Here is a 72,089-nt window from a genome sequence, read left to right on the forward strand (position 1 = left end):
AAAAAGTTTCTTTGAAATCCCCTGCCAAATTTTCTTTCCAATCCGTGTTATTCCTCCTTGAACCCGTGTTACCGCCTCCTTGAACCCGTGTTGCCGCCTCCTTCAACCGTGTTTACGCTTCATCTTCTTCCTTCACTTTCGCCTCCGTATTTTTGCCTTTTTTCAACCGTGTATTATGTTCGATTAAGGCCTCTGTGTTTATGCCTCCGTCATTGCGGCTCCGTCGGTGAAATTTTTTTCTTCTTTGCGGCTTCGTTCACTTTGGCCTTCCATTATTGTCTGTATTACGTTCTTGAAAGTGTATTTTTTGTTCTTTTAGCCCAAAAATCCGCTTATCCCCCTTATTTTCGAAAAGCGGTTTCATACATGGAATGGAAGTTGCCGATCTTGATCTCTCTCATTCGTCTCTCTCACTTTCGAAAATGGATTAGGGTTTGTTGAAGGTGACCCTCCACTGACGCTGCCTCCAAACCGAAACCGTTTTCGAATTTCTTTGCGTTTTCTGTGTGAACACGCATGTGCGTGTTACCCTTGAAGCAACCCTTCCTTGCCGCTCGGTGATCAATTTGCCGTTCGGCCTTGCCATGGACTGATGTAGAACATATTCGATGCTTTGTCTTCGCCGGTAATTGGTTCTACCCGAGCATGGTAGGGAGGTATTGCTCAATTTTATTACTCTTTTTAAAACACTGCCGATGATGAGTAGTATGATAGATTTCTGAATTTTTTTTTTTTTTTTTTTGCTCAATTTCATTCATTGATTTGGTTTATATGAAATCTGGTTTATGCAATTTTTTTAAAATTTTCACATATATCTATTATCTATTTTTGTCTCAATTGTATTCAATATAGCAGCCTCCAAATTGTCATGAATATCCTCTTTGGGAAAATGTATGTTTGTGCACTGTTGGGCGACCTATGTTTATGCCTTGTTTCTTCCTTTTCATACTTCATCGATTAGGCACTCTTTTGTATGTACTTATATGCTATGTTTACCTTATAAGCTTCTAGGTGTTTCTGCCTTTTCATACTTCCTCAATTAAGCACTCTTTTGTATGTACTTATATGCTATGTTTACCTTATACGCTTCTTTATGTTTATGCCTTTTCATACTTCCTCAATTAGGCACTCTTTTGTATGTACTTATATGCTATGTTTACCTTATACGCTTCTTTGTGTTTCTGCCTTTTCATACTTCCTCAATTAGGCACTCTTTTGTATGTACTTATATGCTATGTTTACCTTATACGCTTCTTTATGTTTATGCCTTTTCATACTTCCTCAATTAGGCACTCTTTTGTATGTACTTATATGCTATGTTTACCTTATACGCTTCTTTGTCATTTTTCCATTCGCTTTTGATGTTTCTACTACTATGGAATTTCATTCGTTATGTTGAATGGATTTCAAAACTCTGAGGCTGTCAATTTAAAAAAAATAGCATTTTCTTAAACTTTCCATGTTGAGTATTAATGCCTTTAGTCATTCAATGTTGATTTCAGGTCGTATTGGTCGTCATTGAAGGTATGTATATGTAATATTCTTTCAAATATTTTTTCTTCTATATATTCTGTCTTATGTACAAATGTTAACAATGATGTTTATCTTATGCAGTATCTGACCATTCACGAGTATACTCTTCTAAGATGTACTATTGTAATTGCCGTTTGTAGGCATTCAATTGTTTTGTTTCATATATTATGGTTACTTACACTAAGGATATAATTGTAATTTATTTTCTATTGTTACGAACTTCAATAATTTTTTTGTAATTTATTTTTATGGGTTTTGTATGAATTTATTATGAACGTTTTGTTAAACTACATTTCGTTTCTAATGTGTATACATTATGTAGTTTAAATATCTTCTTTACGTAGTTTTTACATATGCAAGATCAATATACATATGCAATATCGATATGTTTTTCAACTTTCATCTATCTTCATATCATGCAATTAAGTACTATATAATGTAAGTAAATTAGTATAACGGAAATGTTTAACATATAACACAATAATCAATTAATGTATTTTTCAAATTAGCTAACGTAAAATCATACTTTTCATAATAAATACCAATTTACATCACTCCTTACCACCATCAATTCAAACATATAAATGAGAGGTCAAACTATGTTACAAAGTTAGTAAGATAAAATTGCAAATTCATAACAAACAATTCATAACTGATGTAGATAAGCTTTTAATTAAATTTGCAATTGGATAAACTTTCAAAATTTCACGCAGGCGTTATACCACGTAATTATATATGTTCAAAATAGGTCGGTATCGCTAATTACAAATAACAAACAATGAATTTATATTTCTAAAATAATGATTTTTAATAAATTTTTCACAATATGTTCATAAATTAATTTGAAATTGGACATTACACATAGAATAAATTATTTGCAATAAGACGGGTTCGACGTTTTCGTAAAAGAGTATGCAATAAATTTTTTTTATCATATTTACAATCTAATTTAAAAAATATTATACTACATAAAAAAAAATTATTAACCCAACCCATATAACACTTTCTCAAATAAATTTTATCATAAATTCCACATAAACCTACCCATCTAACCCTTCCACCAAACACATATTATCATAAAATCCCCATAACCCTTCCCACATAACTCTTCCCCCAAACACATCTTATTCATAACACTATCGTAACATTTCCCACATAACCCTTCCCCCAAACACCTCTTATCATAAAACTACGTTTCTAAATCCTTCCCCCAAACAAGGGTTATGATAAAACTAGGTTTAACATAACACTAGTTTTATCATAACACTAACCCTTCTCTAAATCAACCCTTCCCTCAAACGCACCCTTAGAATTGTAATTATGCCTCAATTGCATTTTTGCAATTATTTGAATCTTATTCTTTTAGATTTTGTTTAAGAAAAGAAAAGAAGGAGATTGGGAGAGAGGGGGCAGTTGCCACAAGATACAAACATTAGAGGGAGAAAGTTCTTCTTGAAAACAAGAGAGGAGAAAAGTGCAGTCGACAGAGAAGAAGATGTCGAAGTTTCGACGTAAGCGACGATGGGTTTATTCAAGCTGCATTTGAGGGCGTCCAATGTTTTTTATGGGTTTGAGGCGAGTTTCACAGTGAGTTTCATTGGGGGTGTTCTGTTTTTCAGTCATGATTCTTCTTGTGGTTTGCAGTGGGTTGTTCGACACGTGAGTCTTTGAAGTCTTTGAAAGCATTTCCGTTGCTTCAAATCTTCGTTCGCCCTGTCATCTTCATTCTTTCCTCCATTTCGGTTGACTGTTAAGATCGATTTCCACCGTTTCCTTTTAGCCTCTATTCAGGTATGCAAACGTTTGTATTCAACCGTTTGTTTCCTTTTGTTTCCCTTCAACATAATCCACTTCAAATTCAACATTCAATTTTTAGGTTTGCTATATTATTTCGAATCTTCGAATCTTCATCTGAATCTTCAATCTTCACGCTTTTCATCTTCAGGTTTGCTTCACTGTTTTCAATACCTTTAATCTTTTGTTCGTTTTCAAATCGATGAGTTATTCTATTTTCTTCTTTAGATTTGTCCCATATTCTCACATTTTCTGCAGGTACATAAAAAATACTCGGTCTCAAATTTTCTTCTTAAGATTTGTCCCATGTTCTAGTATTCTCTGCATCTGTTTTTATGTTCTTCTTGATGGGTGTTCTTCTATTTTAAAAATAGAGTACTGACTTTTTTCCCACTTAAATGTTAAATTTATAAATACAGTTGAACAGATATTTTATATTTTATTTGTTTATTTTAATATGAACAGACATGTCCTTTATTTTAGGAAGATTAAGTGGGATTTGTTGTGTACTTATAAATATATATTGTTCTTATAAATTTTAGAGAATATAAAGATGAAAAAGGGGAAGGGAGAGGTCAGAACAAGTACCGAAGGAAAGAAACAAATGGATTTGTATGTTTAGTGTATTTGCATATGTGTGATGCAATTAATTACGCTGTCCTTGTGAATTGTTAATGCAAATAATGTTTTGAATGTGTTGTATGTTGTTTTATGTTGATAGTGTATTCAATTATATATGTTCTGAAGTTGGAAAAGTCTACGTTGGATGCATGAATACATCAAGAACGTGATAGTCAATATATCGGGATGATTCAATCCATCACCATCCAATACAGTCTTCACTCATTGTAAAGCGTTTGAAAAAATTCAAATGGAACACGTTTATTGAGTAGTTCAAAAACTGTTAGATTCTATATATGAGGGATGTATATTAAATTAAATTATTGTTTCATATATTATACAAATTAAATATAGGGACTCCATGGGTTCAATAATGGTTATCTGTTTTTCTTTTTACTCTGCAATGTGTTTTCTGTAGCTCTCGGGTTTTAGTTTGATGTAGCGGTCAGATATTAAGAAGATATAGTAGACTAGGGCGAAAGAAGAAGATGTATCATAATCTTAGGAATGCAAAATTAATGATTTTTCATAAATAATCTAGAAAATAAAAATCTTAAAATTAAGAGATTATCCATTATATTTAGCATAATTTTAGGAATTCAAATTAAGAATCTAACATTAATGTAATTGTATATGTTTTTTTATAAATAATTTAAAAATAAAAATGATAGAATTAATGGATTATCTATTATTTTTAGCATAAATTTAGAAATTCAAATCAAGAATCTAAACTTAATTTATTATGTGTGTTTTTTCAGTAAATAATTTAGAAAATAAAAAAGGATGAAATTAATGGATTATGCATTATCTTTGGCATAATTTTTTGGTAAATAATTTAGAAATAAAAAATGGTGAAATTAATGGATTATATATTATCTTTAGTATGATTTTAGGAATTCAAATCAAGAATCTAAACTTAATTTTTTATGTGTGGTTTTTGGGTAAATAATTTAGAACATAAAAAAAAGGGTGAAATTAGTGGATTATGCATTATATTTGCCATGATTTTAGGAAGTCAATTTTGAATCTAAAATTAATTAATTTATGTATATTTTTTCGAAAATAATTTAAAAAATAAAAAATGATGAAATTAATAGATAATGCATTATCTTTGGTATTATTTTAGGAAGTCAATTTTGAATTTAAAATTAATTAATTTATGTATATTTTTTCGTAAATTATTGAAAAAACAAATAATCATTAATCAATAATTCGAAAAATAAAAAATTGAATCTTTGAAGTTATTTTTCGTTAAATTCTTGATTTTTATCCTAATAATTAGGGGATGTTGAAACTAATGACATATCTTTAGAGATTGTTGGAACAATATAATAATTTTTTGATTTAGTTAATAATTATCATGAGTGAATGTGTTTACAAATACATTGTATTCGTGATATGTGATATTTTGTTTAATTTTTTTATTTTAACAAATACACTATATTTGTATATGGACAATTATCATCCGTGGAGGGGTAATTTCGAGCCAAAAAAATGGAAAATTTGTTCTGGCAGTTAGTTTTGCCATAAATCAAAATAATATAACAGTTTGCTATTTTTCTTTTCTTTTTTTTTTATCCTCAAATTTGCTATTTTCACAGGTTTCCTAAAATTTTCTTAGTCTAATTCATGTATCAATTGGGCTTTAATTTCAATGTCAAGGATCACTCCATCCTAATGCATGACTGAGTTCACCGCAGTATGCGGTGGTTAAATGGTCGACAACCACTTCTCAAAAGAGACAAAAATTAATGGACTACCTAAAAAAAGGAAAAACAAAGCCCTATTGATTTGCCAATGCCACCGCCCAATAATTTTTTTCCAACTAACCTTTTTCTAAAACTCACTCCATTTTAATTTAATAATAAATATAAAAGTCTTAATGAAAATTCTCTTATTTATACTATATTGATTCTACCAATGTCGTATCATCACTCATGTCCTTTTAAAGTATGATTTTTAGATTATTTAATTTAAACTAATATTAGTGTCACAACTCTACTTTATATTAATTAATATTTTTTTTAATTAGACTAAAACGTTGGGCCATAATTCATGACCCAACTAAATAAAATAAACACTAATCTACTTTATATATTTTTTTAAATCTTCTTTCATCTCTATTTTATTTTATTTTATTTTATTAAATTAAATAACCTCCAAAGGTTTTTTCTTCTCCCATCACTCTTGCTAGTTTTATAATTGAAGGAAGGTCGAAATATAATTTTTTTATTCAAATTGAGATTTCTTTTTGTATGTTTTTTTTTATTATTTTATTTGAAATTTTTTAAAATACATTCTCAATTTTGAAAACTGGTTTTAAATACTAATTGATGTTAAATCATTAACTTTTCAAAATGTAAATTCAATTGTATTAAATCGATCTTATGTTAGTAAGCCAATTTAACTATTAAAATGATTTAGAATTTTTTAAACAAATCGGAGGTTGAAGAATTATTTGCTAAATAATAAGTTTTTGAAAGTTATGTTTATAATACTAATAAATTATTTGCTTAGTTATCTATTATTTAAGTATGTTTTGAAAAAAAACATAAAGTCAAAATTAGTAAAAGAAAATTTTTAAAAAGTTGTTTTGCGTTATTAAGACGTGGCTAAAAATTCTTAAAAGATTGAAAAAATAAATTTGATTTGCAAATGTTAAAAAATAAAATAAAATAAATTTTTGGTTTTAAAAATTGATTTGATTTTTGAAGACACTCACATGAAATAAACAATAAATCAAAAAATTCATAAAATAGTGTGTCCAAAAGTACCTAAGCTGTACAAACTACTAAGAATGCTTAAGTGTGAGCTTTTCTCAACTCATGGCCTAACAAAAAGTGAGAAAAAAGAACTTAACAACCCGAAATGGTAATCAAGTGCTAAAGTGCAACAACTGTAGTGCCAAACCAAACATAATAGTATCCGAAAGGTGTCAGGCAACCACAGAATGCTAAGTGTGAGCTTTCCCAACTCATAAGCTACCAAAAAGTGAGTAAAAAGGACTTAACGATCCAAACTAACAACCAAGTTCGTAAGTGCAACAACTATAGTGCCAAACCAACATAAGTAGTGTCCAAGAGATGCCTAAGTTGTAAAGACAATCAAACAATGCTTAAGTGTGAGTTTCCCAACACATAAGCTACAAAAAAGTGAGCAAAAAATGACTTAACGACTCGAAATGGCAACCAAATGCCCAAGTGCAACAACGATAGTGCCAACCAACCTAAGTAGTTTCCAAAAGGTGTCTAAGCTTTAAAGACAACCACAGAATGTTTAAGTGTGAGCTTTCTGAACTTATAAGTTACCAAAAAGTAAGAAAAAAGGACTTAACGACCCGAATTGGCAACCAATTTTTTAAGTGCAACAACTATAGTGCCAAACCAACCTAAATAGTGTCCAAAAGGTGCCTAATGTCACGTCCTGTGAGAAACAACCCAAACTTTGCGCCAAATCATGACACAAAGCTCCTTTAGCAAGGCCAAGGTGCCCATGTGACAACCCACAAGTGGCTATGATACATGCCCATGACACTAGTAAGTGCCCAAACAAGATAACCAAGCAACACCGCAAGCTTCCCAAGTCATGTGTCCATGACAGCCCCAGGTACATGCTTAAATGCACAAACCACAGACACGCCTAGATGCCCACGGGCATTGTTGGAGCAATTCTTAACCCATAATTGTTTATCTATTTCTCATATCATAGCATGTATATACCCATTATTTTCATATTTTTATGTTGATTATGAAACTAGACTCCATTAGAAAGCTAATGCAACAAAAATCACCTTAAATGGAGTCCGAACGAAGGAAAAAGGGCAAATTGAAGTTTAGTAGCGACATTGTAAATATTTAGAACTTTATGCAAGGAATAGTGCCATCTGTCAAAGTCCTCAACATCATGACTTTGAATCCCAGTCGCGTGTTTTCCTTTCTTCCACATTTTCAAAGCTAAAAACGTTGTCGTTTTCGTCCGTCAACCACTTCGAGGGCATGGGATCGAATTGCTTATTCTAAATGAACCAAATCAAGATGCAGCAGGACGTTGACGAATGACATGATAGAGTTGCTTAGTCTACATGAACCAAATCAAAAGGCAGCAGGATGTCAAGAAATGACATGATAGAGTTGCTTAGTCTACATGAACCAAACCTAGATGCATGTGTCACTTTATATGTGCTTGCATTAACTCAAGCAGTGCAAGGATGGGATATTACGCCAATGAGCCCTCGTAGAGTAAGCCATTTGCAGGTGCCCTAAACCTTCTAGTCTTAGTAGCTTTTGTGTTTTCTTGCCCCTTTATTGTTTGATTGGGGCGGATTGGGTCTCTTTCCGAAGTACAATTTGTACGGGTGTGTGTGTCTTCCCCCTTTGAATTCGATCCTTCAGGTCGTCCTCTTGTTTTTCTTTCAACCAGCACTAGGGCATTACATTACTTGGTTTTCTCCCGTGCCTTGATCCAATCCTGAGTAAAGAGATCATGAAAGAGAGAATGAAGAGAGAATAGTGATTCCCATCGAGTCCGAAGAACCCTATGACTTCTGATCTCCACTTCTACAACGTAATACAACGGAGTTTAGTTGCTTCGCTTATGTTCTTATTTGACGAGAAATATGAGAAATCCTTTTCTGCCTCTTTCTCTAATAAGAAGAACTCGGATAAAAATTGGCATCTATATGTACCGACCCCACCCATACACATGCATGAATCCCGAAAAGGGGTATTTTCTGAATAAGAAGTTTTGGTCAATTAAATCCAACCACGTCATCACAATAAAAATCGTGATAATTATAATTTGATTTGGTTTTGGTAATTAAATTTTCTCATATTCAACTCGATTCAAACCCAAAGTAGAAAAATTAGGTCAAAGAAGATACTATGCCCAAGCCCACAAGTAAATGGGCCTAAGCTCAAGGCCCACAAGCAAATAGGCCTAAGCCCCACCTAAAGCCAATAAAAATTGCCTATAATTAAATAGAGACTTTATTGTTCAATTGATGGATCTTTTGGTTGAAGGAAGTATTGAAGCTCTAAAGAATTGGATATTCAAAATTTCTAAAGCTTTCAAGATGTGAAAGTTCTTTATCGACCTTGAGATTACCATCTTCCAAAAGTTTGAAAACTTAGAAGATTAAGCTTTCTTGAATTTCAAAAGATCGAAGCTCAAATTGACTTGCAAACACATCTTCCTTTGAATAACAAGAATTTATGGATTTCAATTTGTATTTAAGATAAAGCATCAAATGAGTAAATATTTGAGATTATATCTACCGCACTATAAATCAATACAAAGTTCAAATTTCACGAACTACATTTTTTTTTTTTTTTTGAAATCTTGTGTGAACTTTGACTGTCCTAATTTGACATTATTTTTCAAAATAACATTATTAAAAAATAACCAGGTGAAGTCATCACTCACCTTTTAAAATAAAAAGGTATGATACTTAAAATATAGTTATGTAAGTAGGAAAAAAAAAAGTGAAGTTAAAAAGAAAAATTAGGTGAGAAAGAAAGAGAGAAAATGAGGGAAAGAAGTAAATAAGATGGGAAGTCAAACATTCTCTGTGGTTTATCTATTTTAATATATCTATAGTATCCAAGCTTTAATATAGATATGGATTTGAGTGTTTATAAAGTTTGCTGCAAACTACTGTAGTTTTTAAATTTGCTCTAATTTTATATATACATATATAGGTATATATATATATAATGAAATTGATTATTTATAGTTGCAAAATGAGTTCCCAAAAACAAGTTATTTGTGATTACTTATTCGCACGTATAACTTCCCCAAGGACGGACGTCTTTCAAAACGCAACAAACTAAAATTAAAGTCTTATTTCTTACTTCTCTCTCTTACATTCCCTTTTCCATTTCCTCTCTCACCTAAACAATGTCTCTGGAAATCACCAAACCCTCTGCATATCCTATCAAAACCATAGTCATTCTGGTACAAGAAAATCGATCCTTCGACCACATGCTTGGCTGGATGAAGACTCTAAATCCACAAATCGATGGCGTCACTAACCAAACTCAATTCTCCAACCCTATCTCCACCTCCCATCCAAATTCACAATCTATTCCTTTTGGAAACGCCTCCGCCTTCGTCGATCCCGATCCTGGCCACTCAATCCAAGACATCTACGAGCAGGTTTTCGCCCACCCATGGTCTGACGATCTCCATCCCCTACCACCGCCGACTATGCAAGGCTTCGCACAGAACGCCGAGCGAATTCAAAAAGGAATGTCCGCCACCGTGATGAACGGATTCAAGCCGGAGGCGGTGCCGGTGTTCAAAGAGTTGGTGGCCGAGTTCGGAGTGTGTGACCGGTGGTTCGCGTCGGTGCCGGCGTCGACGCAGCCGAATCGACTGTTTTTGCACTCGGCGACGTCGTTTGGACTGACTAGTAACGATACGAAGCAGTTGATGGAAGGAGTTCCGCAGAAAACGATTTTCGAATCATTGGAGGAAGAAGGGTTCAGTTTCGGGATTTACTATCAGTATTTTCCGGCTACTCTTTTTTACCGGTATGTTTCATCGCCTTCTTCATTCTCCCAATTTTATTTCTTAACTTACCTTTTTCTCCCTACGTTTTTTTTTTAAATATTGATTTTCATCGTCATAGTTTGAGAGTTTCTTTTTTTTAATAAATTTTTCTTGAGAGGTTGTTTGGAAGAAATGTTTATAAAATATAGTGTGAAAGATTTATAATTTATTAGGTAGTAAGTATATTTTGTTAGGACTACTTTCAAATATAATAAGAAAAACCAAATATTTATAATAATATTCTATAACCAAAAGTTATAATCTCGAATCCCCCACTTCTTCTGTTATATAAAAGTAAACATTTAACATTTTAGAAATTTATGTAACTAAATTAAACTTTTTGGTGTGAGGTAATTAGAGATAAAAATATGGGTCATGTACAAGTAGAGGCATAACCTACGAAGGATAAGTTACAAAATTGTCATTAAATATAAATAATATTAGCGGAAACCTATCTAGTAAATCTTTTTTATTTTTATTTTTTATCTTTTTCCTTTTGAAATTAAAACAAAACAAATTCTCCAACTCTAACTTTTCATTCTATAATATTATATCAAAAGCAGTATAAGCTGTATATTAGTCACACATTTAATATAGTATGTCAAATAATAATAAATAAAATTTTAAAAAACTTATTCATATTTCCTACCTCATTTCTTCCTTTCAAAAATAAAGAAAATAAAAAATTATTTTAAATGACAAAACTTATAAACATATTTACAAATATAACAAGATAGATTCATCATTCCTCGTACATAAATAATAATATTTTACTATATTTTATAGATATTTTGGTTTATCAAATATAACAAGATAGATTAGTCTATCGCAATTCATCATACATAAACTATGATATTTTGTAAATATTTCAATTATATTTGAAAATAACCTTATTATATTTAAATGTGACGTTTTTGAAAGATAATGATGTATATAGTACTAATGGGTTTATAATATATATATATATATATATATATATATATATAGGTTTATGTTACTATTTTTTTACAATTTTCCATATGAGATATATATTAAAGTAGAAGATTAAATAATATGTAATAATTAATAGTGATAGTTCCATCAATTTATATTATCACTAAAATATATGGTTTGTTTTCTATTTTTGGAACTTTTCAATATTAATTTACGTTTTTTAAGTATCATTAATTATATATAGTTTTTTTTAGGGTATGTATTAAATTTGCAATTACCTTAAATTATATTTTCTAAACATAATAGATACATATACATATATATATATGTACATATATATACATACATATATATATACATATATATATTATACATATATATACATACATATATATATACATATATATACATACATATATATATACATATATATATATACATATATATCATGGTGCAAAAGTATTAAGAAAAAAAAAGATAAAATTTTCATAATTAGCTGTCAAATTGGAATTGGAATCTAATTAGAGAATGTGTTTCCTTGCCACCATGCAAAAGAGGGCATATTTAAATCATGTCAATTAATAAAGTAAGAGTTAATGTACAATTAAAGTGTAAAAGAAAAAAGAAAATAAGAAATAATTAAAGTGAAGAAGTCGAACTTTAATTATTATAATTATTCAAATCACGAAAAAAACTTAATTGAAAAATAATGTAAAGAACACTATGTCAAAGTTTACCGGATGGAATGGATATTGCAGTTTCATTATTACCATAACCTCCTTACCTAAATCAAAAATCTCTATTGATTTTCAAGTTTATATTTAGAACTTATTATGATTGACAAAACAATTAAAATATTTCTAAAATTATAATAATAAATTTATTTATAACAATAAAATCTATGAACGTACGGTACTATATTTTATTTTATAAATATTTTGATTAATTAGATTATTTTTCAATTAAATTATCATCGGGTTTGTGTAAAAATGTTTATACAGTAATATCAAATAATTTTGTATTGGAAATATTTGCAACCACTCCTTTTTATTAATTTTATTCAATTCTTTGGTTTTGTTAAGTTGTTCAAATACCCACATTTTTACAGTTGTTTAAAATCGTTTTTTAAAATTTGAATATTCCATATATTAATCTTAAAACTTAGGATACACAATTATTTTAACTAAATATTTAATAGAAGTCTAAATACATTTTGAAATATTTAAATAAGATCCACTTCATATGGGCTTCAATTATTTGTCATCTCCACTCTCATCATCTAATTGAAGGAAAACAGATGTGGTATTGACTTTCATTTCTATTTGGATCTTTTAAATATAAATAATTCTCTTTCTAGAAAAATACAAATAATTCTAAAATATTGGGTGTATTTAAATATTAATTTGATTTTTAATTAATTTCTAAAACTTACGAAACTGTATTAAAATCAAGGAGTTATTCAATATAAATGCGTTGAAGGGACTGTTTTGTTCGTTGAGAAAAAAATATTTTTTAGAAATTTTATTTTTATCTAAACTTGTTTATTCAATTTTTTAAATACATTATAAAAAAAATTTGGATAGTTGTCAAACACTCTATTTTTTCAAAATGACTTATTTATTCTTAAAATAAAACACTTGAAAATGACTTTTTTTCTTAAAATAAAACATTTGAAAATGACTTTTTTTAAATAAAAAATAAAACACTTGAAAATGACTTTTTTTAAATAAAAAATAAAACACTTGAAAATGACTTTTTTTTTAAATAAAAAATAAAACACTTGAAAATGTATTCTAAACGTTAATTTAAAATTAAAATCCATAAGCATTTTTTCAATTATATATATCATTTTGTATCTATATTCTGAAGTTTATTATTTTTAATTTCTAGACTTTCAATTGTCCAATTCTAGTTCCTCTACTTTAAAAAAATCTTCAATTTAGTCCATAATACTAGTTCATCATCGATTTTTTTTTTAAATTATTATCTACTAAGGTTTTTATTATAAATTTTGAAAATATATTCACAAAAAAAATTTTTGCCAACATGAGCTTAACTTAAGTGACATTTGTATGTTCTCGAGGTCCAAAGATTTCGAATTCAAATCTCTTTTATCTTTAAGTTAAAAAAATTCATGAAAATGGTTGTTGTTATTTAACCAATTTCAATAAAAATTTACTTTGATAGACTAAAATTTAAGATTTATCAAAGACAATTACAAATATAGAAACTAAAATTTAACAAACTTCAAATATAGGTTACTAAACTATATATAGTTTAACTTTATTTTGTAAAGAAATATTATTGTACTATCTACTTTGGGAGAATAATAATCTTATTATTTAATCATGTTAAATGTATACATATATAGATATATACATATATATATATATAAAAACAATTGAGAAACCCTAATTAGGGACTATAAAATTACAAAAAATAGACAACTATACATAATATTATAATAATAATATAAATACATATTATAACACACTCTTCCAAGCTGGAGCAAATACGACAATCATGTCATACTTGTTGTACAGATATAGTTTATTCTTGCTTCGTTTATTGCTTTGGGAAGAATATCTCACAATTATTATCTAGACTTCACATTGTTGTAGAAATTAAACTTTCTTATATTTTCTCTCGAACAATAGTTCGTTTGAAAAAAATTGGGTTGAATGCAATTAAGAGTAGTTTGATTATCATACCATTGTAGTTTAGCTGACACAGTAACACTAAAGCCCAACTTAGTTAAAGTTTGCGTATTCACATTATTTTACACACATATTATGTTCTAGCTCTATACTTTGACTTAGCACTCGAATGTGAAACTACATTATATTTCTTATTCTTCCTTGAGTACACTAAGAAGCCTCCTCCAAAAGTATAATATCTAGAGGTCGATCTCCTATATCTTCTCGAGATCTAGTCCAATTAGCATTTGAAAAACATTCAACCCTTGTATGACCATGATCTTTATATAAAATCCTACGACCATGTAGTGCTTTTAAATTACATAGAATTTGTTCTACTGCAATCCAATGATTCACAGTTGGGAAAGACATAAACTGACTCATAATATTCACATAATAAACAATGTCGAGTCTTGCTACTGTTAAATAGTTCAACTTTTCAACTAATCTTCTATATCTCTTAAGATTTTTAAATAGTTCTCCTTTTTTAGCAAGTTACAAATTTGGTATTATTGGAGTACTATATGGTTTGACTCCTAGGTTATATGTCTCATCCAACAAATCAAGTACATATTTTCATCATGGTAATAAATACTTTAGTTGCTTCTCATTACTTTAATACCCAAAAAATACTACAATTGCCTTAAGTCTTTATTATGAAATTGACTCTGGAGGAAAGTCTTGAGAGAAGATATGATTGATACATTATTTCCAGTGATAACGATATCATCAACATATACAACAAGCAAAGTAATACCATTTTCAAATCTTTGATAAAATACAAAATGATCAAGACCATGCACGTGGATTTTGTTTCAGTTCCTACACAAAATTTCAAAAGCAACACACCTTATCACTCTCTCCCTAAGCAACAAATTCAAGTGGTTGCACCATATAAACTTCCTCCTGAATATCATCGTGAAGAAAAAACATTCTTAATATCGAGGTGGTGCAAAGGTCCATTTGATGGAAAAAAAACATCAGAGAAACATGCAGCAGAAGATAAGGATCATGCTTTACTCTATATGCATCTAAACAATTTAGAAATTAACATGTTTGTTGTAACTAAACGACAGGCCTAAACGAAGAATATAGAAGGTAAACGATGAGCTTACCTTTGTGGTTCTCAACTTCTTCTTCGTTCCAAAACTTCTTCTCTCCCTGAAGATCACGAGCAAAGGACAACCACTATGTTGACCTACTAATCTCAAGACTAAGAACCGAGTTGTGGGACTCGTTTTTATGAAGGATATCTTAGAGAGATAGAAGGAGGAAGGTGTATTGTTTAGCGGTTTTTCATGAGATTTTCATCATCATCTTCGCATTCTGTAAATGGAAGTTTATATAGAAAATTACATGCAAAATACATGCAATTTTCTTTTATGTAATCTCAACACCTAATTAATCCATTAACCCTTAATGGAATTAGTGGCTTATAAGTTCATTACAAGCTGCCACATTTTTCACTAACATTTAGTAGTAAATATATTAGTCAAAGGACAATTTGGTCATTTGACCAATTAAGTCAAAGTCAAACTTTGACTTTTCTTAATCAAAAGTTAACTTTTTGACTTTTTGCTATTTTATCCATCTTGACTAATTTCAACCTCCCGAGTATGAATCCGCATTCATTTTTCTAAAATTCAAATCATATTTGAATATAAATCCGGTCAAAGTTTTGTCTTTCAAAGTGAAAAGTCAACATGTTGACTTTTACAACTTTGACTGTTTTAAAACTTTTCAAGCTTCTAAATATTAATCCATATTCATATTTTTATTATTTAAATCATATTTAAACATAAAGCTTGAAGTTTATATTTACCGACTTATATCATATACACTTGTCGGTTTTTCTCTCTTTACCTAATTCGAACAATTTGAGTTATTCCAACATCTTGTTATTAGTTGAATCCATATGAGTTAGTAGGGGAACCTAATGGACCTATAGATCATGGTCTTCAACGATTCGAGATTAATTGGTTAAACTCTTTTAGACCAAGCTTAATCAACATTCGTTAACTAAAGAGTCATTCCACTAAAGACTCTTAGTTGCACTCCCCTCACTATAGATATATTTCTGTCCACTTGATATGACCATGATGAATAAGTTGATCCTCCACAGGTTGTTTTTAATCTTGGCTGGGTCAAAATACCATTTTACCTCTGAGATTACATCTTGCTCCTTAAGACCAACCGATCCCCTATTGAACAATTGGTTTAAGGTCCAACCTATAAAACCTGAATCCTTCTCGGGCCAATGAGAAGGTGGGGCCCCTTGTTCAAGACTTGGATTCAATCCTTTAGGGAACAAACTATCTACTATCCCAGAAGTGGGTAAGAGTGAATTTCGTCTTGCACTCTATGTCTCTAGCTATCCATTCGGTCTTATCCCTGAAATGGGAGGCTTATTGAACTAGCGATGATGAGCTACCCTCACTTATACAGATCAAAGGATACTACCGAATAAACAGAAGTTCATAGTTAGCTCATGATTAAGATCAAGTTATCTAGGTCATTAAAATTAAAATAGTCAGTTTATAGTTTACGGCATTATGACTAAAAGTGACTATTTCGTGGTTCCAGTCTTATGCAAACCATTTACATAGGACGCTCCCACTCCCATGTCTCTACATGAACGATTCATGATTACATCGTTTGTACTAACTATGGAACGGGCTGCATCCATAGTGTTTTTCCAGAAAAAACGCACAACCTTATTCATACACTATAGACTATTTGGGCTATTAACTTGAACTTAATTCATGTTTATGTCTCTACATAAAGTTCAAGTGTATTGACAAACTTAGTAAAATAGCCTCGGGACCTTAATTTATTGGTTTTAAGATTATAACATTCAATAATAAATTTTATTGAATCAAATAACAAAGTAGGAGTTAGGACATAAATTCCAACACCATTATGAGTAACAGAAAGAAATAGTCGTCAAATGGAAGTTGATTTGACAATAAGAGAAAATGTATCAGATTAATCAGTCCTATAGAATTGAGATAACCTTTGGCAACAAGATAAGCTTTTAACTGAGTCATTGTTCCATCAGGATCGACCTTTATAGCAAACACTCATTTATACTTAATTGCCTTTTTGTGTATTGAGCAAGAAATCAAGCCTAAGTAACATTATCATAGTCGTTATCTCTTCATTCATTGCACTATGCCACCTAGGATGAGATAAAGTTTCTTGAACAGAGTTAGGGAATAAAGGTGGAATAAAGAGACATAATAAAGGAATATGCGAGTTGAGACAGTTGGGGATATGAAACAAACAAAGAAATAAGATAAGTATCTTTATCTTTTCGAAGAGCAATAATAAGATCATCATTTTAACCTAGATCAAATGTCGAAGAAGCGAGTGGTGGAGGACACATGTCTGAAGGTTGCTGTGAAGGATGCCTTGAGTAGACTCGAGTAAGAGGTAGGCCAAAAGGAAGAGACATGAAAGAAAATGAAAGTAGGAGATGTGGGAGAGGTAATCTCATAGATAAAAAGACCATCATCATTCCTTTGACTATATGGTGATGGATTGAAAAGTAATCTTCCAATAAGTAAAATAAGACGATATGAGATACTTGTTTAGAGTGAGACAATAACAACATTATCCCTTTTGAACACACAAATAGCCTAAGAATATGCATTTTAAAGATTTTGGATCTAACTTGATACAATGAGGACAAAAATCTAACATGATATGATGAGGACAAACATCTCGAGCAAAATAAACACAACCAAAGATCTTATGGGCGCTATAGAAACAACATCAACTCAAAAAGGCTTTGTCACATGGATGTGTGAAAGGATAAGATCCGAGCTGTTTCAAGTAGGTGATTATTTTTTCTTTAAACAACTCCATTTTGGTATGGAGGATTGATGAAGGATGTCATAATCACCTAAGTAACAACCAAGTACATGAGAGAAATATCTACCAACATTATGATCAGTGCACAATGTTTTAAGAGAGACATTAAATTGAGTTCGAATTTCAACTTGAAAAGCACGAACATGAGACAATAACTTTGAACACTTTTTCATTAAATATAACCAAGTAACACGAGAGTGATCATAAAACAAAATAACAAAATAACAAAAACTTGTTTGAGGCATGACTGGATAAGGACCCTAAATATCATAATAAACTAACTTAAAAGGAGCTCGAACTCGTTTATGGACTCTAGGACTAGAACTAAGATGATAAAATTTAGCAAATTGATATAAATCACAATTTAAAGACGACAAAGAACGAAATTCCTGACAAAGTTTATTCAACACGAACAATAATGGATGACCTAAACAACAATGAACTTCAAACGAGATGTAACTCCAAACCAAGCCACGACTTTAGGTATTTGATGGTAACAAATGTAAAGGCCTCCTATCCTTTACTAATAATCTTCTTCATCATATGATCTTGAAACAAGCAATAAGTAGGAAAAACGAGACATAATAGTTAAGATTACGAATAAGTTGGTTAATAGAAATTAAATTAAAGGACAATTGAGGTAAATATAATACATAGACAAAGAAAGAGATGAGGGTGAGAGAAATGGTGTCAGATCCAAGAACAAATGAGGTTATTTTATTTTCCAGAGTGACAAATGGGGATGAGGCCTGCAAGGGACAAAGGCGTAAAATATAAGTTAGAATTTCCTATCATATAAGTAGTGAAACCATAGTTTATAACCCATTTGGTAGATGATGTAAGAAGACATTTCGTATTACTTCTTTGACAATGGGGGCAATGAGATTCGATGAAAAAGATGCCTACAAGAATTCCTAAAATCCTTGAAATTTAGCAAAGTCGTCAACAAAGATGGTAAGAAACTTCTCGGCCATATTATTGATGGAAGTTGTCTGAGCATGTTGAGTTCGTTGAGTCTTAAACAACAACTTTCAACAATTACATTTTCGATGTCTTGACTTATGACAATAGTTAAAGATGATCTCTTGAGAATACGATTTTCAAGAGTATCATAACTAGGCTTCTTAAAACTGTTAGTCATCCATGAAGTACCTCAGGAGTTATTATTATTCTTGCTTATAAAAGCATCGTTAGGTTGAGCAACAGGGGAACCAGATTGAGAATTCTCAATACAAAGCACACAACTAAAAGCTTCCTCTAATGAATGAATTTTGGAATCAGAAAGAATATGAGTTTTAGCAATTCCAAATTCAAGTAAAAGTTCATTAAAAAAAATCATAACAACCATCTTTTCTTAATGAGCATGTTGAACTTTGACATTAGGGTTAAAAGGTAATAGTAAAGCAAGTTTGACATGTCGCCTTAAGTCATATAAAGTAGTTTGTAAAAGATTTTGCTTTCTATTCGACTCGAAAAAATTGCGTACAAACATCAAACATTTGATGAGCATGTTCTAAGAATATGTTCAAGAGTTCCTTTACAAACTACAAGAAATTCTAGATCTCCCAATGCATAAAATCGTTAGAAGATATACAAAAATGTGTCAAAAAAAGATCTTATAACGCATAAATGTGCGTCAAGATGGAGATCAGGTGAAATGTGTCAGGAGAGGCATTTCCAATACCGAAAAATGAAACGTTGAGAGATCTTGACAACTCTTGGCGTTGCATATTAGTGCGTTGGGAGATCTTATTATTTTTTAAAAAAATACCTTCCAAAGTAGCACAAAAACAGCCACAAAAATCCCTACCTTTTGGCCAGTATAAGACAAGATTTTCCTAGAGCATAAGACAAGAAAAAATATCTCTTCTAAAGATTTTCATAGAGCATCCTTTAAAAGAATGGCCATTAAATTTGTTGGTTGTTTCTTAATATCTTCTTTATTAGTACAATACTTATATGAATTCACACGTATGCAAGCATTGAACTAATATAGAGAGAGTTGAAAAGTCCATAAGGCAGTCAAATTGGATTCGAAACCCACAACCATTAAGTATACGACATGGTGGGAAATAGAAGCATCCACCTTTGCTTAAACAAGTCTGAAATGGAAATCATTAGTTTTTAGAAAAGAAATTACTTTCCATGAATCCACAATGATGCCAAGCATTGAACTAACGTACATAGCAAATATTAAGAAGAAACTTACAAATTCCATGAGAATCAAGAGAAGTCAAACTTGTCATTGATGCACCCACAATCAGGATAAAATAGCCTACATATGCAAATAAGTTAGAAATTTGAAAACCACCTCTGGACACCATCATGCATAATATGCTTATCCAACCTCAAGAAAAGAACTAAAGTTAAAAAATGGCACAAATATGTGTTTGTACATTTATCTATATCTTCCAAATTGGTAAGCAAACTTTCATTGAATAAATGAAATGTACAAAGAAACCAAAAGTATGAAGAATTGCCATAACCATTCTTAAAGCACAACAATAATATACTTAATAGAAGCGTAATTATAATGCTACTTAATGCAATAGAATAGGATAAACCAACATTAAGGTTCCTAAAAAGCGTCTATGTGTCAATTTAACTCTCAAAACAACCAAGAAAGTAGCTAAAAACATCTTGACTCCCAAGAATTGAAACACTTACAAGAATGACAATTAATTTGGTATCAGGACTCCACATAACCTGAATATTCTCTCATTCCCTCTACACTGAGTCCAAATCTTCAAAGCTTCAGAGACAAATTGGTATCTAAGCTGAGCTCTAGAGCTCGAGATGAGTAGGAGAAACAATGAGTAGTAAACGATTAACGACCTTAAGGTAAATGATTTGCTGAGAAGATGGACACAAGTTTCATAATTAGAGCTCTCAAATTGTTTACCCATAACAAACATCAAACACAACATGTCTAATTCTAGAATCAATTACACAGCCATAATGCCAACCCTCATTATACAAATGAAATCCAGTGTATTCAAACATGTTTCAAACATAAGAAGCCTAATTTTCCCCTCAACATAACAAATCTAAAACACACTAGGACAAAATCCAAACACGCCATATTGATATATCACACAATAACTAATATTTGTAAATATTCAAAATGCTAACAAAGTAACAAATCTTCAACCTAGTGACTCATTTTCATTCTTATACAAACTTCATCAGGTACAAAACCCACATTCAAAATAGAACTTCCATTGATTCATAACAAACTATAGATTCAAAAGGGGGAAAAAGTATACCTCTTGGAGAAGTTGCTATCAAAAGTGACGGTAATTTTACTCCTCGCGAGTAACAGTTACGGAATCTCCAAAAGCTTCAGTTAGTAAATGCATACGAATGAAGGCAAAACACAATAATTACACAATTAAAATACTTAAATGAAGGCAAAATGCAATAATTACACAATTAAAATACCTAAATGAAGACAAAACACAAACAATAATTAAATTAGATTAGTAGCAGATAATTAAGAATTTGAAATCCTAACTTCCTAACTTCCTAAATTCCTATCCAATCACCAACAAGAAAAGAGAGATAAATATATAGTAAAGTGAGGAAATCTGACTGATTTCGGTAGTAGTGATACATCGTAGAGTTGAGGAACTCCTTGTGTGGTGGTTATGAACGGGCTGAGAAGGGTGGTTATAAGTAGGCTGAGAGAAGTAACGGAGGTAGGAAAGGGAGCTATTGGACGATGAAGACAACCTCTAGAAATGAAGCCTTGCTACTCAAATGGTTTAATCATCGTCGAGCCTAGACATGTTTTTGTTTGAGGAATTGCGTCGGCTAGGGCCTAAAAAAGTCGGGAAATATCCCCTTCCCCTTCTTCATATGCGTTTCTCGTTTTTCCTTCCCCCCTTCTTTACAGATCTAAAAGATAGAGGTCTTGGATTTTTAAAGGCCAAATTTCGACACAACCCAAAGTGCATAAGGAGATATCATCCCACAACTGACGAAGCTGTAAATAAAGCATTATCAGTTCTCACAAAACTCTCAATGTGTTACTAAATGCATTGGGAGTTCTCCTCGATCTGCTGACACCTACATGCACGACGTCCACAAATATGAAATAACTGCCGATGCATGGTTTATGTGTCGGGAGATATTGCATCTCCTGATGCACCAATAGTTGCGTTAGTAGATGCCCTATCTCTCGATGCTATATCTCCCAATGGTGTAAAGATGCATAAGAAGATCTAGAATTTCTTGTAGTGACAGAATTATAATGATCTACCAAACCAACAACCTTACTTTCAATAGAATTCTTAATCTAAAGATGAAGTCGAGCATCATTATGAAGCCAAGCCTCTTTCTTACCATCTTTTGGTGCCTCTTCAGTCACATGATCTCCATATCTTTACTAAGTAAATAAAGCTAAATCATGTGATATCAATTATAGTAATTAGATCCATTTAACTTGTGTCCAGTTATCTTCGATATATGCTAGGAGAATTACATTAGATACTACCATATGTTTCACCAGCTCATCAATAATGAGCTAACAAACAATTTGTATATCTCACAGGCAAAGGAACAAAACAAAATTGGAGCCAAAAGTGAACCCAAATAGTAAAACAACTCTAAATTGGAACAAAAATGCAAAAACCCTAAGAACAAAAGGGTATTTTTCCAAATAACATCATCCGATTAGATTTTAAAGGAACCAAATGCATAAACCAACCAGAAAACAAAAACTGAAACGAACTCAACTTTGTGAGAGCGTAGTCTTGAAATGGATAAGCAAATAGACAAATGTAACTCTAGAAAGACTTTGATACCACGTACTTTATACTTTTGGAGAATAATAATCTTATTATTTTAATTAGGCTAAAGGTACATATGTATAGGCAACTCAGAAACCCTAATATAGGGAATATAAAATTACAATAAAGGACAACTATAAATAATAATAATAATAATAATATAAATACATATCATTTCCTTACATTTTGTATTAATTTCTAAGGACATAACCTTATTATTCTTTTAAACATAGGAATTTAAGAAAACTGAAATACATAATGAACTTCCATATCTTCGACTTGGATTTCAAGAGAGATTGTCGAGAAGGAAAGCTACCAAACTACGTAGTGATAGAACAAAGATACTTTGATTTAGCATCACTACCTGGAAATGATGATCATCCTTCCCACGACGTTTCAGAAGGCCAAAAATTCATCAAAGAGGTCTATGAAGCTCTCCGATCCAGTCCACAGTGGAACGAAATCCTCTTCTTGATCACTTACGACGAGCACGGCGGTTTCTTCGATCACGTCCCTCCCCCCTCTGCTGGAGTTCCCAATCCTGACGCCCGACTCGGCCCTCCGCCATGCAATTTCAATTTTGATCGCCTCGGAGTTCGGGTTCCGACCATCTTTGTCTCCCCTTGGATTGAACCCGGAACAGGTTCTTATTTTATTTTATTTTTTAAATCTGTCATCAATTGTTCGTTTATTTTAGTATTTCTGGTGTTTGAAAATTCCAATCGAAGTTATTTGAAAACAAATTTCACTATGTGGTATTTTGATCTTTTCTAATAGAGCTATGGGGTGGAGATTCAACGTTCCACCTCTATAAAGAAAGTCATGCTAGGATGAAAATTTAATATCATATAAATGTGTAAACATTAGTTGCCACATAAAACAAGCCAATTTGGCTGTCAAATTTTCATCTTTGCATCCATGTTCAAGTGATATATGTGTCCATAAACAAAATAATAATTTAATATCACAAAAATTTCATTACACTTTGCACATAAAAATGTAAATTTGAGAACGATAGTGTATGTAAAATACAGTGGTGCACAGGCCGACGGGGCCGGATCCGACGTCGGAGTTTGAGCATTCGTCAATTGCTGCAACGGTGAAGAAAATTTTTGGTCTGAAAGAGTTCTTGACGAAGCGTGACCAATGGGCCGGCACCTTTGACATTGTTCTTAATCGCCACACCCCTAGAACTGATTGTCCAGGTTTGTTTTTATGCTCCTCCACAATAATATGTCTCCTATTTTATTGGTTAAGTTAAAATTTTACTTTATATATAGTTTATAATTAGAATTTAGTTTTCCTTTTTATAAAAAATATTTTGCAAGTAGGGAGCTATGAGGTTTTTATCGAAGTACTGCTTGTAAAATTTTACCAAACTATGAAGACTAAAATTTTACTTTTGAAATGGTAGGGATTAAATGTTTGTTTGTTTTTCTTTTGTGTTAGAAGGTGTTTAACAAGATGTATAAAGAGAAAGACCACGTCATATATATATTAAAACATATGAGCATACTTAAATAACTATACCCTTACTACCTATATATAGCTATATATTTCAATGTATTATAGCAACTAAAATAACATTAAGTTGAAACAATTACCAAAACTTTCAAAGATGTTATCTTTTATATAATATTACAAATACTTTAAGAGTTTGGGATGGCGAGATAGTTAGTTATTATAGTATGGGATCATCATGGTTTAGGATTATAATAACTTGTGTCAAAGATAGTCTAAATTGGTTTTTAAGCTCTTTCTACTACTCTTTTATTTATTTATTTTTTGTTATTACATCATTTATACTTTAATCTAATTGTATTTTGTTACGTTTCATTCTTATTAATAACTATATTACCTCATAAAAATTTGTTAGTTTACTCTTTATTTTATTCATCTATTTTTTATTCTTTCCTATACAATAGTTACTATCTTCTTCTCAAACTAAAAGAGTTTATATTTCAAGCACACATATTATTATTATAACCCAAATTAAAATGATTTATACCTCAAACTTAAACTATTATTACTTATTTATAATAATCTAAGACTATAATAACCCACATAGAGTTCCGTCTACATTCATTTTAGCTAATGTTGAGTTAAAACAGTGTTCATTCTATCTATTAAGGGTTTAAAATAGTCTTCACAACTAATTTTGAGTTACAATAATTGTAATATTTAGTTATAATAATAATAGGTGCCAAACACTGAGAATGGATTATAACACTTCATTTTAGATCAATGCTTTCACCACCCATCAATATTATTCCTAAAGTTTATGCAAAATGTCAGATATGTATCACTACTACTAGCTTTTCTTGATGCATCGCGCATGTAATAGATTATTTGGACTGAAATTGACTTTGTGAATGGTCTATAACAGTCACACTAAACAATCCTGTGAAATTACGGAACGTCGAGGCGAACGAGAGGAGGCAGATCAGCGAGTTCCAGGAAGAGTTGGTACAGTTAGCAGCAGTACTAAAAGGAGATGTGAAGAAAGAAATCTATCCCAAAAAGTTAGTAGAGAAAATGTCTGTTGTGGAGGCAGCTTCATACTGTGAAAATGCACTGAAAAGTTTCTTCAATGAGTGTGAAAAAGCCAAAGAAAATGGAGCTGATGAATCTCAAGTTGTTGTTTGTGGAAAAAACAACCAAATTCTTCAACCTTCTAATTCCAAGCCCAAATCATTTGCTCGTAAGTTCTTTGCGTGTTTGGCTTGCCATGGTTGATTGTAAAATTATTGTTCCTATATTGTTTATGCCACCATTTAATTTGATTGTTAATTTAATTTTTAGTGGTTATATATGATTGGATATATAACTTGTTTTGTTTCAAATGAAAATATGTGTTATTTACTTGTTATTTTCAAATGTATCCTTCATTGACGTTTTTATATATCTTCTATGAACTGTTTACATTATAAGATAAGGGCTTACTTTGAGGAAGAAGTTGAGCTTGAGATTCTAACAAAGTCCCTTTAATTTATGATTTTATGATACTAAAAGGGAAGAGAAGTTTTTAGGATACAAAGATTAGAAAAGAACTTATTAATCTCCACATCCACATTGCAATAATGCGCACACTGAGTCTCTCCCTCCATTGTAGGTATAAGTAATGATTGGCTACCTAATCATAACTAATTTTAATTAAAAATATATATGTTTGTTATTGTTAGATGAAACTTTTCACTTTCCTCCTTGTTTCTCCCTCCCTCTTCCAACTTTTCTTCTTCTCTTTCTCTTTGGTTCCTCATCTAATCATCTTTCTCTCTCTTTTCTTTTTCTTTTTTTTTTTCTTCTCCTTGTTAGATTTATTCTTAATATTATCATTAACGTGTCCCAATTGCATTATTTATTATTTATTCTTTTTAGACTTATTATTTTATTAGGTCCATTAGGTTAAAAGATAATGCTCTAATTTAACACCATGATGGGTGGTGTCTATAAATAGAACCTTAGGGATTGGTTCTGCCTCCCATCAAGAAACTTAAATTAAGAAGGCAAGTGAGAGAAACACAATTCCTCGAGAAGATTACTCATGGATCAAGGTATGTTGTTCTTTAACGAATTTTAATTTGTAAGGTTATCTAGTTCAAAGATTTTGACATTTATCGTTATATACAATGTTAAGGTTTATTGTATAATCATGAAACTAAAGTTTACATGTGGTATCAGAGCATTGATTGAGAACTTGTAATTTTACATGGATGATTAATGATTTGTTTTAATGTTTCTCCGCTGCATGTTTTTCTTTTAAATTTAAATCAAGATTCTTCGATTATTGATTATCATTTGAATTAAAGATTCTTTAATTAAAGATTATGAATTTGAAATTTTGTTTTTATGGAAAGCCGGAAGAAGAAAAGAAAATTATAAAAGTTTTTTAAATTCACCCTTTTTTTCTTCAAGGGGTTAATTCATCCACTGCCGGCAATCTTCTTTTCCTTTGATAAAATTCATTGAGCCACTTATTAATGATTAAAGTGTTACGAAGATTTGATCTTTTTTTAAAGAATTAAGATATTGTTTTGATATAAATTTCAATTATCTATTTGAAAGGTCACGAATTAAATTAATTTTCTAATCCTTGATAAAAGGAATTAAAATCTAATAAAGATTACGATATTGTCGAAAATCTAATTCATCATAAATCTAATTAAATTTTAGATTTTAATGATTTTCGAAATATTGCATATATTTAGTTTATGATGAAATTGATGATCACGTGTTAATCATATTTAATGTGTTATGTTTAAAGTATCCATTTATCTCTAAAATTTAAATTATACAATTAAATTTTTGGAGGATGATGTATGAATGTATGAATTTTTTGATGAAATCCTTGTATCTAACTGTAAATTATGAGGCAAATCACTTGCAATTATGTTGTTTGATATCTATATATTATGAATAATTTGTTAGTCACCAAAGTGACCAAATTAGTAAGTTTTATAGATATTTTATTGATGGTGTTTTGCAAATTAAGAAAATAATTATTTGTGATTATTTTAATATGATATCTATATTATGAATAATTTGTTAGTCACCAAAGTGGCCAAATTAGTAAGTTCAATAAATATCAAATTAAAGTTAAACTCAATTACTCATATTTATGTGATGATGATGAAATATTTTATATTATGAAAAATAAAGATGTTATTATGAGTATATTGATTTTCATTATTATAAAACTTTTAAATTGCCCAAAGGTAATTAATAGTTTTATAATTTTGAATCTTATTATGGTTAATTGGAATTGTTTTATCATGATGCCTATGTTATGAACAATTTGTTAGTCACCAAAGTGGCCAAATTGGTAAATCTTTAGACATCAAATTAAGATTGATTCAATTACTCATGTCTATTTGATGCTAATGAATGAGATAATATTATGAAACATTAATGATTCGTCATGAGTATATTGATTTTCATTATTATAGAACATTTAATTTGCCCAAAGGTAATTAGAAGTTTTATAATAATGAATCTTATTATGGTTAATTGAGGTGTTTGGTTAGATATTGTTAGTATATCCAAAGATAACTAATGTATCTAATTTGAGCATTTAAATTACCAATTATATGAAACTAAATCTAGCATCAGTTAAGTGTAAATGTTGTACATTGTTGTGCCTTCCAAAGAAGAACTTCAATGTATAAATTAATGGTTATTTAATATTATCCGAACATATGTTAATATCTTTAAGTTTATTTCTCAAAGCAATGATGTATAAGCATATTTATTTTGTAATTGCAGCATTTGCTCATGTTTCTCTTTATTCACATGCTACATCTATAATAAAGTTTAATGGACTCAATTTCTCTGATTGGTGCGAACAAATCCGATTCCATCTTGGAGTTTTGGATCTTGATTTAGCACTTTTAAGTGAGAAACCTGCTGCAATTACTTCTGCTAGCAGTGATGAGGATAGATCTTTCTATAAAGCTTGGGAAAGATCAAATAGATTGAGCTTAATGTTTATGCGAATGACTGTAGCAAGCAATATTAAGTCCACAATTAAGAACATTGAAGATGCTAAGGAATTTATGAAATTTGTGGAAAAATGTTCTCAGTCAGAGTCAGCTAACAAGTCACTTGCTGCAACACTTATGAGTACTTTAACCAACATCAAGTTTGATGGTTCTCATCTATACATGAGCATATCCTTGAAATGACGAACTTGGCAGCAAGGTTAAAGACCATGGGAATGGAAGTTAATGAGAATTTTTTGGTAACGTTTATCCTTAATTCCTTACCTTCAGATTATGGTACATTTCACATGAACTATAACGCTCTGAAAGATAAATGGAATGTGCATGAATTACAAAGTATGCTCATTCAAGAGGAAGCGAGACTTAAGAAACCAATAATTCACTCTATCAATCTCATGGGTCATAAAGGAGCTGGAAAGAAACCTGGAAAAAAGAATGGCAAGGGCAATCATGGACAATTAAAGGTAAAACAATCATCTGCCCCAATCCACAAAAAGAGACAAATTAAGGATAAGTGTCGTTTTTGCAACAAACCTGGACACTATCATAAAGATTGTCTAAAACGTAAGGCATGGTTCGAGAATAAAGGTAAGCATAATGCTTTAGTATGTTTCGAATCAAACTTAACTGAAGTTCCTTATAATACATGGTGGATTGATTCTGGTTGTACCATTCATATTTCCAATACGATGCAGGGATTCCTCACGACCCGAACCACAAACCCAAATGAGAGATTCATTTTTATGGGAAACAGAGTCAAAGTTTCAGTTGAAGCTGTGGGAACCTATCATTTAACTTTAGATACTGAACATCATTTAGACCTTTTTGATACTTTTTATGTTCCTTCTATTTCTCGTAATTTGATTTCCTTGTCAAAACTTGATACTTCAGGTTATTACTTCAAATTTGAAAATGAGTGTTTTAGTTTATTCAAACAGAACATTTTTATTGGTTCTGGTATTATTTGTGATGACTTATATAAATTAAAGCTTGATAATGTCGTTGCTGAGAGTTTGTTAACCTTGCATCATAATGTTGGTACTAAACGTGGTCAAACTAATGAATTGTCAGCTTACTTGTGGCATAAACGTTTAGGTCACATATCCAAAGAAAGAATTAAAAGATTGATAAAGAATGAAATTCTTCCAGATTTGGATTTTACTGACCTTGGAATTTGTGTGGATTGTATTAAAGGAAAACAAACAAAACACACAGTTAATAAAGAAGCCACAAGAAGCTCACAACTTCTTGAAATTATACACACTGATATTTGTGGGCCTTTTGATGTTCCATCTTTTGGTGGAGAAAAGTATTTTATCACCTTTATTGATGATTTCTCACGTTATGGTTATATCTATTTATTGCATGAGAAATCTCAAGCAATAGATGCCTTAAAAGTATTTATAAATGAAGTTGAAAGGCAATTAGATAGAAAGATGAAAATCTTAAGATCTGATAGAGGTGGTGAGTATTATGGAAAATATGACGAGAATGGGACAATGCCCCGGTCCATTCGCTAAATTCCTAGAAAGCCATGGCATATGTGCTCAATACACAATGCCAGGAACACCACAACAAAATGGTGTTGCAGAAAGGCGAAATCGTACATTAATGAATATGGTTAGAAGCATGTTAATTAATTCATCTTTACCTGTGTCCTTGTGGATGTATGCATTAAGAATCGCTCAATATTTATTAAACAGGGTTCCTAGTAAGTCAGTTCCAAAGACACCTTTTGAACTGTGGACAGGAAGGAAACCTAGTTTAAGATACCTATATGTTTGGGGTTGTCAAGCGGAAGTAAGAATTTATAATCCACATGAAAAGAAACTGGATTCAAGAACAACCAGTGGTTTCTTCATTGGTTATCCAGAAAAATCAAAAGGGTATAGATTTTATTGTCCTAACCACAGTACGAGAATAGTTGAAACTGGAAATGTAAGGTTCATTGAGAATGACATAATTAGTGGGAGTTTGGAACCGTGAAAATGGAAATTCAAGAAGTTAGGGTGGAAATTCCTTCATCTATAACTTCTTCTCAAGTTGTTGTTTCTGTAGTTGTTGATTCGGTTAACAATCCACAAGAACAACAATTAATGGTAAAACACCACATAATGATATTGTAGCAAATGAACCTGTAACTGAGGGACCACAAGAAATAGAATTAAGAAGATCTGTAAGATCAAGAAGATCAGCTATTTCTGATGACTATTTGATTTATTTGCATGAGTCAGAATTTGACTTAAGCATTGATAATGATCCAGTTTCGTTTTCACAAGCCATTAAAGGAGATAATTCTACCAAATGGTTAGATGCCATGAAAGAAGAGTTAAAATCTATGAATGATAATGAAGTCTGGGATCTTGTAGAATTGCCTAAAGAAAGTAAAAGAGTTGGGTGTAAATGGGTCTTTAAGACCAAACGTGACTCAAATGGCAATAATGAATGATACAAGGCTAGACTTGTTGCCAAAGGTTATACTCAGAAAGATGGCATTGACTACAAAGAGACCTTTTCTCCTGTCTCGAAAAAGGACTCATTAAGAATTATTATGACTTTGGTAGCTCATTATGATTTAGAGCTTCATCAAATGGATGTGAAGACCACCTTTCTAAATGGAAATTTAGATGAAGTGTTCATGGATCAACCAGAAGGTTTTATGGTTGAAGGAAAGGAGAACATATGGTGTGTAAATTAAAGAGGTCAATATATGGACTGAAACAAGCTTCCAGACAGTGGTATCTTAAGTTTAATGATACCATCACATCTTTTGGTTTTAAAGAAAATATCGTTGATCGATGTATATACCTAAAGATCAGTGGGAGTAAGTTTATAATTCTTGTTCTATATGTTGATGACATCTTGCTTGCTATAAATGACTTTGGTTTATTATGTCAAACCAAAGAATTTCTTTCTAAAAACTTTGAAATGAAAGATATGGGTGAGGCATCCTATGTGATTGGAATTGAAATATTCCGTGACCGAACACATGGATTGTTAGGATTGTCTCAAAAGGCCTATATTAATAAAGTTCTAGAGAAATTTAAGATGGACAAATGCTCTTCAAGTGTAGTTACAATTCAAAAGGGAGATAAATTTAGTCTCATGCAATGTCCAAAAAATGAATTGGAACGAAATCAGATGGAAACTATTCCTTATGCATCTATTGTTGGAAACTTATTGTATGCACAAACTTGCACTAGACCAGACATCAGTTTTGTTGTGGGTATGCTAGGCAGGTATCAAAGTAATCCAGGAATGGATCATTGGAAAGCTGTAAAGAAAGTTTCAAGGTATCTGCAAGGAACGAAAGATTATATGCTTACTTACAAGAGATCTGATCATCTTGAGGTGATTGGATATTCAGATTCAGATTTTGCTGGATGTGTAGATACAAGAAAATCCACTTTTGGCTATTTGTTCCTGTTAGCTGAAGGAGCAATTTCATGGAAAAGTGCAAAGCAGTCTATTATCGCTGCATCCACTATGGAAGCTGAATTTGTAGCATGCTTTGAGGCTACAGTTCATGGTTTATGGCTGCGGAACTTTATCTCAGGACTTGGAATTGTCGACAGTATTGTCAAGCCGCTGAGAATTTATTGGTGATAATTCTACAGCAGTTTTCTTCTCAAAAAACGACAAGTATTCTAAAGGTGCTAAACATATGGAATTAAAATACTTTGCTGTTAAAGAAGAAGTTCAGAAACAGAGGGTGTCAATTGAATACATTAGCACTAAACTTATGATTGCGGATCCACTGACTAAAGGATTGCCACCAAAGACGTTCAATGATCACGTTGAACGTAAGGGCATCAGTAGATATCATCATTGAGATCAAGATTATGTTATTTGACACTTTGAGCTCATTTATTTATTGTTTCTAATTTTATCTTATGGTTCTGTTCTTATGATTAGTATATACATAAAAGAATTATGCAAACCAAACAGAACATCGTCTTTGATAAAGACACTTATTGTTGGACCATTATTGATGATCTTTATTATAGATCATGTTAATAGAAGAACTATTTCAGTGATACATGGAAGGGAGTATGTTAATGCAATGATGTATGACCGCCATGATCCTTTAGTAGTTTCTTTGACTTGACACGATATGTTATGAAAATTTTGCGCATTATGTCTATGAATGTATATGGTAAATAATGTCAATGGGCCAAGTGGGAGAATGTTAGATTTATTCTTAATATTATCATTAATGTGGCCCAATTGCATTATTTATTATTTATTTTTTTTGGGCTTATTATTTTATTAGGCCCATTAGGTTAAAAGATAATACCCTAATTTAACATCATGATGGGTGGTGTCTATAAATAGAACCTTAGGGATTGGTCCTCTCACTGCCTCATTAACTAGTTTATTCTTCCCATCAAGAAACTTAAATTAAGGAAGGAAAGTGAGAGAAACACAATTCCTCAAGAAGATTATTCATGGATCAAGGTATGTTGTTCTTTAACTAATTTTAATTTGTAAGGTTATCTAGTTCAAAGATCTTGGCATTTATCGTTATATATAATGTTAAGGTTTATTGTATAATCATGAAACTAAAGTTTACACTCCTTTTCTAGCTTTCTTCTTCTTCTTCCTCTTCCAGTCTCTCCTCCGTTTTTTCGACAAAGCTTGTTAGAGATGTCAAACCGAAAAGAACACCAATCCGCCCAAATAGTTGATCCATTGATAACTCCACTGATGCTCAAACCGACAAACTCCCACCGCGAGTAACCAAATTGTCGGTGGCTGGCAGCGATTTTTGTTCAAAATCGACACCGCCTGCCGACTCTCACCCCTATCTTTAATGACAAGTTGGGCAACTTGTTTTTGCCCGACCTCATTTGAATTCTTATTTATATTTAATTTAAGGCCTATTTCCAAAAACAAAACAAAATAGTAATAATAATTAAATAAAAAATTTTTAGAGACATTTGTAAAAATAGAAAAAAAATTATGATGAGAAGATTCATGTAACTACATTTTTTTTTAATTGCAAAAGTAATAAATTTAAAAGTGGATAGTATTTTTGATATATTTAATTATTTGTCATATTTACGATATGCAACAAAAAAAAGTTGCTATGGACTTCTTTTTTTCTAATTTTTTTGTCTGATGCAATTTTTTTATTAATTAAGATTTAGGGACATTTTAAAATATATCAAAATATTGAAATTATTTATAAAATATAACAAAATTTATCAAACTCTTTGTAGTTTATTTAATTTTTTTTTATATTATGTAAATAGTTTTAATATTTTGTTATTCATTAGTTCCTCCCAACATTTAAATATTTTTTATTTTAATTTTTAAAAAAGGGTAAAATAAAATGTTCTATGGAGGGAGAATAAATTACACATAATCTTTTTTTAAAGAAAAATCAATCACCTAATTAATTTTATTCTTTTTCCTTTTATATGTAATTTGATCTTTTTCGTAGCTAATTGAAAGGATCGTCATTTCCTATAAATTGTGTGATCTTTAGTCCTTTAGAAAAAAAAATTTACATAAACACACAAAAACCCTAAAATAAGAGAAGAACCCCACGAGAATCAAAAAAGAAAAAAAATAAAGTAAAGATCTTTCTGCATAACCACAAGAAAAGAAACCTAAATAGAAAATGAAGGAGGAAGTTGACGAAACTAGCACTATTTTGAAAGTAGTATAATTTTAGAAAACTCGTAATATTGTTTTTCTCGGTCATTCTTCGGTCAAGATCAACTTTGAGATTCTTTACAAATTTAAAAAAAAAAAATTCAAGGAAATTTTTCGATCTCTCAGCCAAGTGTGCTATGGAGGTTGTGCATTTTTTTTTCTATTAAAATTTTGAAATGAAGGGATATATCATATGAGAAAAATAACTCTAGAACCCAAACCGTTTGATATTTTCACAAAACCCTAAACCTTAAACACTTTTCTCATTTCGCCAGAGAACTAAGCGAGAACGCTCCTAAAATAATTTTCCTAGTTCTTGCTTCCCTAAATTTGAAGAAGCCGTACTCAAACTTAAATCAATCAAGGTGAATTTCTTTGAACAATTCCATAGTTTAGGTTTTAGTTTTTAGTTTATGTTTTTAGTTTTTCAGTTTGAAATTTAAGGTGAATGGAAAAACTCTATAGTTTTGGTGTTCTAATGTAGTTATTGTTGAGTTAATCTTGGCTGATGTTATTGCTTTTCCTAATCTCCTTTGGTGAATCTCGGCGATATTATGAATCTAGATTCGTGCAGATGATGATCTCAAGCGAGATCTATGGAATTGCTCCAAGATTCGTTGAAGAAATCCCAAGATCAGATGAGTTTCACATGCATTTTGTAGAGTAGTTTTGAGCCCGAATTCGCTAGAGATTGGATCAAGATTACGACATAGAATGCATGCAAAGCCTTAATCTTGTGGCATCCCAGTGTAATGTTGCCCGAGTTCTATTGCTTATTCATGTTTGCTTGGTCGAGTGCCCCAAAATTTACCGAGATTCATCAAGCATATTGATTTACGTGTGTTTTCTTTTTCTTGCAAATGCCTCTTGTCACAAAGACCAATTCTAAGGACTTTTTCTTGGTTAACCTTACATGTTGTTTCTACTGAGCAAAAATAGTGTCAAACATAAAAAATAAGCTTACATCAAAGCAAGTACACATGTTCAGGAAAACAATATTTGGTCATTTCTTGGACGCGAAGTTGGTTTTCAATGGACCACTCTACCACTACATTCTCTTGAGAGAGGTTGAAGATGAAGGAAACAACATTATCTCATTTAAACTACTCGGTCAAAAGGTCTCCTTTGGGTGGGAGGACTTTGATACAATCATAGGGTTGAGAGCTAGGGTCGAAACATCCCGTGTAATTTAAAGAGGATAAAGCACGAAGGTTAAGATGCCTCTACCTTGACGATCGATACAACATGAATGGGTTGTACTTCTTATGCTTAAATAACCTAGAAGGAAAATGGGGATTAGTGATAAAAGGATTTAAATTAAGAGGAGGATCAAAAGTTACTCCATTTTCTTTTTTGGTGCAATTGCCTCTATTTCCTGTTCTAAAGATGGACTTTTGGTTTCTACTTTTTCTGGCTTTTTCAATCCAACGACGGATGAGTCAAGTTCTTTCCCACTTCTCAAGGTTATTGCATAGACATTTTCTTTCCAAGAAGGTTCAAAATGAGATGGAAACTTACAAGACTGTCTATCAAACTTACTAAATTATCTAATTGTGAATCATGGGTCCTTATTGTGTAATGACAGTCTCAACCAATTTTTTTACAACATCCTCTAAAGACATAATTAAGCTACAATATGGTTTTGGAGCTAATTGAGTTTGATCATTTGGTCCCCATTTAAAATTTGGATGATCACGCTATCTTGGATTATAATTATTACTGTATGAGCTCCATTTTCTATTATGACCACTCAGTTGATTGAATCCACAAATAACACTTATGATAAAGAGAATTATCTCAATCACGTTTGGAACCCCCTTATGTCTGTGAACTCCTACAACAATAATAAGAATAACACTCAATAACAAAATGATAACTTTAAATCATGTTTGAGAAAGCAAAAACAAATTTGGTTTGGGAAAATGGATCAAAGATGAAGAAGAAATGAGAACTTGTTCCTATTTTTGAGATTTTAAACTTTCCACAATCTAATTGATCAAACTATATTGAAAGTCATAAACATTCATTAAAAAAAAACATAAAACTTGAGAGATAAAACTATGAGAAATTTCATTTAAGTTTAAGTACTCATTATCAAAATGTTAAAACTCTATTTAAATTAATTGAAATGACACCATGAAAGGACACAAGCATTCACCTAATTTGTCTAGGCTCGTAAAAACCCTTCAACTACCCTCGTAAATGTAAATACATAAAACTAAATAAGTATATAATTTATTATAAATGTGAATAACTATGAATTTGTAGATTCATTGTGGTTTTTGGATGAACAATTGCCTTTCGATGAATGAAAAGATACAACTCTTTAGCTTTATTGGGAAGCTTAGCTTGAATGTTGCTTTAGCTCATCATTGTCAATTATTTGTTTACCAATTCACCTCTGACACATCACCTAATTCAACACGTGCGAAAACATTTTGAAGTACGTGTGCCCCACACTGAGCATACCTAGCAAACTACCTTTGGCTTGGTTCTGTCCGCAGTAAACGGCTTAACTACTATGATCAAATCAAGGATTTGAGTCTTCAATTTATTTACTTCAGTAGAAGTTCTAGAGCTATAGGAGGTTTTAGTCCCAAAATCCTAAGAATTGTTTGCCATAGTAGAGATCAATTTCTGAGCCTCTGATGAAGTTTGATAACTTTTAGAAATACAAGTTATTGTAGCCTTTTAGATAAAACAATGAAGTCAGAACGCAGGATAAAGTACCAAAACGCGTGACAACGCAGGATAAAGTACCAAAACATGTGACTTTTATTGCAAATTTATAAAGATAAGAGAATACAACTTACATAAGTCTCTAAGCCTGATTAACTACGCTTTTGAGTGTTTTTATCATAGGATGATAAAGAAAAGAAGAAATATAGTAAATCGCAAGAAGAACGAGTGCAAAATCCTAAGCGATAAGAAGTTGTCCAGTGATTAACATCACTAGGCGAGATGCCATATCATCATGCAAGGGATTCGCTAAATGACAAGAATATTTGTTGTAGTTGATATGACTTGACAATGTTGCTTTTGGGACTAACATGTGTAGAAGAATAGAAGCTTCCTACCCAAATTAGCCTATAAAAGCCTCCATCTCTACCATGTAAAAAGAAGATCTAAAGGGACCAAAATAGAGCAGCTCTGGGAGATCTGTCTCCATGAGAGCTAGGGAAAAGGAATAACCTTTCCCCTTTTGTAGAAGTTCTTTACTTCTTTCCTTCTTCTCTGTAACTTTTAAGTGAGAGCTTAAAAAGAGATTAGAGAGAGAAGCCCACCTACTATTGTCCTAACTTGTAAAAGAGTCAAGGAATGCATAACAATGCATTCTGCTGCTCGACTTGTTTCTTTACTTTTCATTTTTGTACTTTCAATGTAATGTTTTGACTTTTATATTTCCATGGCGAAAGGCCTACATCAATCTATACATTACATCTTTATTCACTGTCATTCTATTATTTATTTACTTTTCATTTTGTTGAAATATTATAAGTAGTTTAGTGTGTGATAAGTGCTTGATGAGGGGTCTTTACTTATAAGGTTCATCGAGTTTAGCTGAGCTTGACTCCATTGCTTTGCCAGCGTTCGTGGTCAACTGCTCGGGATAGTAAGTAGCAAGGACATAGCTAAACACTCGCAGAATGGAGTTTGGAAAAAACTCCATTATGGCGTTTGACCTCCATCATTCGTGTTATGAAAGAAGAACAAGTGTGGTATTTAGGTGCCCAGAGGTTACTCGCCTTAAATAGAAAGGCAATGTGATTCTTACAAGTAAGAAAGCCTAGATAGCCATCACATAACTTATTGTTATCATTTGGATCTTGAAAGGGGAACAAGTGTGGCATTTAGGTATCGAGAGGCTGCTCGTCTTAATTAGAAGATGATTAAGTGATGTTTATCGCATCAAGGACCATTGCATGGCTTAATCGCTTACAATGCGGAGACCTTCCTCCACATGTCATTAATGCAAGTTAGTTCACTTTCCATAATCATGTCATTCCACGTCACCTTCTTCAAAACCTCTAGTGTAAATAGTAGAATTAGCACACACATAAATGATACTATATAGATATGTATACCGTTTGAAGTAGACATTGTAGCTAAGCTCGATAGAAATTTCCTGTGTTCGATCCTGACTTACCCATGAAACCTCTTGCTTTGTTACACTTGGGTAAGCAACAGAAAAACTTGTACTCAATGCAGACTAAGTAGTTAGTGTGGAAAGAATGTGTACCTTTTATTGCACGATCCTCCCTTAGAGACACATCGAGCATAGTGCATGCGAGAATCATGGTAGCCGCATAGCGTAGTCACAGATATAAAACCTCAATGACACACCAACTCAATATTAAGCAGATGAGAGGCACGTTAACCATTGCGTGCCCCATCTTGCATGGATAGTTTTATCCTATTGATTCTACGAAGAGAGGTTTGCAATGGGATTATTAAAATAACAAATCCACCATCCATATCTACATCAAAACACTAAAACAACCCCACAAAATCTTGTTTTTTAAAGAGCAACCAACTGCTACATCGATGCTCTTTTTGTCATTAGTCAACAGTCCCTCATAAAAATATTGTATTAACATATGATAAAAAACTTGATGATAAGAAAATTTAGCACATAACCTTTTATACCTTTCCCAATATCCATAGCTCGCCATCGTTTTGCAAGATTCCATAAATCTCTTTTCGTGCAGTAGTAGCTTGCGATGCAGGGAAGAATTTATTTAAAAATCGGTGTTGCATCTCTTCCCAAGTAATGATATTGCCTTGTGGAAGATAATACAATCAATATTTGGTCTCTTAGGTTATAGTGAAAAGGAATACTCTGCGTTTAACTCGATGGTATTAACATTTGTTTTTTCTCCATGAAAGGTTGAATTACTCTAAAAAAAAATCTAAAAGTGAAAAATATAAAAGGTGGAGAAATGAAATAAACTAATAAAATATTTATAATTATTTATCAATTTAACTAACACCATTCATTAACTCATTTACTTGGGAAGAGGAACTGAATAAGGCTCTCTTCAAAACTTTGGTATTAAAACTAATTTAGAGAGCAACGTAGAATTCATTAGGTAACAACAAAAGAGGATTTAATTTTTTATTTATAGATACAATCGGGGGTGAGGATACCATTTGGTTTTGAGTGCAAAGTTGTATTCCTTTAAGGAAATTTTAAAACAATTGATAAAATAAAAACACCTAAACTCATAAATTTTAAAATTAGGAAATCCAATTCCAAGGTTCGAGAATCAAGCAGCAATGGCGGATATGAGCAAACCTTTCCATTTCCAGTATCTCTAATGGTTGAAGTTCAGCGAAAGACGCTATGAAGCAGCCTCTTTGCTGCATATCTCACGAGTTTCAAAGGGTTGCACTATCTCATCCTGGAAAAATAGCTGTAATTCATGCCTCCGGTGGAGTTCAACTTTTCCGCCAGCTACACGGCGGCGGAGTCGGCGAAGCTGATGATTTCTTCCAGGGGCGCGCCACATCCGATTTTCCTCCCATGTACGAAGGCGACCGGTGCTTCACTTACTCGCAGCTGTTGGCCTCCGTTGATTCTCTCAGCTCCCGCCTTCTTGCAACCCTTCGTCGTCCTCAATTAAACGCGCCTACTGCTCCTCGCCCAGGTCATTTCTTCAATTCTAATGAATTTTGATTTTAATTCTCTCGTAATCATCTTCTCCGTTAAGAGTTTATGACTCACACAGTACACTTTGTTCGACTGAAATTTGAATAATCTGGTATTCCGCATCTATATTGTCGAGGGGCTGCCAATTTCAATTGTTTATCTGTTTGGCAAGAAAGCTCTAAGGTTGGCTGCAATATTAGTGGATAATCAATTTGATGACGACTCAGAAGCTAGACTTCGTTTTTGAACCTGCAATTCTGTAAAACAGTGTAGTGTTTTCCCGCTAATATGCGAATTACTCAATGGGGCGCTCTTATTAACATAGAAATTAATCTCTACAATTTTTCAGCGAATGATCAGCCGGCAAAGACTAGTCCAGTGGCTAATGAATTGTCTGAAGCATCAACTGAGCTTGAGACCTGCAATATACCGAAAATATTTGGAATATATATGCCTCCTTCAGTTGAATACATAATTTCTGTTCTTTCTGTACTGAGATGTGGAGGGGCTTTTATGCCGTTAGATCCTGCATGGCCTAAAAGGAGGATTCTGTCAGTTGTTTCTTCGTCGAAAATTGATCTTATTATCTACTCTGGGTCTTCATTTTGTGAAGATGGCTATCATGTGACTGAGGGATTTCGTTGGCTCGAGGAAATCAGTGGTTATTCAACCCTTTGTTTTACTATGGAAGAAAGTTCTGTTCGAGAGCATAATAGTGCAGTTGATTTAGTTTTTCCTTGTGAGGATGAGAAAGCGAGATTATTTTGTTACGTTATGTATACATCTGGATCTACTGGAAAGCCTAAAGGCATATGTGGCACTGAACAAGGTATGGTGTTATGGAGGATTAAGATATCGATACCAATGGGAATGTAGAGATCTCAATTTTATGAAAACTTTGATGGATTTAACAATAAAATGTTGATAATGACAGATTCTTGAAAACCAATGGACTTATAAAAATTACTTCAATTCATAACTAAGTTCTTTATCCGTCCCCTTCACAATTAAGGTGTTATTTTAATCAATCCTGGTTGGAGGTGCTATGTATGACAGTGTTTTCTTGGTGGGGCTTTGTTGCCACAATGGGTTTTTTTCTCCTTTTTAAAAATATATTTCATTTCTATATTAAAAGAATCCATTTTTTTAAACCTTCTTTCTCATGTGAGTATAATATACAACTTATAAGTAAGATCAGTGGCTTCTCCATTCTTCATAATACCAACAAAATATACCAGAGTGCGGTTTCTTTAATAAAATAGTTTAACTTTTGTAGGTCTTCTAAATCGCTTTCAATGGATGCAAGAAAATTTTCCTTCAAGCAGAGAGGAACTTCTATTATTCAAGACATCAATTAGCTTTATCGATCACATTCAAGAATTTCTTAGTGCCATATTAACATCTTCTGTCTTGGTTATACCTCCAATGAAAGAGCTGAAAGAAAATTTATGTTCTGTTGTCAATTTTATTCAGGTAGGCTTAGTAGGAACGCTTTTGGTTTTGAGTTCTGCTTTCTACATTAGGATGTTTCATGTAGGATCTGTACATTCTGCCATTGCGACTCTGTACAGTTGATATCAACTAATATTGTGTTACGTTCTTATTTAATGGATGACCAAATATAATCTCTTTCTGTGAAGGCATATTCTATTAATAAACTTACTGCTGTTCCATCACTAATGAGGACGCTCCTTCCTGCATTGCAAAGACTCTGTGGGGTCAAATGTTCCCTGAGATTGTTAATTCTGAGTGGTGAAACTCTGCCAATACAGCTATGGGATGCACTTGTCAAGCTATTACCAGAAACCACTATTTTGAATTTGTATGGTAGTACGGAGGTTAGGATTCAATACTTACCAACATTTTTTGCACTTGATTTATGCAAAAACATTCCCAGTTTTTCATATTGGAATGGTTTCATTTTCCTGTTTTTTTTTTGTCTGCAATATTGGTCTATTTAATGCTAATCTGTGACTGAATAATAGATGGAAAGAGGCTTGGACTTGTTTCTCTTTTAGTTCCATCTCTGCTGCTCTCATCGTCCTTAACTTTTGTTGGACGTAGTGCTGTCTTCCTGCTTTAGGGTAGGGAATGGTGGTAGGGTTACAAGCAACCAGCGACCTTATTTGAACAGGATCTGTTCTATAGGTTGTATAACTGTCTTGTTGAGTTCTAAGGAGTTACAAGCAACCATGCTGTGGGATGTGTTAAATAGATTGTATCTAGATATGTTAGGATGGCTATTGAATATAAGAAGCTTGATCATAGGGTGTATCTTATGATCCTTGAGACTTTTCAACAATGAAATCTTTTTCGGATAGCAACTCACGAAAAGTCTTGAAATCCTTTTTGTTTTTTTAACGTTGAAATTGCAACACCTTTTTCATACATGGTATGAGTTTCATAATTTAGATTTATGTCAAGATGGTGATTAAAGGCACCGCTATTCGCTTGTACTTTGTACTCTAATTCAGTGATCTCGAACATGTTGAGCCATCTATTGTCCTATCGTTCATATCTATTAACCAATAACTTAGTATCTCAATTTTCTGAACAAAAAGGTATCTGGTGATTGTACATATTTCGATTGCAAGAAAATGCCAATGATTTTGGAGACAGATGCAATCAATACCATTCCAATTGGTGTGCCGATTTCTCACTGTGATGTTGTGGTTGTTGGTGACAATGATGCACTGAACCAGGGAGAACTATGTGTTGGTGGTCCCTGTGTATGCAGTGGATATTATTCAGATTCTATTTTTCTCCCTTTGGATGGTATTAAGTTTTCTCAGGACTTTATTCATGAAGGTTCATTCAATGTGAACTGTAGTCAGATTTATATCAGGACTGGTGATTTTGTCCAACAGCTTCGAAGTGGTGACTTGGTGTTCTTGGGGAGAAAAGATCGTATTATCAAAGTTAATGGGCAACGTATTTCTTTAGAAGAGATTGAGGATGCTTTAAGGGAACATCCGGATGTAGTAGATGCAGCTGTTGTTTCCAGGAAAAGTGATTGGGAACTTGAGTATCTAGTGGCGTTTCTAGTTTTAAAAGATAACATGAAAAGTGAAGTATTCAGATCCCCTGTCAGAAGTTGGATGGTGGAAAAAGTTTCATTGGCTATGATTCCAAATAGCTTTTTCTTCATTGACTCAATTCCTAAGACAACCAGTGGAAAAGTTGACTATGAGATCTTGATGCATTCAAGACCTCTTTGGGAGCATGTGCATGAAAGTATTGATGAAACTTGGGCAAATGAATTCCTTCAAATCATAAAAAAGGTGTGACCCCCACCATCTTAATATTTCCAGCTTTGTTGCTTCATTTATAGCAGCTTCTGAAATGGACAACGGAGTACAATCTTCAAATAATGCACACTTTTTTCAGCATCCATTCTCTTGTTTTGCAGGCCTTTTCCGATGCTTTAATGGTTGAAGAGATCTCCAGTGATGATGACTTCTTTACAATGGGTGGTAACTCTATAACTGCTGCACTTGTTTCACATAGATTAGGGGTTGATATGAGATGGCTGTATCACTATCCAAGTCCAGCTAAGCTTCTTACGGTTATTCTAGAGAAAAAAGGATTGGATATCATAGGTATCAATGGGGATGCTGACTCAAGAAGGAACCTGAAAACTGATAGGTGGAACAAATATTCTTTGAATGATTCTGAGTTTCTGAACCATTTTGATCTTAAAGAGGGTGGGAGTTCTGGAAAAAGGAAACAAGTTCAACCAAATGGTGGTTTTTCAAGGGCAGTTGTACCAAGGAATAACAATTCGTTATTGTCGAAGCACTGTAAGGTGGTTTCTGACCATTCTATCAATTTGGAAGATATAAGTCAAGTTGGTGGACACCTGTGGAATTCTCCTTTAACATCTGTATCATGTGCATTCAGTCGATGCAACAAGGTTGTGTATGAACACAAGTATATTGGTGATAATGAATGTGCAGGAACTTTGTCAGTAAAGTCCCCAAGAGGTGAAATTGGTTCAATGAAAAAACTATGGCAAGTTCATATGGAATCTTGCGTGGATGCTTCACCACTTCTTGTGTTTAAACACCCCAATATCTACTTGTTTATTGGTTCTCACTCACATAAGTTTGTCTGCGTGGATGCAAAAAAGTAAGCAGCATTAAGGAATCAGAACATGTGTATTTACTATTTACTTTTATGTAGTTAGTCAGAGTATTCCTTCTACTTTGTCTTTGAGATTTTCCTCGATGAGCTTTTATCTCTGTCCCCCTCTCACCATATGTATTTATTTTTGTTTTGGGATGGAAATGTACATAGCTAAGCTTTTCTCTTCTTATTTTCAATGAAAATTCCTAATTTCCTTTTATGAAAAAGTGCGATCTCTGTAGTTAGTACATTTTTATTGGATTTACCAAATTTATACTTTTATTGCATAACTTTCCATAGTGCTTCTCTTCATTGGGAGATAAGGCTAGAAGGAAGAATTGAATGTTCCGCAGCAATTGTTGGGGACTTCTCTCAGGTGCGGCCTTTAGGCATAATATTCAATCAAGTTTTTATTTTATATTTATTTATTTATTTATTTATTTATTACTATTTCAATCTTGGAAAAGAAATGTGTATATATTTATTTACGTGTTCTTGGAAACTTTTTAGGTTGTTGTAGGATGCTACAAAGGGAAGATATATTTTCTCGAGTTTTCCACTGGCGTTATCCAATGGACATTCCAAACGTCTGGTGAGGTAAGGGAATTCGTTTGCGTTGACAAACTGATCAATGATAAAGTACGGCAGTTCTGCCGAACATATTAAAAGGGGAATAAGAATTGCGTCTACCACATACCTTTTCGATTTATGTTGGTTTAATTCGTACCAGAGCACTAGCACTGTATGTCAAAGAAAGGGAGTAAAATTGCTTATAATCTCATATTTGAGGTCACCTGCCAAAGGGCCAATACTTAAAACATGTTTTACTTATCAGCTTTTCCTAGTTAATAAAGATTTCCTTTTCAACATGAAGGTAAAGTCGCAGCCAGTGGTTGACCCAGATAGAAATTTGATCTGGTATGGTTTTACTTCTACATTTCACCCAACTGATAGTTCATTCTCCTCTACTAGGGTGGTTGGTTGTTGTTCTTTTTAAAAGATGACGTGTAGTTTATATCAGTCGCTCAGTGATCATCACCGGCAGATTTACGTAGGGGCTAGCGGAGGGCACGTGCGCCTCCTCACATTTTCGGTTTTTGTATTTTAATATTAATTTTGAAGTGTTAAATTATAATATATATTAAATAATGCTTTATTTTAAACAAAGTATGGTTGTAGCGTAGTGGTTGTGCCCCCACTCTCACAACCATCAGGTCATAGCTTTGATTCCTGCATTTTTCAAATTTCAACTTTTAGTGTGTTTATTATATAGTGTCACCTTATATAAAATTTATAGATCCGCCATCAGCCATCATGGTTGTTTTTTCCATTCAAATCTGATGTTGGACACTAACTTGACTTTAAAATTATTGTAAACAAAAAATTATTAAAAACATGTTGGTTTGAGGGAAACTTTCATTAATCCACTAATTGAAAAAAGGAAATATAGTATTAACTGTTTACATTATTTCATGCCAAAGAATCTTTTTAGCTTAAGATTTTAAATTTTATTGTAGGTGTGGATCATATGACCATAACTTATATGCACTTGACTACGTGAGGCATTCTTGTGTTTATAAACTTCCATGTGGAGGAAGCTTATATGGATCACCTGCAATTGATGTGGTAAACTCTGTCAGTCATTTTCTTTTTCCAGTACTTTCCTGATTGATGATCTATAGTGAATTCAATATTATTTTTCAGCTACCTTTTCTTTACTTTTTTTTAAAAAAGTTATCCTGCTCCTTATTTTCAAATGAGAGCTTTAGTAAATGATCGTGGATATTATTTATGCACGAAGGACCAGCTTTGTAGAGGAGGATCATTAGGTTACTTCAGCAAAAATAAAGCTGCAATAGATTAGGAGTCCTGAAATTTTTTACAATTGTAACTTCAGTCAAAATTTAAATGTAGCTTTCTTCTTTGTGTAGGTTCAACATAGACTTTATGTGGCTTCAACCAGTGGACGAATAAGTGCTCTATTGATAAAGGCAATGACAAGTACTATTATATGTTGATTCCTTCCAATCATGGAAAAAAAGAATCCCTCTAATGATGAATCTGGCTTGGGAACTTGGCAGATGAGAAATAACTACAAAAATAGTTTTATCTTTTGTAATTATGCGTCTGCTTCAGGAAATCTATAGAGACAATGGGTGGTGGGATCTTCAGCTATTACCTGTTGAGGCTATTTTAATTTTAGTCTGGACTTATTGTAGATCTAGTTAGGAGAAATGATCTTTTGTAGATCTAGTTAACTTAACACTGACTCGGGGATGGTGAGACAATTACCATGACATCAGGAACTAGTCACTCTCGTTACCATCTATATTCCTAACACCTTTCCCACCACATTTCCTAACCCATCGAAAGTTGGGATTACATGAGAACCTATGCATTAGATACGAGAAGAATATGATGGGGAGGAAAAACTAAAATTAGGTTTAAATCCTTGAACTGTTGGGACTATTTCATTTAGATTTTTGGACTTCCAAAATATATATTTGTCCTTAAATGTCCAAGACCTTTTCATTTTGGTCCCGAAACTCAAACTAACTATCTGAGTTTTTGTCGTTAGCTAGACGTTAGTTGTTGTTAAGTGATATAATATTAAATTCATTTTTCTTCACCCTTCATCCTTCAGTTTAAGCTTTTGGAGCAATCGGTGATTGAAGATGGTATTAGAGTCAGAAGGTCCTTTGTTTAAACCCTTGCATTGTTGTTTCCTCCTCCAATTAATATTCATTTCTTCTTGTTGGGTCTTCATATTTTGAGCTCACAAGTGAAGAGGAGTGTTAGATAGTATATTAAATTTGCATTCACCTATAAGTTTAAGCTTTTGGGTGAAGGTAAATTTAATTATATATCATCTAACAATTGTTTAACAAATGAACGTTAGGCTACCTAATAACGTCCTCCGAATCCTACATCTGCATTGTCAGTATTTTTATTATTCCTAAAATGTTATTGAAGTCTCCAATATACTTTTCATGGTAAAATTCCAAACCATGCAATTTTTTATTGACTATTTCCTTATCTTAATTACCGCAGGATTTCCCTTTCCATTCTTTGTGGCATTATGATCTAGAAGCGCCAGTCTTTGGGTCCCTTGCAATTGATCCATTTACTAGAAATGGTATTTCTCTATGTTCTTATTTTGTGTTGTTTTCTAAGCGCTCTTTCCTTCATGTACTATAAATTTGTGTAGACAGAAGAATATAGTACCTGGGAATTTTGGAAAAATTTGGATGTCAGAAAAACGTTAGAGGTTCTGAATGAGGAAACTTTGGCCCATTTTGAGTAGTTTTAAGGCAGTAGACAAATTAGTCTTAAAGTTTTAAAGTATGGAACAAATGCTTGACTTGCAATCCAAAGTTAGCGATGCTCTTTAGCTTTGATGCCTTACTGCAATTTTTCTTTTATTAGATATTACTTTCTAAAGTTTTGTTTTTGTTTTTCTTGTTCTTTTGTCTCTAAGGTATCTATCTTTCTATAAATTTTTTAAGGCATTAGTTTAACTTTCCAAAAGAAAAGGAAACTTGGTTACATTATTTTGTCCTCGTGTATTTCAATAAATCTTCTTCAGACTCCCTTTTTTTTTTTTGTGCTATTCTCATAGATAAGTTAATTCACTCCTAGCTTTTCCTTAAGTTTCTCTAACAAGTATGAATCGATACCCAAGCTGCATTTCCCATCTAGTTTTCTTCATTTGCTAAATCTGCTAGTGTTTAGTCACTAAGCTCCCAATTCATAGTCCCTTGAACAACAACCTTAACTCAACCGGTTAAGGCATATATTTTCAATCTAAAGATTATAGTTCTGAATTTCCAACTTCTTATGTTGTCAAACTAAATAAAAGTTGCTTGTACTTGATCAAGAGTTTGCTGAATTTAGAAACTTCTACTGCCTCAGTGGTTTTCTGTATCCAAGATTTGTCAGTCAGGCGAGAACCAAAAAATGAAAGATCTCCATGTTTTGAACCATGGATTTATGATATTGGTGGATACAGGCTTGCTCACACCATCGTTTTATTCGCAGTTATTTGTTGCCTGGTGGATGGTCATGTTGTTGCGTTGGATTCAAGGGGATCTGTTTCATGGAAGGTACAATTTTTACCGTTACTGAAATTTTCTAATTCCCGAAAGTAATCAACTCACACGTATACACAAGGGAAACCAAGTGTACTAGTAAAAGGGAATAGCCTAACCTAAATCAAATTACAAAATAAAGGAGAAATTAAGTTCCTAATTTGCAATTACAAAACTATCACCAACTTTTAATAATTTACTATGAAGTCCAGCACTTATATTCATTTTCTTTTTGTGTATTGTAAATTTTGTGTAAAATTCTTCATTCTATGCTCATAAACAAAACTATCTCATAACTCATTCAGAGTAAAACTGGAGGCCCTATATTTGCTGGACCCTGCATATCTACTTCCATTCCTTCGCAGGTACATTTTTACAGTATTCTCGTAAGTTTTAATTTAATATAGTCAACGCCCCATGTTTTTATTTTGTCTATTCCTCTTTATCTAGCTTTTATTTTCATTTTTATTTTCTGCAGCACACCATGTATCGTGCTCTGGGTTAGAAACCTATGATCATTTTCTTTCATTCTCTATCTCTGAATATGTAATTGCTCTACGATCCTTGAGAATTTAGTTGCACATGATAGAAGGGTAAGTAGACATGGATAGAATCGGATGAAGAATAATTGTATTTATATTAAGAATAAAAGAGATTTCAAACTTTCAAATTTCCATACAATTGTGAATGTGTAAGAAATAAACGTGTAAAGCAAGAAACGAGTTGATCCACCGATTGCATTCTTTTGTTCCCTTTGGCTCTGATGTAGGCTGTTTATGACTTGAAACGCTATGGAGGTGGACTCTCTCTCTTTTCATAGAAGTAAACTAAGTTCTCACTTAGAGTCCTTCAAAGAAAAGACCCGGAGGTTGAAGATGATGGAAAACTGGGGGAATTTTGATCGGCAGAGGTTCGACCAATCTTTTGAGAGGGAGTCTGCTATTAAATTTTGATCTGCTTTGGGCTATTTATCGTTGAAAATTTATGCGTGATATAAATATTTAAAACGGTAAAAGAAAATATGACACCGAGTTACGTGGAAACTCAAGAACCGGGAGAAAAACCATGATTTGGCTTTATTATTATTTTCTCATATTACCAAAAGATACAATGGGGAAAAGTAAATAGACAACAAGCTTAATGTAAAAAAGGAAAGAATATTAGTGTTAATTTTTCCTTGGGCTTAAAGTCCACTAATCAAGTTGGGACGTAAATGTTAATAAGGCCCAACTTGCTACCACATGAGTCAAAGCTTTGTTTGAGTTGAAGCCCCTTGGTGAAAATATCAGCAACCTGTTGACTTGAAGGAATCGGAGAATGACCATGAAAAGGATGGAGGGAAGAGGAAGCCAAATCTAATCATGCATTCCCATGGCCGACAACGAAGGGTGAGGTGGTCAGAGACAAATAATTGGTGGAAATGGAAATGCCGAACAAAGGAGGCAGAAGCATGGGAGAGGAAACGAACAATATTGACAAGAAGGGGAGGAGGTCGAGAGACAAAGAAACGACTGAGGAAACTATCATTGACGGTTAGTGGTAGTGAAGGAAACAAAAAGAAGAGTCAAACAATACCTATGTGGAACAAGTCGATCAGGATACGATCGATGAAAATAGAAGAAACGGCTCGTTGGAGTGGTGGCGTTGGGAGGTTGATCGTATACATGGGCCACGAGTTTCTTGAGATACGATACTTTATTTGTGGTTCTTTTGTGGCTTTCGAGCTATATCAAATTAGGGAAGGGACGAGGAAGTTATACAACGAATAAGATGAACGAATGAATCTCGACAGTCAAGATCGTCAAAGATAGAAGGGGTGACGACGAGGAAGAAAGTGGTGCTGGAATTAGCAGAGGGATCACGAAGAGACTGGCGAATGAAATCGTTTTGGGTCATGACGGAAAATCGAGGTGGTGAGAACAGAAGCCGTGGCGGAGGAAAGAAACTGAGACTGTCATTGGTGGCCGGAGAAAGAAGAAGATTGGTTTCTGTAAAGTCCAATTGCGGGAAGAGGAGATGGAGACGGTGCGTTGGCGGTAGTCAATTTAAGGCACGAATGGAGTTTTTCGAAACGCGGATAGTGACGAAGCCGCAAGTGAGACCGGAAATCTCCCGGAAGGATGTTTTGAAATTTGCAGAGGAAGTTGAGCAGCTGCGGAGAAAGAAGAAAGCTCAGAAAGGAGGGGGAAGTTTTCACGAAGAAGGAAAAAATTCTCCGATCCATGTGAAGTGTTAGAAGGTGGGGCCAGGAATTAGAGACAGCCGTAGCGGCAATTTGGGTTTATTTAATAGGCTGAAACTAAATGGAAAGGCCCAGATTTCCTCAAATGGACTTGGCCTACATGGAGAAGTTGGGGTTCAAATTTCTAAGAAATGGCTGAAATAACAAGTTGGAGGCTGTGAGAAGGATTGACACGAGGGATGAGAATAGTTAAATCATATCTCGTGGAACAGCGATTGGGAAAAGAATCTAATTACAAGTGGGCCAAAAAGTTGCTTTATGGGCTGAGTGCAAAATTGATGGATGAGGCCCATTATATCTCAAAGGAAAAGAAGTTGACGGCTTTATCTAAGGAAGTTGAATCCCTATTGGAATTTGGGTGGTGGGTCAGACATGAGATGCTGAAAACAAACAAATACAGCCTTCATAAAGAAAGAAGAAAGGGAATTAATGGGCTTGAATGTGCTAAATTCATTAAGACCCATTTGTTAGAGTGGCAGAAAAGGGTTGAAAATGGACTGAAGTTGCCTGAATCTCACTGGTAATTCTAGGGAAGATGGTGTATGGGCCATGAAATTGAATTGGGGATGGGATCATAAAGTTGACTTTGAGTTTAGCCCATCAGAGAAGAAGAGCTTCAAATTAAAATGCCAATACAAGTGGCATGGAAATAGGCTTAGGGAATTACAGCTGGTTAATTGGGGTCACTTGCCGTGTGAGAAGAATGAAGATTGGGGGAGTTCTTGGATTCTGGGGCCGTCTAAGGGGTTGGATGCAACTGAAATCATTTCAACCCAATGGAATTTCAAGGCTAAACTGCAGGAAATTTCTTCCAAGAAGGCAGGGGTCAGGATGAGAGTTTAAAGTTCGAATTTTGTAGGCACACCTTGAGGACAAGGTGGCTTTGAAGGGCGGAGTAATGTAAGGACCCTAGATAGGAAAATAGTGGATTATTAGTAGAAAATGAAAGATGGTTATTAGTGAGGGCATATTAGTAAATAGTTAGTAAGTTTGATCGAGATAGGTGTGAGGACTCTGTAGAAAGATTTCCTTGTAATGGAACCTTGGGAGAGTCTAGCGCTCTCAAAAAGGCTAGGGTTACTTTGTTTCTTGTTCTTATGATCTTTTAGTATATATTTCATATTTGATTGTTCTTTAAGTGTTCTTGAGTTTCTCCTTTGTTCTTGAGATAATCCTTTTTAGGAGGATCCTAACACAACCCTATGCTCTCTTTTGGAGAATTATTCTTATTATAAATCTTGTGTTTCAGGTTCTCATATGTTCCAGAAATGGAAGCATTTATTCTTTTGAACTGGTAAACACCGTTGTAATTTTTTTAATCTTATTTACGTAAGTTTTTGGTACTTCTCTCTGGCACAGTCCTCTAAATGTCCCTCCAGTAAAACTATAGTACAATGTCTTGATGGGAACCACATTAATGTTGGGAAATGTAAAGGATTCAATGATTGGGAAAATATTTGAGAGCCCTCCCTCCCCTGACTCTCCCTCATTGAGTCATTGTACTACTTGGAGTACTCTAATTTTGAAATCATGTGTTTTTTGTTGGGATCTACTCAGGAAAGTGGAGATTTAGTGTGGGAGTACAACATTGGCAATTCAATAACTGCATCTGCTTGTGTTGATGAGCATCTGCAACTTGTACCTGAAACTTCCATCTCCTCGGACAGGTATGAAAAGTAATGTAGGAAACATAGCTCGAATATATTATTTTAACTCATTAATGAGATAGTAATGTGTTTAAGCCATGTTAGCCACTTATTTAAAATTTAATATCTTGCAGTTTATTTGTAAACGAAATATAGTAGCATAAAATGATTGTTTTATTAGAATTGTTGAGGCAAAGCTCGTCCAGGCATTCATATTCTACACACACACACACATTCAATTATTTGTAAAATGGATGAAGATGAAGAACAGAAACAAATGCTTTTTTCCTTTTTCAGGTTGATTTGTGTTTGCTCCAGTGCTGGATCCGTACATCTGCTTCGAGTAAAGTTGAATGCAACACAGGAGGGAAATTACCAGAACACAAATGTGGAAGAATTTGGTAGGTTAGATCTTGAAGAAGACATATTTTCCTCACCTGTTATGATAGGTGGACTCGTTTTTGTCGGTTGCCGGGATGATTATGTGCACTGTGTTGGGATTGATAACCTTAACACCAAAAGAAATAGTGGTACATAGTGACTAATATTTTGCCATTTTTCTCTTGTTGAGACTGTTCATGGAAGAAATGAGACCAAACTTAGGAAGATGGTTGAGTCTTCAGTCTCTTATTTACATGGCTGATTTATGTTTTTATTATTCTAAAATTTACCCTTATTAGTGTATCTACATGTATATCAATATTATATAAGTTATATAATTGATGTACTAAAATTTTCATTCATTTATCGTTTTTATTAGTTATTCATTTGATTTACCAAATCTATCCTTCATAAATCATATTTATCAATTTATTAATTTTTCTGCATTTATTATTATTGGTGGACATAATGAATATGTTAAGATTCCTTCCCTGAAAAATGAAAAAAATCCTAACAAGGCTAAACAGAGATAGCCAAAATGTCTAGCAATATATATATATATGAAACTTAGATGACGCTAAATGAAAGTAAGAAGACAATAAACCAGTTCTTTTGGGAAGGTTGTAAACATCTCCTAATAAAGCTTTCAATAGCTTTCACTAAAAACAAAACTTAAAACATCAATCCCAAAACATTCCATATAAATACCCAAGTTCAGTGGGCCCTCAAGTAGTGTTTCCTTTCTCTTCAACTCCTCGAAATACCATATTCATGTCAACTCCCTTTTCTGCCCCTTCTCTTGTATATGTGTAACATTGAGGGTTAACATTTTCGCTTAGCTTGAAACTCACCTTGTTCTCAAGGTGAAATGTATGGTATTGTTGATTCATAGTGTACCAGACATAGCTTCGCTATCCGACAACACCTTCCTCTTGACCAGCCACTCGTTTGTTGCTATTTTTCTATTCCATTTGATCCACATAACGGCTTTTAGGCTCAACTGCAATTCAAACTCTTTGGTTAGTATAGGGGGAAAGTGTTGGACCTTTTATGTTTGACCCAATTTTAGCTTTAGCTGAGACACATGAAAAACATCATGGACACATGCTCTCTGTGGTAATTCTAACAATACGTCATTTCTCCAATTCTTTCCATGACCTAATAGGGTCCATAAAATTTAAGGGAAAGTTTCTCATTCTTTTTTTTTTTTTTTTTTTTTTTTTTTTTTTGCTTGCTAGAGACCTCCGTCGACGTGGCCTTAATTTCAAGTATACCTTATCCTCACTTGGAAAGTAAGTTCCTTCCAATGCAAGTTTGCTTGTGTTTTCATCCTATTATGGGCCAACACCAAGTTTTCTTTCAAAGCATTAATTATTAAATCTCTCTCCATCAATAGTTGATTAGCATTGTTATTCACTGTTTTCCTTTCTCCATACGAAATGATTGAGGGTAGGGGTCTTCCATAAACAGCTTGGAATGGTGTAGTTTTTTAGGAACCATGAAAAAGTGGTGTTATATCAAAGTTTCATCCAAGAAATACACTTGTTCCATTTTTCCGGTTGCTCATTTCGAAAGCCCCTCAAATAAGTTTCCAAACATCTATTAACTCGTTCAGTTTGCCAATCAGTTTGCGGATTAAACGCAGTGCTTCTCTTCAATACAGTCTCCATGGTTGTAAACAAAGCTTTTTAGAAGTTACTAAAAAATATTCGATCCTTATCAGTAATGAGGGACTTTGGAATTTCGTGTTTACTCACAACCCTTTCGATGAACACCTTCGCCCCTTGTTTATTTGTGAAAGGATGCTTGAGAGGAAAGAAATGGCCAAATTTACTCAACCCATCCACCACTACCATGATAGAGTTGGAATCTAGCTGGTGAAAGAGATTCTATTTTGTTTCTTTGACAACTTCACAGATCTCAACATACTTTTTCGTGTCCAATTTCATCCCTACCCAATGTAGTTCACCATTCATTCATTTGAACGTTCTTAAAAAATCGGAATGACCTTCCAAGATTGAGTCATGAAAGATGTGTAAAAGAGATGGTATGAGAGATGATGAACGAGGCAATACTAACCTTCCTTTATATCTCAGCTAGTCATTCTTCCACTCATACCCTGGTTTTCCCTTCATATCTAACTTCAATACTGCTATAATTCTTTGTAGTTCCTCATCCTTGTATATTGCTTTCATTACTGTTTCCACATCTAGTGTTCCTGAAGCTGTCATTAATTACATGGAGCTATGCTGAATGTTGGATTCGAGACAAGGCATCGATTGCTTTGTTCTAAAGTCCAGGTTGGAACAATATCTTAAAGTCGTATCCTAATAGTTTAGTCAACCATTTTTAGAATTGGGGTTGTACATCTCATTGTTCTATTAGGAATTTGAGTGCCTTCTAGTCGGAGATTACTGTAAACTTCCTTCCTAATAAGTGGTGCCTCCATTTCTGAACTGATAATACTACCATCATGAGTTCGCTTTCATAGATGGATTCAATTTGGGAACAGGCTTAAAGTTTCTAATTGAAGAAGGCCATTAGTCTTAAATTCTACAATGATACTGCTCCCAATTCGAACTTAGATGCATTAGTTTTGATAACAAAATGGAGTGTAAATCTAGGGAGAGCCAATAGCAGAACTAAAACCATTACTCTCTTAAGTGCTTTGAAAGCGACAGTTGCTTCTTCACTCCATACGAACATATTTTTCTATAGTACCTCGTTAACCCCAGAAAACCCCTTAACTCTGTTACATTTTTGGGCCACAACTCACCATTGCTTGAACCTTCTCCTCTTTGGCCTTCACTCCTTTACTCAATATCTAGTGTCCCAGATAATGAATCTAGGGGTGTTCTATGACACATTTTTTCGGTTGGCATACAGTTCATAATCGTTCAGAGTGTTGAATACTACCCCCAAATGCTTCTCATGCTTTGTTATGTCCGAGTGGTATACTAAAATATCATCAAAGGAAACGATTACAAAGCAGCGTAAAAAGGACCAAAATATCTAGTTCATCAACGATTGAAAGGTGGCCGTGCATTCGTGAGTCCAAATGGCATTACCTGAAATTCGTAATGTCCCTCTTGAGTGAGGAAAGTTGTCTTTTCAATGTATTCTTCTCTCATTCATATCTTATGATACATAGATTTGAGGTCCAATTTGGAAAAAACTGACGCGTTGTAATTCGTCAGGTAACTCTTGGATTATTGGTATCAAAAACTTGTCGGCCACAGTGACTCAGTTCAATTTGCGATAATCTACACAGAACCTCCAACATCCATCTTCTTTTTTTAACTAAAAGGATCGAACTTCGGTAAGGACTCTGGTTTGGTATGATTATGTTTGTGTTGAACATCTTCATGACCAATTTTTTGTTTCTTCTTTCTGTGTGTGTCGTATTTGTAAGGTCTCAGACTAATCGGCTTCTGCCCTTCCAATGTCAGTATTCGATGCTCAATTGCGCGTTTTGGTGATAACTTTACATGGGTAGCAAAAATATCCTTATAGTGGTGTAGCAATGCTTAGATCAATGGCAACCTTTCCTCTTTACCTTTTTCACTTGCTTCACTTTCGGTCTCATCACTTCCTTCGTTCTTCATGATTTGTACTTCAACCCAATATCCAAAATTCCTCTCTTCCCATGATTTAGTCAACGTCTTCGGAGAACATTTCCTATGGTTAGAGATGGATCCCCTCGGAGGATGATTGTTTTACTTTCCATCATAAATAGGAGCAATCTCGATGACTAGTGTATCCCCCATGAAACCTGTCCAACAAAGCCAAAGAATGCCTAGGATGATATCCAACTGCCCTAGGTTAGTGGCAATAAAGTCAGTCTTGATGGTTACTTCAGTTAGCACCAGCTCCATTCTTCTGCATATGCCTTGTCGAGATATGGCTATTCCATTTCCTATAATTACTCCAAACTTGGTTCCTTCTACCATCGGTAGGTCTAGTTCTCGAATGATTTTTTAATGTACACAGTTATATGTTGCTCCACTGTCAATCAAGATCACCACTTGATCTTCCCCTTCAATTTGATGGTCACTTTTTTGAAAAACCCATGTAACGATCTGAACGAAATCTCCTCATCATCACCTAACTCCATAGTTTTTAGTTCCATGATCTCGTTTTCATTCGGCTCAATCTCCACTTCTTCTTTGATTCCTACTTCATTGTTTGTAATACACAACATCAACTCTCTATTCTCTCTCACTTTGCATCAATGTCCACGAGACCATTTGTCATCGCAACAAAAACACAACCCTTTGTCGATCTCAATTCACTATCAGAAAGTCTCTTAGTCAATAGTATTTTTCTCACAAAATGACCACATGTAGGTATGGTTATTTGCCTCATTTGGGCCTTATTCCCATTTACTTCAGTTTTTTCTGTCTAGGTCGTATGGGCCTTTCCCAATTGGGCTTCCTTCCTATTGATCCCTAGAGCCTTAAATCATTCAAAGTCAATTTTAGGGCTATATTCAGTCGTTCACCAGTTAGGCCTTTCTGATACACTCATCTAAATCTTTTGAGTGACAACTTATCACATCCGCCCTTAATTCTGGTTCCAACCCTTTCACAAAGGGATCTATTAAAATGATCTCCACCATTTTTGGCGAGGGAGTTGAGTAGTTCAAGAATTTTTTCAAATAATCCTCGTACGAGCCATCTTGCTGAATCTGATCAAGCTCGCTCTTCAGCTTCCTTCCCTAGTGGGTTGAAAATGATCGAACATCCTTTGTTTCAAGTCTCCCTAGAATGTGACCTTCTTTCAATTATTGCTTCAATGGAACCAGTTAACTTCATCTTGCTTGAAGTTTACCGCGACTACCTTGACCTTCTCATTGTCGACTAAGTCATTTATTTTGAAGAAATGCTCCACCTGATACACCTAGTATGACACCCCGACCCAAAACCACTCTATGCGATCTAAGGAGGGTGTGTCGCCAGACACCCAACATGTAACTCACCATGAGACAGCACGTCAAATGTCTAGTGAGTGAGAAAACAAAACCTTCACTTATAACATCAAATTTAACTTTGAAAAAAGACAATGCAGTGGAATAGTAACAAACACTTTATTAAACTTATAACAACTTCCAATTAATTGCAGTACAGACTCTCTTTTACAACAATTTAAAAACATAAACTTAAAATACTTCAACAACTCTTTCTAGTTGATTGGCTTAGCATCAACACGGTTAACACTTGGGAATACACAATCTGTACCTAGAAAGTGATAAAACATTTGAAAGGTTAAGTCAAACAGACCTAGTAAATGACAGTTTGACAAAACATGCTTCTGAAATGGTAAATACATATCATAAAATTCCTAAAACCTTTCACTTTGATAAACTTTTTCTGTCTTTAAATAACTCTTTCTATTTGTAAATAGCTCTTTTGCTTATTAAAATAAAACTTTACTTTCCGATCTCTGTTAGCTCTATACCCTGGAAACTCGGTCACGATAGTACTAGCTCGACCTATCATGCTTGATAACTTGGTTATGGCTATATATCATGCCTGAACTCGGTCAAGATAGCAGAGCTCTGTTCATATTATCCTGCTTGAACTCGGCAGTGGTTGGCTTATTAAGTAGTCGACAAAGCCCCATACCCCTAAATGTGGACATTGACCATCGAGAACTTGGTGTATAGAACTACATGGTTTTCTTTCTTAAAACTTTTCTCATCAAACTTATGCTTTTGCAACATCTTTCTAAAATAGTAAACAATTCTATTTCAAGAAACAAAAACATACTTGCAAATCTTAACAATAATAATAAGTTCAAAACTCTTTTAATAAATAATAAAACATGCTTAAATCATTCTTTAAACATTTGATAACAAATCACTTAAAATCATTTTTTTATCACTCACAGCTCTGACGACCACAATCTTCCTTGAAGTTCTCTCTTGCCTTCTTTCTCCGATATCACTTTACCTCAAACAGACTTAATTCTAATCTTTTAAAAGTAACTTTAGTAAATGTACAAATGGTTTTTGTGAAGTCTTATTTATACTAATCATAAGTTGGATTAGTCACTTTTTAAGTTCCTCCTAAACTGTCAGCTCTTACTTGCCGAAATTCTAAGTTTTTCCTTGTCTAAACATTTGGATTCCAACTCCACTGAACACTTAACTTTAATGATCTTGGCCTAAAGTGGTCCAAGATTATCTTGAGATTATCAATAAAACCCTTCTTTCCTCCGGTCTCGATTGAACACAACTTGAGATTAGCCTTGAGATCCTTTAGTTTCCTTCTTTAACTTCAATCTCGACCAAACTCAACCCCGAGATTGCCCAAGATGTCCTTAATTTTCTTTCTCTTCTTCTAATCTCAACCAAACTAGCACCGAGTTTTGGTCCAACAGTCTCTTGCCCTGAAATTATACTTCAATAGATTAATCATGCCTAGGTTCCACTTGACTGCCTGGGATTTCTTAACAATTTCCTTTCTATTATCCATCTCGGGTTTCCAAAACCTCGAGATTGTCTGAGATTTTTCTTTCTCCTTTCCTTCTTGCCCCTCTTCAATCAAAAGCCTAAACTAAAACACCTAAAGACTTCAAATACCTTGCTAACACACTTATGCTTAATTGCTTGACTTCTTAACTTTAATATCCAAATTTGACTTAAACTTCTTTTTTCCTTTACCAAAATTTCACAAGTCTTAAAGGTTTCTTATAAATTTTGGGGTTTTACACCTAGGACTTAAAATTCACTCCATTAAAGATCGACATCTCCGACTTTCTTGTATTTTCTTTGATCTGACATCCCTTATTCAGTCATTGACTTAGATTTTCTTTCATCCATTTTTTCTTACCTCTTTAGCCCCGATGCATCAGAAGTACCAGACTCGTCATTCCTTCTATTGGTTGTACTCCCTCATTTCTTGAGTCAGTTGTTCCACCCCTTTTTCAATCTGAGTAAGGGCTATGATACCAATTACATTATAACCAAACTATAATGGTTCAATTCATTACATTCGTAACTGTTTTGAATGAATGTGATGTATTGATACACCAATCTTACATTTTAAATTAAATTTTGAACTTGTGAGTTGAAATATTATTAATATATTTGGACAAATATACTTTTACGATAGGTTGATAGATGAATGATTCATAATATACTTTTACGATTTGTTCGAAATTCATTTGAAATCAGTAATAAAGTATAATTCAAATACCGTATTAAGATTATATACTTCATATTTGATATACAAATAATATCATTGATTTTTTTCCTCCAAATTGGGGATGTCAATCGGTTAAAATATAAAATATGAAATATTTGTTATATAATTGATATACCAAAATAAAATGTATTTATAGACCATAAAATTATGTCAGAAACTATGGTATATACAAATAAAAGAAAAAGAGTGATCGAGTAAAAATGTCATTATCAGATTCTAATCCTATAAGAAGGGAAACGACAAGTGACATAGAAATTGATTATGCATCGTAACATTATCTTTTGAAATGAACCGAAAAGTAATACACACAACTAGCCATCACTTCCATCTTAGGCAAAATACACTAGATTTCGTAATTGTCATTTTTAGTTCTTCAAGTTTGAATAATGATTCTAATTGGTCTCTTCATCCATTTAATTGTTAGTTGACTTAATCATTTCTCAATTGTATTGTTAAATGGCCATTCGTAATGTTTACTTAGTCAAATTTCATTCAAAGGTTAAAATATTTGAAGGTTTAAATAGATGAAAAATAGAAAAAAGAGATCTTTTAAGATTTTTGGATCTTTATGTTGAAGAGCTAAAAATTTAGAACTTCAACAACTGCTAATTTCTTCATGGATCGGACGACAACTTCCTATGACGTTGTCGGCAACTTCCAGCGGTGCACACCTATATATTGCAACTTAGGCAACTGCTAAGCCCACAACAAAAAGGATTTAAACTCTTTTCTTTAATATTGTCTTTCCAGTTTGGTTTATAATTGGGTTCCGTCTTTCCCTTTTTTTCTTTTTTTTCTTTTCTTTTTTTTTTTTTTGGGAGGAAGATTCATCTGTTCATTGAAACCTATTAAGAATGAAGTTTTTGAAGGAAAATTTAAACTAAAAACTAAATGGAAGATATCTTGTAGATGGAAAGGAAAGAGTTGGGCGGTAAGGAATTAAAATGTGTCGCCGGACATTGGTCGTAGATGGAAAGAAAAATACTCTCACCGCCGGTTTGGTATAAGATTCAAATTCATTTTTGTTTTTTAAAGAAGAGACTTTTTTAAAACATATAACAAATCGACAAAATATTTACACTATGTATAGAACAATTCTGAAAACGAAAAAAACATACACATTTACAATGAAAAATAAGAAAAATAACGTTAATCACGCCGATCGTTTAGATTTGGCTATTATTTGGTACACGATCGTTTATATTTGATAATTTAGATTTTGATAGCCAAATCTAAACTATTTATTTTTTCAATTATATCGTTTAATTTATTTATACGATCGTTTAATTTCGTTACACCATCATTTAGATTTTGTTACATACCGTTTAAATTTGATTGTTTAGATTTGTCTATTTTAGATTTGGCTATACAATCGTATTCTAAATCAAAACGATTTTGTTTTTCAAAAATTGGTACACAATCGTTTAGATTTGACTAAATGAAAATTTTCAAGATTATTTTGGATACACGATGTTTTAGATTTGGTTACCCTAATCTAAACATTGTAAGAAAGAAGAGGAAAATAATAAAGACGATGGAAAGGAATCGCAAAGAAAAAAAAAGTGAGAAAAAGAAGGAATAGCCATAGAAATAAATCAGATTTGGTGGCTTAAAGAATTTGAGAGGAGAGAAAGAATTTTCTCTTTGAAGAGCTTATGTTATCAGCATGATCTCATGAGAAATCCTGCCATTTAGTACAATTTTCTAGGGTAATTATAATAGGTAGCAATTTTTAGAATAATTATTAAGTATGTAGCAATATTTTAAAAAATTGCAAATATAGCAAAATCTATCAGTGATACCTTTCTATCGTTGATAGACTCTTATGGTTTATCAGTGATAGACCAACATTTGCTACATAGTCTATCGGTGATAAACTTCTATCATTGATAGATTTTGACAGATTTTGCTATATTTGCAATTTTTTTAAAATGTTGCTATATACTTAATTATTTTGAATATAATTGCTAAATTTGCAACTATCCCAATTTTCTATTAGTCCAAAGATATCCTTTTGATTTGGAAGAGAAAAATCGATTTCGATTTTTTGTAGAGGAAGGACTACAATAATTACAGGAACAGTGTGAACAAAAGATTCGGATCCAGCTAGACTAATTAAGCTACTAAATATAAACGACGTAAAGAAAAAAAAGAGGAAAAGAAGAAAGACGATAGAAAGAAATCACAGCGGAAAAAAAGAAGAGGAAAGGAAGAAAGACGATAGAAAAAAATCGCAGCGAGGAGAGAAGAAAGATGGAAGGACAAACTTAGAATATTTAAAAAATGACTAAGTTTATGAGTTTTGTTATAAGTTTTATAAATATTGTAGTAGTTTGTTATATTTATAAAAATTTGCTTTAAAAACTAGAGATAAAATAGATGTAATATTGGATGTGTTTTGGTAAAGCCAAATCTAAAATTAAAATTCCAAAACAATAACTCAAAAACCTAATTTTGTTAGAAAAACTTTGTATTGTTTTCATTTTTCTCAAATCTAAATCTTTACCTTTTGAAAATAAGGGGTTGAGTAATCCCATCTTCTTCTTCCCTATTTCACTCTTTATTTTTAAATCTCTTTTTTCTCTCTTCTCCATTTTTCACATTCCACTGTAGGGTTTTCGTCTTCCCATATTATTCTTAAGGTTTGCTCTCTTTTCTCCACTTTATTTTTTTCTTACATTTTCTATTAGTACAAAAATTTCTTCCTTATAATCCTTTTGCTTACATTGAGTTTACGTTTAATGTGAAAAATAAATAGTGCCTCAAAGTCATGATAAGTGACGTATTCCAATTGAGACATATTACATCCATTTAATACAAGTGGAGGCCAAAAAAAAAATTGCAAACGTCAACTTTATATAAAAAAGCTTAGATAATCATAGATCATTTTTAAAATTTATGTCCTAAAACTCGTAGTTTGTAGTTCAATAAAGTAATCATCGAAGACTTGTGTTCAATAAAATTTATTATGTTCAACAAATTATATTAGTGGAATTTGAATATTATAATCTTAAATACATTAAACTAAAGTCCTAAGACTATTTTGAGTGAAAACTTGAACTTTAGGTAGAAACATAAACACGGATCAAGTTCAAGTATATAGCTAAACATCAAATATATCTATATTAAGGGGAATGCAACTACAGGATTTTAGTGGAATGATCCGTTAGTTAAAGAATATTGATTAGCTCGGTCTAAAAGGGTTTAGCGAGTTAATCTCAGATCGTTGGAGCCCATGATCTATAATTCTATTAGGTTCTCCTACTAGATCATATGGAATAAACTTAGAAGAGTATAAGGTAATAATTCGAATTGTTCAAATTAGCAAAAAAGATAGAAGTCGAAAAATATATATGATATAGTTGTTTGGCATTATCAGTTTGAGATAGAGCTTTATGTTTCAATGTGATTTAAATATAAAAAAGATGAATGCAAATTCATATTCTGAAGCTCGAAAATGATGGAAGTCAAAGTTGGAAAAAGTCAAAATGTTGACTTTTGACTTTGAAAAATCAAAATTCGATCGGCTTGATATTCAAATGTGATTTGAATTTTGAAGAAATGAATGTGGATTCATACTCGGGAGGTTGAAATTAGTCAAAATTTGACTTTGACTTGAATCGTTAAATGATCATATTGTCCTTTGACTAAAGTTTGGAAAAATCTAACATTTCATTGGATAATTCTTAGTAGGATAAATGGCCACATAGGATGTGAACACCTAGCTCACTAAATTCCATTGATGGTTAGTGAAATGTTCAGGTGTTGAGATTTGGTGAACTAATTACATGCATTTTTTGTATTTAATTAGATTATTTAAAGACAACATTTCAGATGTTCCAAAACTTTTTGCTAATTTTGTAATTTTGACTTACAAAATTATGTCAAATTCAATTTTCTCTCTTAACTCTCCTCCCTAAATTCTACCTCCAAATTTTTATCTCTCTCAATTTCTTCACCTATCGAGTCCCGCATCCTGGTTCTTAGTTCGGAGAATAACAGGTCAACACTAGTGGTGGTCCTGTGTTCATGAGGAGATTACGAGGATCGAAAAAGCTTCAAAGATATAACTTTCTATTGATCCTAATTTTAAATAATTAGGATAGATGAGAAGTGTTAATTTCTAAATGGTTTAGATGCAATTAGAGTAAAATCGATCCTAATTTCGCTATACATGTCTACGTTTTCGATGAATAATGATATATTTGCAAAGTTTGGCAAGAGGTATACTGTGACAAAGTTAAAAACAAAATATAATAGAGGTTGAGGAAGTTACATTGACACTTTTCTGCGATACTACAGCAAACAGAGTAGATTGTAATCCTATGACAAAAAAAGTTACAGAAGAAGATGCATGGTAAAAACTCTTAGGGTGTGTTTGGACCTCGGGTTTAAGGGGAAAAGGAAAAAGAATTTGGGCCAAACCTTGTTTGGCCCAAGTATTTTGTTCAAAGGGGATTAGGGTTATCCTAATCCCACTTTAACCTATCTTCTCCTACTGCCTTACCCGCCGTACGCCTCTTCTAACCCTACAATTTTCCGATCCGACGCTGTAGTTCTTCTCGCGATTTTCGTTACGTTTTCCCCTCATTATCTTTCCTTTTTTTCTCTGATTACCTCCCTTTTACCGATCTCTTCTCTCTTCGTCTTGAAATTAATTTACATCTCCTTCGTCTTCTTTTGAAGGAGATGTCCGGTTCTTCTTGCTCCATTTTTTGCCCTACTCTTCTCGAAACCCTTCTTAATCTCTCTGTTTCGTTGATCAGTTGCCACCAACGTGCGTGACCTCTGAAACGTTTCTCATCCTCTCTCCATATTTTCATACTCTTCGTATGCCGAACAAACCCTTGCCGCTCCCCACTCTTGCCAGTTCTAGAACAAGTTTACTACACTTTTTTTTATACCGAACAGCCATTTTATGGTAGATGCTACACTAAATCGGTGAAAGGAATTCGAGTACGGGCATGGCGGAGCACGGTAGGGGTTCTCGGTGTGCACCAAAGGTATGGTCAGCCTATGATGAGCATTGTGGTGGTCAATCTGATTATTTTGTACAATTTTTGTTCTTATTATCGGTCCAATATTCATTCCTGTTCGCGGTGATGAGTTTAATTTAGGCCTTATGTTGAATTTTTGTTTAATGCCTCGTCTGTGAAGTTGATTAATCATTCGCGCTCTTTGTTTTTCACATGTATTCCGAATTTGTTCTATCATCCGCACTCTCTGTTATTCACATGTATTCTGAATTTGTTTACTCATCCTGACTCTCTGTTTTTCACATGTATTCCTTTGTTTTCTGTCCATATGTGATCATAACTTGTTCTACCTCCTAATGTGCTAAATTTTGTTGGAATTCCGTATCTTGAACATGTTTTGATTTGTTTTAGAACATCTTCCATTTCAATTATTGTATTCAATTGCTCTCACATCCTCAATTATATCTATTCCTGTAGCCTGTGTAATAAAATGTCATGCCTACTGTTGAAAAAAATGTCATGCCTACTGTGTACTTCTGTTGAAAAAAATTACCTTCTACTTGCTTGAAGTTTGACTGAATTTGTGAAATCCCCTTTTTTATGGGATTCTTATTGGGCTTAATTACTGCTGGTTCATACTCCCTTTACTATATAATGGAGCCTTCCTCCTTCCATTCCATATTCGACTAACTTTCCCTTTTGGTATACTTGCATTTGTCTTTGGTATGTTATTCAAATTCCTTTGCTGTACTTGCATTCCATTCTTTGTTCTATGGTATGTTTATCATGTTTCCAATGACACTTGATATTTGTCTTCTACGCTAAAAGATATTTTCAATTCAGCCCTTGTGTTTCGCCTTCTTTGCCTTTGTCTGTATTTTACAAAACACTGATTTTGTAAATTTGTTTGCTTCTGCACTGTCACAAGTAATGTTTTTTTTCCTTCTGCACTGTCACAAGTAATGCTTGTTGTTTTCAATGCTCCATTTTGTTCCCGTACTATGTTGTGACACTGATCATTGTTTTCTGAATATGTCTCCATGAAACATATTAGAAGGATCTCTATTTTATGTTTGTATTTGGTTGCTTCTGTTTTACGTATGATGTTATCAACTCCACCGCAAAAAATGGTACCATAAATGCGTTCTTCTTGAATGTCTTTGCAGGAATCAAATTAACTCTGAGGCTACCTTCTTTTACATACATTATGTACTCACACTTTGTTTGATTTTTTGAACCGTTCCATGGATTTGTGAAGTTTCATTTATGGTTAAGGTATGTTTCATTTTCGTTTTGTCATTCATTTTTTTACAATACGTTATCTTTATCGGCACACATATGTAATAACAAGCTCATTTTTTTTGTCTATATCTTCAGGTTGTAAAGGTTTAAGCATTCGTAAACGAGGTACTACGGTTATAAAACTCCTTCTTTGACGAAGTCGATGTATATGTCGTGTACTTAGTTGTTTTTTGTAATTAATTCTTTTCTTTCCTTACAATTTATTTATGTTATATGAAATGCTTCAAACAGTAGCGTATAAATTTTATTATTCTTAGAAAGTCGTTTTAACTTAATAGTAGTTTTCTTTGTCTAAACGCAAACCCTTTGCTCACTTCACTCTTCTGGTGGTTTTTTGAAATTTCATTAAAAAAAATTACTGTGCAGCTGCCCTCTTTGCTATAAATTTTATTAAGTTTCTGTTTTGACATCCCACCAAATGCAACTCTAAAATTGTTATACTTTCAAATTTTTCTTATAATAATTACACTTTTGATCCCGAGATATAGGTTTAGTATCGTTTTTAATCAAAAGAGTTTTCAAAACCAACAAGAGAGTAAATTTTGAATTATTTAGAGTACAATAAAGAATATAGAAAAGTTCTAACAACGTATCTTAACGTATATATCTGTACGTCAGTTGAATATGGTTAAGTTTGACACGCTATAAACTACAGATTGAGTGGTCAAATTGGAGACATATGAGTGGATGATGCATAGTAATGAGAATAAGGGAAAGTACAAAAAGAAAGAATTGTTTTCATGAATCCTACTATTTATATTAATTTTAGAAGCCTGTTTTGTAAAAGTAATATAATTTATATTACTTTGAATTTTTTTTATATAAATGTCACGTTAGACAAATTATATGGTTTATACTATTTTGTTTTAGTGGATTATTCTTATACATTCTCAAATTAAAATAGAGATCAAACTTTGAAAGCTATGTAGCAATTTGTGATTTCTTTTTACAGGCTGGATAATCTCTCTATTGAAAAAGTAAAATTAATTGAAACGTTCACGATAGATTTCAATTGAAAATTAGCAATATGTTTTATTTCGCAAATTTAAATACGTATACTTCCATATATACATAAATGGACCATTGCTGGACTAATGTCGACGGAAGTCGTCGATGTTGAGGAGATGGTAGCAATGTTCCTCCACATTCTTGCGCACGATGTGAAAAATCGTGTCATTCAACGAGAGTTCATGCGGTCGGGTGAGACAATGTCCCCCCATTTCAACATGGTTTTGTTGGCCGTCATTCGACTTCATGAGGAGCTTTTGAAAAAACCGCAACCAGTGCCTAATGAATACACAGATCAAAGATGGAGGTGGTTTGAGGTACACATTTATCTCGAACTACGTACTTCCAACACAAGGACGTTAGTTCTTCTCAATAATTTGTAGTTATGTGTTGCAGAATTGCCTAGGTGCATTAGATGGAACGTACATAAAAGTCAACATTCCAGCAAGTGACCGGGCTAGGTATAGAACACGCAAGGGGGAGGTGGCCACAAATGTACTTGGCGTGTGTGACACAAAAGGAGATTTCGTTTATGTACTTGCCGGTTGGGAAGGATCAGTTGCGGACTCACGCATCCTCTGTGATGCCCTTTCAAGACCTAATGGGCTTAAGGTGCCCAAGGGTAAGTAACAACGGCATTGTACCTATGAATGCAATTTTGCAAGTAACAGCTGCGACATTTTAATCGTGCATTGTGATCACAGGTTATTACTACCTGGTTGATGTCGGATACCCAAATGCGGAGGGTTTCCTGGCACCATACAAAGCCCAACGCTATCACTTACAAGAATGGCGTGGCCCTGAAAATGCACCTTCAACGTCTAAAGAGTTCTTCAATATGAAGCATTCGTCTGCTCGTAATGTAATCGAAAGAGCATTCGGTGTCTTGAAGGGTCGATGGGCGATACTGTGGGAAAAGTCATACTACCTTGTAGAAGTTCAATGTCGCACAATACTCACATGTTGTCTCCTCCACAACCTTATCAATAGGGAGATGACAAACTTTGATATACAAGACAACATAGATGAGGTTGATTCCACCCACGCGACTATTGCCACCGATGACATACATTACATAGAGACTTCGAATGAGTGGAGTCAATGGAGGGACGACCTTGCAGAAGAAATGTTTAGTGAATGGGAGTTGCGTAACCAATAGAAAAATTAAATGTTCCCCGTTCATTTTCATACTTAAGTAGTGATTGCAATAGGTCTTATTTTGTCATAGTTTTTGTAACATGATTATTTTGAATGTATTGGTTATGCAAGTAACTTACTGCCAAACTGTTTTTCAGTAGGAGTTCACTGTACTATGAAACTAATCGTATGTATGTTATCTAATCATACGGAACTTAATGAAACTAATATGTTTGTGTTTTACTTCTAGCATGACAAGTTCATCGAGACTACCTAAACATACTTGGACAAAAGAGGAAGAAGCAGGCCTCGTGGAGTGCCTCGTGGAGTTGGTCAATGCTGGTGGGTGGAGGTCCGACAATGGGACCTTTCGCCCCGGGTACTTAAATCAGCTGGTGAGAATGATGGCCTTCAAAATCCCAGGTTGTAATATCCATGCTTCAACCATTGATAGTCGAATCAAATTGATGAAGAGAATGTTCCATGCACTTGCGGAGATGCGTGGCCCAAACTTTAGTGGTTTTGGGTGGAATGATGAAAAAAAACGCATCGTCACTGAAAAAGAAGTCTTTGACGATTGGGTAAAGGTGCATTACTAGTCATTTGAACACTTGTACTATTATTTCAATACATGGACTAATAATTTATTATTGCACTTATACAGAGTCATCCGGCGGCGAAAGGCCTCCTTAATAAGTCGTTTGTCCACTATGACGAACTGTCGTACGTGTTTGGCAAAGATCGTGCAATAGGAGGCCGGGCTGAGAGTTTTGCGGACATTGGGTCAAACGATCCTACTGGGTATAACGCATTTCTTGCTGACGCTGCGCCAGATACAGACTTTCCGCTAATGTACAGTCGGGGATTGAACATGTCGCTGATGATTTGATGGAAACAAGAACCGCTAGGGTCAGTGAACGTAGGAATGTTTCAAGCGGATCTAAGCAGAAACGTCCAGGACATGCCACAGATAGTGGGGACATAGTTCGTACTACCATTGAGTACGGAAATGAACAACTTTATCGCATTGCTGAATGGCCTATCCTACAACGTCAAGATGCTAGCCAAACACGTCAAGAGATTGTTCGACAGTTGAAGGCCATCCCTGAGCTCACACTGATGGATAGGTGTCGCTTAATGCGTATACTTATGCGTAACGTCGATGACATGAAAGCTTTCCTTGAAGTTCCCGACAATATGAAGTACCCGTACTGCAGCATCATTCTTCAAGAAAACCGATGACTAGTTTGTTTGTTGTATTTGTATTAATGAAACTTTTCTTACTTGGACTATATGTTCTTCTTTTAACTTGTTATGTCTTATTATATAACGAACTTGAAATTCTGTTGAAGTTAATTAGTTTGTATTTTCATTTCGCTTTCAAATGTAATGGTATGAATTGTTGTATTATCCTATTAATGTAGTGTTTTCGTTGAAGTTTTTTTTTTACAATATTTATAAGTTGCGTATACGTGGAAATAATTTGGTTTAAATACGCTAATGAATTTACGGATTTACGAATTAATTTTGGACGACATAACATAATAGAAGAAACAAAATTATTAAATGGGACTCAATATAATTATTTTATAAAACGCATATTTGTTACTCACATGGGTACGTAAATTTTTTTTTTTCAAAACCTATTTACAGAATTATGTTTAGGTTATTCTGATTACATAATTGAATATTGATCATGAAAAAAAATTAAATTATATATTTTTTATTCTTATATTAACATTCCTTATTTTAAAAAAATAACATAAATCTAATTAACGTAATCTTCGCCCCAAACAAGTTTTATAATAATACTACACTCATAACTCTTCCTCCAAACACATTTTATAATAATACTATAATAATAATCTTTCCCCCAAACACATATTATAATAATACTACAATAATAATTCTTCCCCCAAACACATATTATAATAATACTACAATAATAATTCTTTCCCCAAACACATATTATTATAACACTACTATAATAATCCCTTTCCCAAACACATACTATTATAACAGTACTACATTTCATATTTCTTCCCCCAAACACATATTATAATAACACTACCAATAATAACTCTTCCCCCAAACACATATTATCATAACACTAGGATTATCATAATCCTTTTCCCCCATAACTCTTTCTCTCCCCCAAACACACCCTTAAAGGTACGAATTTAGCTATCATAATAATAGTTAAATTTAATACCCTAAAGTACTCATATGAGTGTGTGGGCTCCTGCATCAAAACAAATGTCATATTTTAGAAGAAAGGTTACAATAACCCAAAATATTATGTGTGCATGCTCATTCAATATATTGTTCACCTTTGTCTATATTGGTCGGAAGGGTGCTGCAAATGACTCTAGAGTGTCGATTGATATGCTATCCATCGATTGAGAAGGAAACTATTTTAATTTCTAATGCCTCCTAAACATTAGACGACTTTCTTTTTCTTTTAAATGTACAATAAAACGTTTTAATTTATTTTAATTGTAATCTAAACTGAATAGAAAAATATTATCTTGAAGATTTGGGGTACACAAATATGCATGATTTCTTACCTCCATATCCTAGTGAAAGATATCATTTCAGAGATTATATAGATGAAGAGGAAGACACCCATGAGGGCAACAAAGATTTTTTTATCACAAGCACTCTTCATTATTGCAATGTGATTGAATGTTTTTTTTTTTTTTTGGTGTACTTAAGGCTTGATTCCTTACTTTAAGGTTGATGTTGAACTACCAAATTCCAAAGCAACTCAAAGTTCCAATTGTTTGTTGTGCAATACATAATTTTATTTAGAATGAATTTGTAAGACCTCCTATTATTAATGTGTATAAGAGGAGGGGTAAGAAAGGAAAGTTACATGACAGCAAGGAGGAAAGAGAGAATGGAAATGAAATAGTGGGTTAGTGAAGCAGCAAGTGGGCCCTACAGGATCATCTTGTGTGTCCTATTCGGCCAAATGTCTTATAAATAGCAAGGGGAGGGTAGCATTCTAGGTATGAGAGATTTATGAAGAATGTTTTGATAAAGAAGAGAGATTGGCGGCTGGGGAACCCTACCTTAGCCTAGGAGAATAGGTCGGTTGGTTCTTTACTGTTTTCCTTGTTTTATTTCCTTGTTATTTCTATCATATATCTTGTATCTACTGTTTTTGGCAATATAAATATATAAACACAGAGTGCTGCCTCTGTTTTTGCCCTTGAGTTAGTAAAAGAATATAAGAAAGAAGTGAGAATCCTCACAATTGGTATCAGAGCCTTGTCAAACTGGGAGTGATTACAAGACTGATGGCACAACGACAAATGGAAGAAAGGCTGGAGGAAACGGAAAAAGAGGTGTTGAGCCTCAAGGAAATGATGCTGGAGATGAAGAAGAGTATGGACAGATTGGCCGATGAGTTGAGGGACCAGTCTTATAAGAAAAAGGAAGAATCTGGCACATCCGACGGGTCCGTTATGAAAATGAAAGGAAAAATGGAAGAGACAGATGTAACTGGAGAAATACATACCCACCAGATCGATCGAAGCAAATATAAGAAGCTGGAAATGCCCATGTTTCTGGGAGAAAATCCAGAATCCTGGGTTTACCGGGCAGAGCACTTTTTTGAGATCAACAACTTACCAGAAGCAGAAAAGGTCAAGGTGGCAGTGGTGAGCTTTGGACAAGATGAAGTGGACTGGTATAGGTGGAGCCACAATAGGAGAAAGGTGGAATCGTGGGAAGATCTGAAGACCAGAATGTTTGAATTCTTCAGGGATACTGGACAGAAAAGCTTGGGGGCTAGGCTAATACGCATTCAACAAGAAGGCTCCTACAGTGATTATGTTAAGAAGTTCGTGAACTACTCGGCACCTCTCCCACACATGGCTGAAAGCGTGCTCCGTGATGCCTTCTTAACTGGCTTAGAACCTGCGCTTCAAGCTGAAGTGATGAGTCGACACCCTCAAACACTAGAAGATTGTATGATGGCAGCCCAGTTGGTGAATGACCGTAACTTAGCACTCAAATTGGCATAAGCAGAGATGGGTATGATCGAACCAAAAAGAAGCGAATCAGTTGGTAATAAGGTGCAATGGAACAACGATAAAGGGATGATGAGGAAAAATGAGTTCCAAATGAAACAAATAACTATACCCCTCAAGGGAAGTTATCAAAAAGGAGAGCCACCCGTTAAAAGACTGTCTGATGCCGAATTTAGAGCACGTTTAGACAAGGGTCTCTGTTTTAGGTGTAATGAGAAATACTCTCATGGACATCGATGCAAAATCAAAGAAAAAAGGGAGCTCATGCTCTTTATCTTGAATGAAGAAGAAAGCACCGAGGAAGGGGAAGGTTCAGAGGCACCAAACACAGGACCAGTAGA

At 33.3% G+C, this 72,089-nt stretch overlaps 4 protein-coding genes across 10 annotated transcripts; all 4 read left to right on the plus strand.

Moving 5' to 3' along the window:
• Positions 1–9,703: 9,703 nt before the first annotated feature.
• Positions 9,704–25,767, plus strand: LOC103496908 (non-specific phospholipase C4-like). The gene is made up of 4 exons (XM_008458949.3): positions 9,704–10,478; positions 23,023–23,432; positions 23,824–23,994; positions 25,176–25,767. Exons 1-4 carry the CDS (start codon positions 9,844–9,846, stop codon positions 25,523–25,525), a joined length of 1,566 nt encoding a protein of 521 aa, XP_008457171.2. The 5' UTR covers positions 9,704–9,843; the 3' UTR covers positions 25,526–25,767.
• Positions 25,768–28,020: 2,253 nt separating this feature from the next.
• On the plus strand, positions 28,021–28,470 carry LOC127149538 (uncharacterized). Its single transcript, XM_051085318.1, has one exon. The coding sequence runs from the start codon at positions 28,021–28,023 to the stop codon at positions 28,468–28,470; it is 450 nt and encodes a 149-aa protein (XP_050941275.1).
• A 2,754-nt stretch (positions 28,471–31,224) lies between these two features.
• On the plus strand, positions 31,225–31,893 carry LOC127149539 (secreted RxLR effector protein 161-like). The gene has a single exon (XM_051085319.1). It carries the CDS (start codon positions 31,225–31,227, stop codon positions 31,891–31,893), a length of 669 nt encoding a protein of 222 aa, XP_050941276.1.
• Positions 31,894–39,049: 7,156 nt separating this feature from the next.
• LOC103496907 (putative acyl-activating enzyme 19) lies at positions 39,050–52,442 on the plus strand. 7 transcript variants are annotated; one of them, XR_007821223.1, is made up of 17 exons: positions 39,050–39,596; positions 39,948–40,427; positions 40,875–41,071; positions 41,239–41,436; positions 42,160–42,879; positions 43,008–43,726; positions 44,024–44,099; positions 44,234–44,320; positions 44,598–44,641; positions 45,241–45,349; positions 45,655–45,714; positions 46,775–46,859; positions 47,762–47,826; positions 48,117–48,176; positions 48,290–48,404; positions 51,303–51,347; positions 51,611–51,715. XR_007821223.1 is itself a non-coding variant. In XM_008458945.3 (17 exons), the coding sequence occupies exons 1-17, from the start codon at positions 39,293–39,295 to the stop codon at positions 52,235–52,237; spliced, it is 3,600 nt and encodes a 1,199-aa protein (XP_008457167.1). In that variant the 5' UTR covers positions 39,050–39,292; the 3' UTR covers positions 52,238–52,442. The 7 variants fall into 7 exon arrangements, 3 of the variants coding, with proteins under 3 accessions (XP_008457167.1, XP_008457168.1, XP_008457170.2); XR_539273.3 differs by lacking the exon at positions 48,290–48,404 and adding an exon at positions 48,581–48,721 and having other exon boundaries at positions 51,611–51,714; XM_008458945.3 differs by lacking the exon at positions 48,290–48,404 and adding an exon at positions 51,997–52,442 and having other exon boundaries at positions 51,611–51,720.
• The last annotated feature ends 19,647 nt before the right edge of the window (positions 52,443–72,089 follow it).

Source organism: Cucumis melo, chromosome 5, assembly GCF_025177605.1.
Source record: "Cucumis melo cultivar AY chromosome 5, USDA_Cmelo_AY_1.0, whole genome shotgun sequence".
In the NCBI taxonomy this organism is placed as follows: domain Eukaryota; kingdom Viridiplantae; phylum Streptophyta; class Magnoliopsida; order Cucurbitales; family Cucurbitaceae; genus Cucumis; species Cucumis melo.

Coding starts and splice junctions, on each gene's coding strand:
- LOC103496908 (XM_008458949.3), top strand. CDS start 9,844: ATGTCTCTGGAAATCACCAAACCCTCTGCATATCCTATCAAAACCATA. Junction 23,433..23,823: donor TTGGATTGAACCCGGAACAG/GTTCTTATTTTA, acceptor TGTAAAATACAG/TGGTGCACAGGCCGACGGGG. Junction 23,995..25,175: donor CCCTAGAACTGATTGTCCAG/GTTTGTTTTTAT, acceptor GGTCTATAACAG/TCACACTAAACAATCCTGTG.
- LOC127149538 (XM_051085318.1), top strand. CDS start 28,021: ATGTATAAGCATATTTATTTTGTAATTGCAGCATTTGCTCATGTTTCT.
- LOC127149539 (XM_051085319.1), top strand. CDS start 31,225: ATGGGTGAGGCATCCTATGTGATTGGAATTGAAATATTCCGTGACCGA.
- LOC103496907 (XM_008458945.3), top strand. CDS start 39,293: ATGAAGCAGCCTCTTTGCTGCATATCTCACGAGTTTCAAAGGGTTGCA. Junction 45,350..45,654: donor GATCACCTGCAATTGATGTG/GTAAACTCTGTC, acceptor TTCTTTGTGTAG/GTTCAACATAGACTTTATGT. Junction 46,860..47,761: donor TGATCCATTTACTAGAAATG/GTATTTCTCTAT, acceptor TTTTATTCGCAG/TTATTTGTTGCCTGGTGGAT.